The sequence below is a fragment of the Nicotiana tabacum genome, chromosome 11 (assembly GCF_000715075.1).
Source record: "Nicotiana tabacum cultivar K326 chromosome 11, ASM71507v2, whole genome shotgun sequence".
NCBI classification, from domain to species: domain Eukaryota; kingdom Viridiplantae; phylum Streptophyta; class Magnoliopsida; order Solanales; family Solanaceae; genus Nicotiana; species Nicotiana tabacum.
In genome coordinates, this window is record NC_134090.1 from 102,290,771 (window position 1) to 102,362,859 (window position 72,089).

A 72,089-nucleotide genomic window follows, 5' to 3' on the forward strand; every position below is an offset into this window, starting at 1 on the left:
GCTACATGTAAACATAATAGCTAAGTCCATACCTCACATCTTTCAAGGTACATGGATGACGCTACTAGACATTGTATCTTCCAAAGTACATCAATGTATTCATACTCTAATACATGTACTAGATTAATATTCTAGTTCATGAACTAATGTAAACAAATGGAAACAAGTTTATATTGTTCACATTTCAACATCCCCCTTAAACTTGTTTCATCACTCCAAGAGCCATCCTTAGCTTTTGAAAGAGCTCAATCTTCAGCGGCTTGGTGAAAATATCCGCAATTTTCACTACTTTGGTAATTACACTTGAATTGTCGAATGAGGATAGAGATCGGGCCTTTGGTATGATTCGATCCACTACTTGCATTGCTTCGACCACTCATAGCAGGATGGTCTATATTGAGCTACCTGGATCAATCAAAATTCGATTTACATTAGTGTCATGAACAAGTAAGGAAATTACCAATGCATCATTGTGTGGTATGAACAAGCCATCTGCATTCTCGTTGTCAAATGTTATGCTTTCTCCCGTTGGGACTTCGTGCCTGATCTGGGACTATTCTATGATGATCAGTTCCGAGACTAACATACACAGTACGAGTATGCTCGGTCCCGAGGGTATTTCACATGTCATCTTTATATGTTATTCTTCACTTTTCTCATAACTTTGCTGACATGTGTCGCTATTTAATAGACCCACGCGGTGAGTCTATTTTCCAATAATACAAATTGTCCCCTCATTTTTGTTAAAGAGCAGATGTCGGTTCATGTAATTTCTATTTGCCAAGCTTCTTCCCTTTACTAATGGAAATCGACACTGAATTCATTTCTCTTACTGTCGGTTGATGAAAATGGTCAGTACCGAACCTTTGCTTGCATGCTTGGTGTAGATGAAAATTAATTTGTAGAACGTTTTGAAGGAATACAATGACAAAGATATCGTGTGCACTGTTAAATTTGCTGTAAACATCCTATGGGATTACTATTTATTGGTTATTCATACTGATTCCTTGATCTTCCTCGTATATATTCAGACTTCACGGATGTTCCTTTAAGAGACGATCAACGGGAATACCTTTGCAAGATTGCTGACGGGTAAAGGTTCCTTTCAAAGTCTATATGTTTACAGTATCTCGGTCCAGTTCCATACTTACCATATACACAAAACATTATTCGTCTGCAGGGTGAATCCAGTAACTGGTAATGCAACACGAGACACATTGTTCTGCAAATAGCCTGCAGATTTCAGAATCTAGTAGTGTAAGCTGTTAATCATTCATGGATTAATTACTCCCTATTTATTCCTATATATGATTCTGGCTTTTGAACCTCATGGTTCCACATAAAACATCAAAGTTACCTCTTATCGGGTATTCTCCTCTTCCAGCATTGCCTCGATTATGAATGTGGTAACTGGTATTTACATATCAAATTGTTGCATTAGTAGTTTGACATCTTTAACCACCTAATTTACCTCCGCACTTCTGGTTGTGATTAATAAATAAGTACTTTAACACAGTTGAGATAAAAAAAATTGAAACCTACTTTCAGTTTTCCTCGCCAAATATAGTATGCTGAGTACTAGTTCCAATGGCCTGATATATTACTTTATCCAATTATCTCGGCATCTCATACATTATTAACTCATCAGAACTTCGATTAGCATCATTATGTTTTCATTATTTGACTAATGTAGGATTCCTCCCCATTTCTATCTACAGACTGGTTCTTCCAACTCAAAGGAAATGTCTCTTTTGACTTTTTGCAGAGATTAAAAAATGGTTCGTATTTGTTCATAAGATGATTTTTTTTTGATAAAGAAACAAAATATAACGGGCGAAGTGCACTAGTAGCCACTTCTAAGTACTTTTAAGTCTGCTATTTAAATATATTCACAATTTACAACGTATTTAAAGATTAGTCAATTCACCCAAACTTTAGGACTAAATATCCTTAATTTTGTATTCTAAATTTTTGAACTGCTAATTTAAAATTTAAGACTTAGTATTGTCAAGAGCGAATTGATTAATCTTTAAATACATTGTAAATTGTGGATATATTTAAATAGTATGCGTAGAAGTGGGGAGAAATTCAAAAATAGCCAGATTTACAACTGGCCGTTCAAAAATAGCGCAGTTTCAAAAGTAATCGAAATTTAGCCACTTTTCATGTAAAGATAAATCTGAGCGAAAATACTATTCAAAACCCGAAAAATACGTTAGTATATTATGCTGGAGTTCCAGCATAAGTATACTTGAACTCCAGCATATTATACTGGAGTTCCAGGATAAGTGTGCTGGAACTCCAGCATAATATGATGGAGTTCCAGCATAAGTACACTAGAACTCCAGCATAATATACTGGAGTTCCAGCAAGTATAATGGTCCAGTATAATATACTGGAGTTTGGAGCACCGGTGCTCCAGTCTCCAGTATATTAACAAAGTATATACTGGAGTCAGCAAAGTATACCGGTCCAGCATAATATACTGGAGCCAGCAAAGTATACCGGTCCAGCATAATATGCTGGAGTTCATACACATGTGCATCGAACTCCAGTATATTATGCTGAACCGGTCTCTGTTGCAGCAAAATAATGGCTATTTTTCATTGACTTGGTAAACGCTGGCTATTTTGAATGACCAGTCCGAAAATTGGCTATACCGTGCTATTTTTACGTAGAAGTGGTTACCTGGTGTCATTTCTAGAGATATAACGGAGATGATTACAAAGTTCATATGTCCCTGTCCAAGAGACAGTCTGGGCTTTACTAAATTATCTCCTAGGGAGAAGGGTAAAATTCATAAATAGCCGGTTTTAGATACTGTAATTGAAAAATAATCATATGTTCAAAAATCGTCGAAAACTAGCTACCTTTTAACACGAAAACAAAATTTAGATAAAAATGGCCTCAACTTAAAAAAGCATGCCCCAACATAGAAAAGTGCGGAGACTTACAATTCCAGGTAATTATTTTTGGAGTTCAAGCTTCTATAAATTAAATTCTTGGACACTATAGGCGTGTTTGGTACGAAGGAAAACATTTTTCGAAAAATATTTTCTAATTTTCTCATGTTTGGTTGGCTTAAATATTTTAGAAAACATTTTCCTCATCAACTCATTTTCCTCCAATTGGAGGAAAATATTTTCCCTATCAAGAGAAGGGAAAACATTTTCCAAAACTCCTTCTCAACCTTTCCACCCTATTCAGTATTCCCCATTCCTAAAAAAAAATTTTATTCACCAACCAAATAAGGGAAAATAAGTGATAAAACTATTGATTTTCCATGAAAATATTTTCATTCATACCAAACACACCCTATAATGGGGGTCAAGCTTCCCAAAATCAGCACAATATACCGAATATCGGGTGAACTCCAGCAGATTGTGCAGATATTCCGTGAAAAAGTAGCAGAACTGGCACGAGACTTGAATTAAAAATAAGAAAAAAATGAAGGCTAAAATAATTGAAAGGAAATAATGACTATCAGTTAAGTGGTCGGCTAGTTAAGGGGTTGGGTCAATCGGAGTAGCAGGCCAGGCTGAGAAAAATGAATATTGCAAATTACTATTAATGGTGCCCAGGCTCCAGCTTCGACCTCACCACAAATCATGAAATCGAAATCAAAACCAAGTTAGTCTAACCCACTGTGCTCGATCTCGTTGGCTTTAGATCTAGATGGAAACTCAAACACCGGCGACCTTCCATTAAATCCGGTGACTCTTTCTCGTTTTATGTATTGTTTTTGGGGCTTTTGATATTATAAAAATCTAGATTTAAAAGATGGTTTGCTTGCTAATTGAATTCCGGCGACTCTGAATTTTTCGGCCACTACTGCGACCGGTGAAGTTTTCCGGCTAAATCATTTTGGGCCAAAAATCATTTCTCCAATGAACCTGTGATTGTGCTTGTGGGTCAGATGTATAATTCGGTGGCTAGCCAAGAATGGAGGGACTGTTCTCCGAACTAGAAACAGCGTGATTCATCGGCTTCTTTTCAATGCAACCCATATCAAAACAACCCAAATCCATTCTCCAGAAAAACTAAGTTAATGGAAATAGAATCCTTACTATGCTTGTAGAAGTAAAAAGAAAATAATTGATCAAATGGCCTCTAGAATTTGCACTATTATCAAGCGCTGAAATCTGTGGAGCAGAGAAATTAGGGCGTTTCTTGAATATGAATTGATCTGAAGAAAGAGGGAGTGAAGAAATTGTTGGGGTGTGAATTGTGCTTCTGGTAAGATGTATAATTAGGTGGCTAGCCGTTATAATTGATTTTGGGCTATAAAATACATACTGCAATTTGTGGCTAGCAGCTGATATTAGTTTCTAGCTGATGGTCATAAATAAAGTTTGCTCAAAATTACTACTCACTGCTCGCAATTTCACAATATAACTTGTAACAAAATATAATAAATATCCTAACAAATAAAATTAGATCTGCGGCGCGCCCCTCCTTAACCGCCTAGCCTGAAAAATTGCACTCGTTCCTTTTCTTCACCATAACTCCACATTTTCCCTTGTTCATCATTTTTCTTAATCTTTTCCCCATTTATCTCCTACACCACAGTTCTACCTCTTTTATGTCCTCCACTATTTTTTCCAATCCATTTTCACCGTAGCTCCACCACCTTGACTCACCATCTCTACCTTTCTCTTCATCATCACAAAACCAATAGCCTCCTTTATTTCTCATCCTCCACTATTTTTTCCAATCCATTTTCACCGTAGCTCCACCACCTTGACTCACCATCTCTACCTTTCTCTTCATCATCACAAAACCAATAGCCTCCTTTATTTCTCATCCGCTCACAAATTCATCAATCTTCAACAATTAGTGAAACACCACAGTTTATAAACATCTACCAGTAAACCTTCATCCAACCACCATTAAAAACTCCACAATAACCCAAAAAGAAAAATCACTATTCAATATTACATTTTAAACTTACTATATATACTTTATTTCTCCCACCATCATTGTATATACTATGTATATTTATTGTTTATTTAGTGTATGCTCACAAAGTATGCACTAGATGTACCGGAATATACATTTACACTCCAACTGCCTCTCCATTCACCACAAAACACTTGAAGCTCTGACCTCAACGTCTATCAATGAACATCATTAAATCACCAACACCATAATACAATGTATAAGCATTGTATATACACATAAACCGTGCACATACACATATTATACACTATATAATGGTATATATAATATTTATATACTTTATAACATGTATAAACAGTTATACACTATATAACAGTTTAGTGTATATATAATATTTACGTACTTTATAACAATGTATATACAATTCTTATACACAACTAAAACACAAGCACCAACCATCATTAGACCCTTAAATCACCACCAATATCTACTTCAAGTTTTTTTTAACCAGCAAACACTATTAGAAACCCAAAAAAAAGCAACTACATGTAACACAAAAAAGTAGTTGTAATGACCCGACCGGTCGTTTTGAGCATTGGCATTTCGTTCGGTTGTTTGAAGTTTTGACTACCTTCATTTGATGTATTATGATTTGCGTGTATGGTCGGTTTTGGTCTCGAGTTGTTCGCAATTGATTTGGTGGAATGATTCTTAAATAGGAAGCTTTAAGTTGGAAGAGTTGACCAAGTTTGATTTTGTTTATTTAACCTCGGATCGGAGTTTTGATGGTTCCCTTAGGCCCGGAAGGTGATTTTGAACTTGGTATTATGCCCAAATTTGCATTTGGATGTTTCTAGAATATTTTGGCACTAGTTGGCGAAAATTGGCAACTTAAAGGTTTGGAATGTTCATAAGTTTGACTGGGAGTTAACTTTGATGATATCGGGTACAAATTATTGTTTCGATAGTTGTACTAGGTTTATTATGTCATTTGGAACTTGTATACAAAATTTGAGGTCATTTTGAGTTGAATTGATGTGGTTCGGCACGAGTTTTGAAGGTTGAAAGTTCAAAGGTTCATTGAGTTTGATTTGAGGTACGATTCGTGGTTTCGATGTTATTATGTGTGATTTGAGGCCTAGAATAGGTCTGTGTTATATTTTGAGACTTGTTGGTATGTTTGGACGGGGTCCCGAGGGGCTCTGATGTGTTTTGGATGAGTTTCAGAGTATTTTGATCATGATGGGCAGTTCTGGTGCTGGTTCTTCGCACCTGCAAAAGATTTAGCTACAGGTGTGGACTTTCTTATGCGAGGGAGTGATCGTTTATACGAAGAGGAGGCGTCTAGGGGAGTTCCGCTTTTGCGGAGGTTTTGGCGCAGATAAGGGTGCACTTCTGCAAAATATGGGACACACCTACGGAGCTGCAAATGCGGCTATAATTTCGCAGATGCGAGAAATGGTTAGAGTCAGTTTGTTCGCAGATGCGAGAATGGGATCGTATGTGCGACATTTTCTCTGCAGATGCGGATTGCCTGGCAGCTTATATTATATATCGAGGTTTTGGTTCATTTTATCACAACTTGAGATCTGGAGCTCGGATTTGGGCGATTTCAGAGAGAATTTTCACCACATGGTGTGGGGTAAGTTTTTTTTTACTCGGATTTGATTGTATTATATGAGTTCTTCTTTGTTTTGGCATTTGATTGATGAATTAAAAAGAGAAATTAGGGGTCTTTGGATGAACTTTTTCTAAAGTGAATATTTGAGATTTGAACGTCATTTCGGAGACGAATTTGAATGAAATTTGTATGGTGGGACTCGTATTTGAATGGGTTGTCGGAATTATGAGTTTTGTCGGGTTCCGAGGTGCGGGCCCGGGTTGACTTTGAGTATTTCGTTAAAGATTTGACTTTTATCGTTTGGGTTTAATTCCTATGATATTATTTGATGATTTTGAGTTACTTTTGGCTAGTTTTGAGCCGTTCGGAGGTCAATTCGCGCGGGATGACATTTTTATAGTATTGATTTGGCTTGCTTGAGGTAAGTATCTTACCTAAACTTGGTTGAGGCTCTAGTTACCTGGATTATTTGTGATAGCTGCGTGCCATGGGTGGCGCACATGTGCGGGATTGAGCCCATATGCTAGGCTGAGCCTATGTGCATGCACCGGGGTATTTGTTCATTCTCGGGGTAATGCTTAAGTTATGATATGCCTTGAATTGATTGCCAAGCTTCATGTTGTGATGTTTCTCATACCTGTACCTTGTTGTGAGCCATTTGAGACATATTTGAGGTTACATAGAGGTTAATCTCGTGATTAAACCTGATAGTTGCTATTTTGTGATGTATTTACCTGATTTGAGCTATGATATCACACCTGCACATGCACACACCTAGTATGTCACTTATAACAGTCCAAGAGTATGAAATTTGATGTTCTTTGATCATGTACATGTATTCTTGCATTCTGCTTTATGTGTGATATAGATTGGACTGGTAGTCCGTGATCAGGCGGGGCGGATTATTTTATTGAGCCTTTGACCATGGTGGGTAAGTTGCGTGAGTTCTCCGTACAACACATGAGTTGTCCGTGTGGTTGATATTATTAGCACGTGAGTTGTTCGTGCGGATCTAGATATTGATATTATTGGCACGTGAGTTGTCCAAGCGATTGATATTATTAGCATATTAGTTGTCCGTGCAGTGTGTGGATATGGATTCATCCCCCTAGGGTCACCCTCTCATGTGCCTTCTTGATGTGTGTAAGCACGTGATTTTTGCCCAATATGAGAATTACTCCTAAAAAAATTCAAAAATAAAATGATTTTCCTTGGTGTGCAATTTTATGGTATTTTTGTGTAACTATTTGTATGTTTGTATGTGCATGTTTATTTGCTAAATTAATAAAAAATACAAAAATATGTCGCATATTGCATGTAGGATTTAATTCTATAATTTGTTAGTAATTAAGTTTGTTTACAAAAGATAAAAATTTACAAAAAATAGGCATCGTTTGCATTTTTAGCATTTAATGTCCGAATATACAATTTTATGCTTAATTATTACTTAATTGTGCTTTAATTATTGGGAGTTAATTTGCGCTTTTATAACTTAATTTAGTTCTTAATAATAAGTTAAGTATTTTTATAATTTAGTTTTAGAGAAATAAAAGAAGAAAAGAGAGCGAAAATATAAAGAAAGTCGGAATTGGGCCTCTTCTTCGATTTCAAGCCACAGGCCCAAAAAATGGCCCAATCTTCCCAAACGACCCAGTCCATTTCGAACTGGGTCGACCCAGTCCATAACCCAACATCCTATTATCTTACATTTTACAAAAACAAAACAACAAAAAAGAAGAAAAAACCCTAAAAACTAAGAAGTCATCCCCCCCTCCCCCCCCCTCCTATCTTCTTCTTCTTCCTCAAGCTTCTCCAAGCTCCATCAATGGCTTCCTTCCTTCCCCTCACGCCACACACACTCACTCACAACACACGCGCACAGCTCCTTCACCATCATCTTCATCCTCACGCGAGGTAGATCCCAATAAAAGCCAACGAATAGCTCGTCGTCATTGCCGCTCCATCGCCATCGCCATCGTTGCCATGGCAGCTCCATCGCGACCTGCTTCAGTTGCGTTGCTGCTGCCTTCATCGACCTCGTCCCAAGCTTCATCAACAACTTTATGACGAGCAGCTGCCCCCCCGACGTTGCTGCAGCTACTATTTCATCGTCCAAACGGACCCAGCTACTTCTTCTTCATGTTCGTCGTCGCTGTGTCGCCGCCGCTGCTGCTCCGTTTTGCTGCTGCTTACGTTTCAGCTTCTGCCCCATAGTCCATCGTCGCGTCCAGCTGCTACGAGCAGCCATGGCTTCTCCAAATAATGTTGATGCATCACGTGTCGCAGTTTGTTTCAGCTTCGTCCAGCTGCTGATTTTGGTTCGTTGTCCGTCGACCTCACCTACTGCTTCATAGAGCTTCTTCTTCCTCACTCGACGCATTGCTGCTGCTGCTCGTCGCAGCAGTTGCTTAGGCTTCACGTTGCTTCATCTTCTTCGAATCGTCAAAGTTCGAAGGTCTTTCGTTGAGTCGAAGCCCGGACACATTTGTTTACAATCGTTGCTCATCGTTTCATTTCCGGTTAGTTGGGTTTTGAATCTCATTTATCGTCCATATTTTGTTTGGTATTTTTCGGATCCAAAATCGATAAATGATTCAATTCTTGTTTGGTTTGTTCGTCGTTGAAATAATTTTCTAGTTTGTTCATATGTTAATTTTCAGATTTCAAATGAAAATTAATTAATTTGTTTTTCATATTTATTTCATGTTTGTTTTGTTGTTTAGGTAAATATTTGTTAGTTTGATGTTTGTTAGATTCAAATTGAAATTTAATTGATTATTTCTTCAATTTGTTTCATGTTGTTATATATTTTCCAGAAATTATTAATGTTGTTTGAGCCGTTTAATCCGTCATGTTTGTTGTTTTAAAAAATAGATTCATTCATGTTCATACTTTGTTTGGTTGATCTTGAATCCGAAATTTGTATAGTTTGATTTCTTGTTTATCATTTATGATTATTTCTTGAATTTGTCTCATAATCTTGTTTAAGTTTAATATAGGAATTGTTGGTTGTAATGTTGTAAGAGTTAATTTTAAGTTCAATATGATTGAATTTAGAAATCTAAATATACTTGTTTGTTGTTGTTGTTGAATCCAAAAATAGGATTGTTTGTTGCTAAAATATTGTTCAATCAAATTTTAGTTGTTCTTTGTTGTTCAATCATGTTCATGTGATTTGTTGTTGAAATGTTGAAGAAATCATGTTCATGAGATTTGTTGTTTGAATTTATGTAGAAATTTGTCATATTGACTATATTTTGGTTGAGTTTGATTAATTGATTTGTTATAGCTGATGGGGTAATTTGGTAAATCGCAGTACGTTTGGGGGTAAAATAGTAATTGCAATAAGGTCGGAGGGGTATTTTAGGAATTGTATATTTTGTAATTTTTTATGTGAAACATGGGGGACAAAATGTAATGGGGTGAGTTTTGATATTATTGTTTAATTGAAAGGGGGGACAAGACAAATTTTAGTGTGGGGGAATCTTGTATTTGTTTATGTTAGGCATGAGAGACAAAATATAATGGGGTGTTGTGATATATTTATTTAATGTAATGGGGATGAGTGGGAAGATAATGGGTTTGGTAGAGAAAATGGGTTGATTTTAATTGATTAAAAGATTTATGGGATGAGATTATATATAGGAAGTCTTGAACACACACAGATAGAGAACACAGATAGAGGAACGAATCTGGAACAAAAAGAAAATAAGAGAGAAAAAAAAGGGCTGAACATTTAAGAGAAAGAAAAATTCCGAAAAAATATTTAAGCTTTCAAATAACAAAAAAAAAATATTCTACTTTCTTTCATTGTTTGAAATCAGCATTAATTGTTGTGGTTTCATAAAAGTTGGAAGCATTTGTTTTGGGATTACTACTCCACCGGTCTGTTACTGGGTTGTTACTGTTGCTGGGCTGTTGTTGCTGTGTTGTACTGTTATTACTGCTGCTGATTCTCATCTTCATTTTTCTTTTGCTTCCGATATCAGGTACACAACTGACACGCTGGTTATTGTAATCCGAATATGAAGCATGAATACGAAAAAATGAAGAGTTGAAATTCTGAATTATATTTAATTATATTCTGAATTTTATTTGTATGTACAAATTATTTAGCTTGTAAAAATCAGAATCATATAGCTATTTAATACATATAGTGGAACATCCGACGATAGCTTAACAGATGAATTGTCTACATATATTGCCTAAAAATAAATAAATGGTGTAGTAACTCCGTCGAATCAAAAATCAAACGAATAGGCCATCTAGTAGGAACTTGGTAGAAATATTGTTTAAGTTAAATAATATTGGTTAATTTCAGCATGTAAATGGTCTAGGATTAAAATTAGATTGCCATGTTTTTTTTTAATTTGACAAACTGAGAACATGCCTAGTATAATGTAACTAGGTAATAACATGTAAATAAATTAAAACATTTTCTCTTTTATTTTGTAGAGACAAATTTAATAGGAAAAAATGTAGGCACTTTAGGATTATCCTTTTAAAATAAACGAGACGAGCCTTGCCAAATAAAACACACAAATTGTGGAGCCCTCGATAAAAATTTAATTGATTACTTAAACTTCGGGATGAGCCGTTTAGCAAATTTCACGGCCTTCCCCAAAGTAATAAAGCGCTAATCGCTTTAGGCGCGATATAATAATAATACATTCTTAAACACGGGTACACATTTATGCGACCCAAATCCAAATCCCAAAACATTGAATAAAAATATGTTCCGGATCGTGGATGCATTTTATGTGACGCAATCCAAAGACATGTTTTTAAACGATGTTCACATTCTTTAAAAATATAATAATAAAAGCGGCCAAAGGATAAAATTTGCATATAAGTTTATAATACGTATTATATCAAATAATCAAGCCAAATATAACAATTGAGCGACCGTGCTAGAACCACGGAATTCGGGAATGCCTAACACCTTCTCCCGGGTTAACAGAATTCCTTATCCGGATTTCTGGTTCGCGGACTGTAATACAGAGTCATTCTTTTCCTCGATTCGGGATTAAAATTGGTGACTTGGGACACCCTAAATCTCCCAAGTGGCGACTCTGAAATAAATAAATAAATCTCGTTTCGACTGTCCTTTAATTGGAAAAAACTCCCTACGCTCCCTCGCGGGCGCGGAAAAGGAGGTGTGACAGCTCTGGCGACTCTGCTGGGGATATTTAACCCAGAACCACTGGTTCAGGGTTTAAGAATTCGAGCTTAAAATAACTGTTATAGTTGGCTTTATTTATTATCTGATTTTTACATGTTTATGCTTAATGTGCTAAATGTTTCTTTTTACCGCTTTAATATTATCTGAATTGTGTATATAAAACTGCTACGAAACCCTTCTTCTTTCTGAGTCTTCTGAATATATGGTGTACACGTGCGCGTGACCCACCTTTCTGTTAGAAGTCATACCAAATAAGACGGAGTTGGGACAAGTAACTAGGCCGGGCAGACTTTCGTGCTCCCGGTACGTTGCCCCCATTTCAACTCAAGCTGTCCACTTGGGTAAGCCAGGGCTAGAACAATATGCCTCAGGTTTTTCACTTAGAATAACTCAGCTACATGCCGGATCCCTAGTAGGAACGTTTGTTTGCATCACGTGCATTTGACTTTGGAGGCTCAACATAGGGGTTGGGTCTGTCTAGGACAGGTGTACCAAAAAATGAAAATGACCATCATGATGCATCTTACTGGCTGCTACTTGCGCATTTATTTGATTTGGACTTGTGTGTTGACTGACTTTTGAATATCAGGAATAATATTTTGAAATTGACAAAAAAGAAATAGCGGTTAGGGAATTGATTGTTTATTTTTGAAAAAAAAAATCAATGCCCAAATACTGTCAAAACTCTGCCGAAATTTTGAAAAAAAAAAATGTCTTATTAGTTTGTTTTATTAAAAGCAAAGAAAAAATAGAAAGAAAAAAAAAATCGTTGTTCTGTCTTATTTTTTCAAAAAAAAATAAAAAAATATAAAAAGGAAAATAGTTTGTCTTCCCCTGAAAATGACAATGAAAAAGAGTCTTATTTTTATAATAGTTTTTTTATTTGTTTCTGAAAATGCCAAAATAAAAAAAAAAGTCGTGCTTTGAAAGTGGTTTTGTTATTTGCTGCTGAAAAGAAAAAAATCCTGTTTTAAAATAGTTCGGTTTATTGGCCCGAACTACGCGGGTTTAATTCTCGCCGGATGTGAGATACGTAGGCAACCCTCATCGAGTCCAACCCCCTTTTTTGCTAAAATAGCCAAAAACCAATAAATAAATAAAAAACGTGTCAAAATTTTAATTTTGTCATAAATAAGTCGGGCAGTGTCCAGCCTCCCCTTTTGCTAAAAAAAAATAGCCAAAAAAAATATATGTCAAATTTAATAAAGAAGTCGGGTGACGCTGTTTTGTCAAGACACATCCGAATGTTCCCGAAAGGGACGCCGGAAGGCTGACTTTGCATAAACAGCCACTTTTTGGGTCATGTTTAAGATTTGGTCCAGTTGACCCACACAACCTTAAAGATCTTCGTCCCCGAGACGTTGGAAGGCCGTGTTTGCAATGTTGAGTTTTCTATTTTTGAAAAATGATAAAAAGTGTCATAAATAAGTCAGGGTGGTGCTGTTTTTGTCAAAAATAGCCGAATGTTCCCGAAAGGGACGGCGGAAGGCTGGCTTCGCATAAACAACCACTTTTTGGGTCATGTGTAGGATTTTGGTCCAGTCGACTCACACGGCCTTAAAAATCTTCGTCCCCGAGGCGCTGAATGGCCATGTTTGCAACACCCGGGTTTTATTGTAATTTAAAAAAAAAACAAAAAACAAAGAGTCAACGGTCAGGTAAATACCGTTTAGATTTTTGGTCAAAATAAGCCGAGCCAGCTTCGGCCGCGTCTTAAACCGTTCTTGCCGAAATAGCCTTAGAGTATCTTTCAATTGTCGAAAGGTTATTTTCGTAAAAGAATGGACAAGTTCGTAAAGTGTCAAAATAATCCTCCCCGACCTCAAAATTCATGTGAGATTTGGAAGGGGCCACATTTGCAAAAATAGCCATTTGGTTGCCTTTGTCAAACGGGGAAAGAAACTAGCCGTTTGTAAATCTTTTGATTAGAATATGTGGGTCGTTTGATTTTCAAGTTTGTAGGTCATCTTTAGATCTTTGAAATCCAGTTGTTTTATTATGAAAATTGATAATTCCAAAGAAAAAAATGTTTCATTGTTCTTACCCAGTCTATTGTCCGAACTACGCAAGGTCTGATTCATGCGGGGTCATGATACGTAGGCAATCTCCATAAGATTCGACCACAACAAAAAAATCGAAAAACAATCGAAAAAAGAGAAAAATGAAAAAAAATAAAAAAAAATAAAAAAAAAATGTTGTTAATAATGAGGACCGACTGAGTCCATTCTAACCTGTTTTGTTTTGAATCGCAAAGAAAGAAGGTGGTTGGTTTGTGGTAAGCCGGAAATACAAGACCCAGAAGCACACTTTGCGGGGATCAGACATGATAACAGAAGCACTCAAATCCTAGTGGGGACTTGTTGACTAAGGTTGATGATATCGAAGTTGGAAATGGTCTGGACAATACTGATGCAAAGCTCAGTGGCTAAAAATGCCAATTTTAATAAAGTGGGAGGACACTCCGTTCCTTGGTTAGCAAAAGAGAAGCTGGTGGTGGCTTATTTTGTTGTCATTTCTGTTGTCCGGATTATTCTTAGGGTTGTAATCCGAATATGGTCTTGTGTCAAACCTTCTTATCTTTCCATTTTGTCATATCAGTTTGTTTAAGTTTTGTCCAGGCTATTTTAGGATTTTATTCTGGTTTGTTTTGTTTGTTTTATTATTCAAACTATTTCGCCGGTAGTCTAAAACAAAAGCCGGTCTTTATTATCTCCAGTCATCTTTCTGTTTAGTCCTTTATCATTTTTGTTCAACACCGATTCTAGGGACATGACATGCGCACACAGTTTGGGCCTAATCTTAAAAGTTAATCATAATACCCTGGGAAGGTGATCAAAGCATTTAAAGGAAATAAGAACGGTTTGAGATTATTTGGAGCCCGAGTCATGTGGAACTGGGGCAAGTAAAACATAAAGAAAACCATTAAATACAAGATTCGCCAAATTGGCATGAGGGTCGTTTATGAGAGTGAGAGTGTCGCCCAACGGTGCTCTAGAAATGACAAATGAAAAAGCAAATGTTTAACATAATTGTCAAAGTCCAGCACCATCGGAAGAGACTATAAATCTATATTCAATTATGTTGTTTGCACTTGGCATGTTTTGAAGACTGGAATGACGAAGGCATTTTTGTTCTGCTACCTAAACACTTTATCCTTCGTTACCCCTTTTGAGCCTTATTTTATTTTCTTTCATACCCCTCGTTCGGAATCAATAGCAACGATTAGGAAATACGAGCCTGGAAAAAGAAAAGAAAAAAAAACAAAAAAAACAAATGAAAACAGAGGAATTGGGAACTATGTTTGACTTGATTCCTCAAAGAGGATACGTAAGCGCTTCACGGCTCGGTCATAGCGTGCATAGTATGCATAATGTGCATGGTGTAATAAAAATTAAAAAAAATAGTAATAATAATAAATAAATAATCCCCAAGCAAGAAACTGGGGCAAGGGTTGCGCTTGTGGTAAACAAATAAGGTTCCGAAGGTTGTAATTTTAAACCCCAAATTTATTTTGTTTTTGAGCCTTTTATACCCTTTCTTTCTAGCCTATCCAAAACCCACATTACGGTCCAAAGAAAGACCTTCTGATCAGTCTGCAAAAGATGCCAAGTTAGACAAATGAGAGTCTTACCGGTAAACATAACACTCTATTCCAAAACAGAAAGACTCTAATCTCCATCAGAGAGAGTCATACCGGCAACACTCCAAATCCCCAACTGGAAAGTGATACAAATGAGAGAGTCTTATTGGTGAAAATCTTTACGGACACCATAAGGCGATGAAAGCTGAGAGAAAAACCCAAAATAAGAGAGGCTTGATAGTGAAAACCCTTCGGGCACTACAAGTCGAATAAGATTGGGAATCAGATGGGGAATTGCCAATTGAAGGTCTTGAAAGACGATTGACCGCAGAAGATAGGCCACAGGTGCATGTCATGACCATTAGAGTCGGTATTTGCGTTTGATAGGTTTTTATTTATAGTTTCTTTTGTTAAAGAGTCATCTTTTTCCGTTGTCTTTTATTCTGTTTCCTTTTATCTTTTCCTTTCATAGAAATTTCCCCAGTAGAGTCTGTTTGGTCAGAACCAGTGGGAAATGACTTCAAAATAGGTCATCAGCTTTCCAAGATAAGATCTGACTAGTACATACAAATGGTATAGTCAGCAAGGAACAAGCGCGAGGCCAGTGTCAAGAAAGATATCTCTAGCAAAAGGAGATTGACAAAAGGATCAACGAGTGTCAAGAGGGATATCCTTGCCAAAATCAAAGGTTATTAAAACCTCAAGGCCAAGGCCCGTGGACAAACAAGGAGAGCAATAAGCATGATTTGGGAAATTCATGCGAGACTAAAAGGTCGGGAAAATGCAAGTTTCCGAGCCATGCCACAAAAGAAGAGGGATATCCCCAGCAGAAATAGATTATCCCCAGCAAATAATATCATCCCCAACAAGTTGTGGGACGCAGAGCAAGGAAGGAAAAAGGGAAGAACCATCCCAGTGGGAGTATCACAACCAACCACCGGGTTTTAAACTAACAAATTTTGTTTGGTTTGAAACAGGTAAAGGGAATGGCATTAAAGACCATAAGGGAGACTGTCAAACTGGGGCAAAAAATTTTCCTTTCATTTGGAAAATTTTCTGGAAGTCAGGTACACATTCGAGGAAGAATAAAGATAACACCAGTCTCAAGGGAAGTGGTCTTTGAACCAGTGTTGCCCCCGACATAATAAGTTTCCAATGAAGGAAGTTGATCCCCAGCAGACAGAACAAAGGGATGACATTTGTGCTCAGAAAAGCAAAAAGTCATTATCATCCCCAACAGCTTCCAGAAGAATGAAGCATCGATTTGAAGGGATAAAACTCCCCAACAGCGTTATCCTCAACAACGTTATCCCAAGAAGATAACACTTATATCCCCAACAGTGTTGAAAAAACCCCAAAAAGAAAAAAAAGAAAAAAAAAGAAAAAAAAATTGAATTTGAAGGAGGGGAAGAAAGAAGACTCCCGCAGTGGTATTATCCCCAGCAAGCAAGAACAAAGCAGCGCAAAGGAAAAAGAAAAGAAAAGAAGAAATTACGAAGGTAAGTTTCTCAAATCATTGATCATTACATTTTCCTCCTAGGATAAAAGTCCTAATCTGATGAATTTCCTTCCCGATACAATCTTGGTTCGATGAAATTTTTCTCCCAAGATAAGATATCAAATCTTGGTCCGATGAAATTTTTCTCCCAAGATAAGATATCAAATCTTAGTCCGATGAATTTTTCTCCTAAGATATCAAATCTTAGTCCGATGAATCATTCTCCTAAGATAGAAATCTTAGTCCGATGAAATTTTCTCCTAAGATAACAAATCATAGTCCGATGAATATTTCTCCTAAGATCACAACAAAATGGACCTAGTTTGACGATTTATCTCCTAGAGTCACAATCTTGGTCCGATGAAATTTTTCTCCCAAGATAAGATATCAAATCTTAGTCCGATGAATTTTTCTCCTAAGATATCAAATCTTAGTCCGATGAATCTTTCTCCTAAGATAGAAATCTTAGTCCGATGAAATTTTCTCCTAAGATAACAAATCTTAGTCCGATGAATCTTTCTCCTAAGATCACAACAAAATGGACCTAGTTTGACGATTTATCTCCTAGAGTCACAATCTTGGTCCGATGAAATTTTTCTCCCAAGATAAGATATCAAATCTTAGTCTGATGAATTTTTCTCCTAAGATATCAAATCTTAGTCCGATGAATCTTTCTCCTAAGATCACAACAAAATGGGCCTAGTTTGATGATTTATCTCCTAGAGTCACAATCTTGGTCCGATGAAATTTTTCTCCCAAGATAAGATATCAAATCTTAGTTCGATGAAATTTTCTCCTAAGATATCAAATCTTAGTCCGATGAATCTTTCTCCTAAGATCACAACAAAATGGCCCTAGTTTGACGATTTATCTCCTAGAGTCAAAATCTTGGTCCGATGGAATTTTTCCTCCCAAGATAAGAAATTAAATCTTAGTCCGATGAAATTTTCTCCTAAGATATCAAATCTTGGTCCGATGGAATCTTTCTCCCAAGATAATATAATAAAATCTTAGTCGGATGAATCTTCTCCTAGGATCAAAACCTAGTCTGATGAATTTTCTCCTAGGATAATTTGAAAAAGAAGAAGAAGTTTGAATTTGAAAAAGAAAAGGTTGTTGAAGTCAGGAGCCCGCCGAAGAATAGAATGGCGATTTATTGGTTGAAGTCAGGAGCCCCCTGAAGAATAGAATGGCGATTTGTTGTTGAAGTCAGGAGCCCCCCTGAAGAATAGAATGGCGATTTATTGGTTGAAGTCAGGAGCCCGCCTGAAGAAAGGAAAGGCGTTTTTTAAAAAAGGGTTGTTGAAATCTCGCCATCCAAAGAAAGGAATGGCATTTTTTGAAAAGTTGTTGAAGTCAGAAGCCCCCCTGAAGAATAGAATGGCGATTTGTTGTTGAAGTCAGGAGCCCCCCTGAAGAATAGAATGGTGATTTATTGGTTGAAGTCAGGAGCCCGCCTGAAGAAAGGAAAGGCGTTTTTTAAAAAAGGGTTGTTGAAATCTTGCCATCCAAAGAAAGGAATGGCATTTTTTGAAAAGTTGTTGAAGTCAGGAGCCCCCTTGAAGAATAGAATGGCGATTTGTTGTTGAAGTCAGGTTCTCCCAAGATAACATAATAAAATCTTAGTCGGATAAATCTTCTCCTAGGATCAAAATCTAGTCTGATGAATTTTCTCCTAGGATAATTTGAAAAAAAGAAGAAGTTTGAATTTGAAAAAAAAAAGAAGTTGTTGAAGTCAGGAGCCCCCTGAAGAATAGAATGGCGATTTATTGGTTGAAGTCAGGAGCCCCCCTGAAGAATAGAATGGCGATTTATTGGTTGAAGTCAGGAGCCCCCCTGAAGAACAGAATGGCGATGTATTGGTTGAAGTCAGGAGCCCCCCTGAAGAACAGAATGACGATTTATTGGTTGAAGTCAGGAGCCCGCCTGAAGAAAGGAAAGGCGTTTTTAAAAAAGGGTTATTGAAATCTCGCCATCCAAAGAAAGGAATGGCATTTTTTGAAAAGTTGTTGAAGTCAGGAGCCCCCATGAAGAATAGAATGGCGATTTATTGGTTGAAGTCAGGAGCCCCCCTGATGAATAGAATGGCGATTTTTTGGTTGAAGTCAGGAGTCCCCCTAAAGAACAGAATGGCGATTTATTGGTTGAAGTCAGGAGCCCCACTGAAGAACAGAATGGCGATGTATTGGTTGAAGTCAGGAGCCCCCCTGAAGAATAGAATGACGATTTATTGGTTGAAGTCAGGAGCCCGCCTGAAGAGAGGAAAGACGTTTTTTAAAAGTTGTTGAAATCTCGCCAACCTAAAGAAAGGAATGGCGATGTATTGGTTGAAGTCAGGAGCCCCCCTGAAGAATAGAATGGCGATTTATTGGTTGAAGTCAGGAGCCCGCCTGAAGAGAGGAATGGCGATTTATTTTCAAAGTTGTTGTTAAAGTCAGGAGCCCGCCTGAAGAGAGGAATGTCGTTTATTTTTAAAGTTGTTGTTGATGTTGGGAGCCCGCCCAGATAACAGAGGCATACATTTCAGTCTTTACATTTCAGTTGTTGAAGTTGGGAGCCCGCCCATAGAACAGAGGCATACATTTCAGTCTTTACATTTCAGTTGTTGAAGTTGGGAGCCCGCCCATAGAACAGAGGCATACATTCAGTCTTTACATTTAAAGCATTGAAGTTGGGAGCCCGCCCAGATAACAGAGGCATACATTTCAGTCTTTACATTTCAAGCATTGAAGTTGGGAGCCCGCCCAGATAACAGAGGCATACATTTCAGTCTTTACATTTCAAGCGTTGAAGTTGGGAGCCCGCCCAGATAACAGAGGCATACATTTCAGTCTTTAATTTTCAAGTATTGAAGTTGGGAGCCCGCCCATACAACAGAGGCATACATTTCAAGATCAAGTCAGAGGACAATAAAACAGAGGGTTACAATAGGAATCCCCAGCAGGAAACAATAAAAATCCCCAGCACCGGGAAGCAGAAGGTTGCAACAAGAGGTCCCAGCACAAACTCAAGTGCATGTGTCAAAAAAGAAGAAAAGCACCGGAAAAAATGCAAGCAGACAAGAAAGCAAGGCAACAAGAACAAATTGCAGTCTAGCCTAGCTTCTTGTTTTCTTTTAAGCACGGTGTAACAAGGAGATCGGTAAGCAGTAGTAATAGCATGCAACAACAGTAACATTGCAGTCCCACGGTAGTCCCAGCTACCAAAACTTCCCGAACTACATTGACCTGATTCCTGTTTAGCCCAGGATATGTAGGAAACCTTTGAAGCAAAGGTTCGGTCAAATCTTTTTCAAAAAAAATGCTTCATACGGAGTACTCGGATGGGCAAAAATCGCTTGCTTTATTTTTGCACGAAAACCCTTCGTGTCTTCGCGAAAAGAGGGGCAGCTGTAAGCATGTGATTTTTGCCCAATATGAGAATTACTCCTAAAAAAATTCAAAAATAAAATGATTTTCCTTGGTGTGTAATTTTGTGGTATTTTTGTGTAACTATTTGTATGTTTGTATGTGCATGTTTATTTGCTAAATTAATAAAAAATACAAAAATATGTCGCATATTGCATGTAGGATTTAATTCTACAATTTGTTAGTAATTAAGTTTGTTTACAAAAGATAATAATTTACAAAAAATAGGCATCATTTGCATTTTTAGCATTTAATGTCCGAATATACAATTTTATGTTTAATTATTACTTAATTGTGCTTTAATTATTATTGGGAGTTAATTTGCGCTTTTATAACTTAATTTAGTTCTTAATAATAAGTTAAGTATTTTTATAATTTAGTTTTAGAGAAATAAAAGAAGAAAAGAGAGCGAAAATATAAAGAAAGTAGGAATTGGGCCTCTTCTTTGATTTCAAGCCACATGCCCAAAAAATGGCCCAATCTTCCCAAACGACCCAGTCCATTTCGAACTGGGTCGATCCAGTCCATAACCCAACATCCTATTATCTTACATTTTACAAAAACAAAACAACAAAAAAGAAGAAAAAACCCTAAAAACTAAGAAGTCATCCCCCCCTCCTATCTTCTTCTTCTTCCTCAAGCTTCTCCAAGCTCCATCAATGGCTTCCTTCCTTCCCCTCATGCCACACACACTCACTCACAACACACGCGCACAACTCCTTTACCATCATCTTCATCCTCACGCGAGGTAGATCCCAATAAAAGCCAACGAATAGCTCGTCATCATTGCCGCTCCATCGCCATCGCCATCCTTGCCATGGCAGCTCCATCGCGACCTGCTTCAGTTGCGTTGCTGCTGCCTTCATCGACCTCGTCCCAAGCTTCATCAACAACTTTATGACGAGCAGCTGCCCCCCGACGTTGCTGCAGCTACTATTTCATCGTCCAAACGGACCCAGCTACTTCTTCTTCATGTTCGTCGTCGCTGTGTCGCCGCTGCTGCTGCCGCTGCGTCGGCGCTGCTGCTGCTCCGTTTTGCTGCTGCTCACGTTTCAGCTTCTGCCCCATAGTCCATCGTCGCGTCCAGCTGCTACGAGCAGCCATGGCTTCTCCAAATAATGTTGATGCATCACGTGTCGCAGTTTGTTTCAGCTGCGTCCAGCTGCTGATTTTGGTTCGTTGTCCGTCGACCTCACCTACTGCTTCATGGAGCTTCTTCTTCCTCACTCGACGCACTGCTGCTGCTGCTCGTCGCAGCAGTTGCTTAGGCTTCACGTTGCTTCATCTTCTTCGAATCGTCAAAGTTCGAAGGTCTTTCGTTGAGTCGAAGCCCGAACACATTTGTTTACAATCGTTGCTCGTCGTTTCATTTCCGGTTAGTTGGGTTTTGAATCTCATTTATCGTCCATATTTTGTTTGGTATTTTTCGGATCCAAAATCGATAAATGATTCAATTCTTGTTTGGTTTGTTCGTCGTTGAAATAATTTTCTAGTTTGTTCATATGTTAATTTTCAGATTTCAAATGGAAATTAATTAATTTGTTTTTCATATTTATTTCATGTTTGTTTTGTTGTTTAGGTAAATATTTGTTAGTTTGATGTTTGTTAGATTCAAATTGAAATTTAATTGATTATTTCTTCAATTTGTTTCATGTTGTTATATATTTTTCAGAAATTATTAATGTTGTTTGAGCCGTTTAATCCGTCATGTTTGTTGTTTTAAAAAATAGATTCATTCATGTTCATACTTTGTTTGGTTGATCTTGAATCCGAAATTTGTATAGTTTGATTTCTTGTTTATCATTTATGATTATTTCTTGAATATGTCTCATAATCTTGTTTAAGTTTAATATAGGAATTGTTGGTTGTAATATTGTAAGAGTTAATTTTAAGTTCAATATGATTGAATTTAGAAATCTAAATATACTTGTTTGTTGTTGTTGTTGAATCCAAAAATAGGATTGTTTGTTGCTAAAATATTGTTCAATCAAATTTTAGTTGTTCTTTGTTGTTCAATCATGTTCATGTGATTTGTTGTTGAAATGTTGAAGAAATCTTGTTCATGAGATTTGTTGTTTGAATTTATGTAGAAATTGGTCATATTAACTATATTTTGGTTGAGTTTGATTAATTGATTTGTTATAGCTGATGGGGTAATTTGGTAAATCGCAGTACGTTTGGGGGTAAAATAGTAATTGCAATAAGGTCGGAGGGGTATTTTAGGAATTGTACATTTTGTAATTTTTTATGTGAAGCATGGGGGACAAAATGTAATGCGGTGGGTTTTGATATTATTGTTTAATTGAAAGGGGGGACAAGACAAATTTTAGTGTGGGGGAATCTTGTATTTGTTTATGTTAGGCATGAGAGACAAAATATAATGGGGTGGTGTGATATATTTATTTAATGTAATGAGGATGAGTGGGAAGATAATGGGTTTGGTAGAGAAAATGGGTTGATTTTAATTGATTAAAAGATTTATGGGATGAGATTATATATAGGAAGTCTTGAACACACACAGATAGAGAACACAGATAGAGGAACGAATCTGGAACAAAAAGAAAATAAGAAAGAAAAAAAAAGGCTGAACATTTAAGAGAAAGAAAAATTCCGAAAAAATATTTAAGCTTTCAAATAACAAAAACAAAAAAAAAATATTCTGCTTTCTTTCATTGTTTGAAATCAACATTAATTGTTGTGGTTTCATAAAAGTTGGAAGCATTTGTTTTGGGATTACTACTCCACCGGTCTGTTACTGGGTTGTTACTGTTGCTGGGCTGTTGTTGCTGTGTTGTACTGTTATTACTGCTGCTGATTCTCATCTTCATTTTTCTTTTGCTTCCGATATCAGGTACACAACTGACACGCTGGTTATTGTAATCCGAATATGAAGCATGAATACGAAAAAATGAAGAGTTGAAATTCTGAATTATATTTAATTATATTCTGAATTTTATTTGTATGTACAAATTATTTAGCTTGTAAAAATCAGAATCATATAGCTATTTAATACATATAGTGGAACATCCGACGATAGCTTAACAGATGAATTGTCTACATATATTGCCTAAAAATAAATAAATGGTGTAGTAACTCCGTCGAATCAAAAATCAAACGAATAGGCGATCTAGTAGGAACTTGGCAGAAATATTGTTTAAGTTAAATAATATTGGTTAATTTCAGCATGTAAATGGTCTAGGATTAAAATTAGATTGCCATGTTTTTTTTTTAATTTGACAAACTGAGAACATGCCTAGTATAATGTAACTAGGTAATAACATGTAAATAAATTAAAGCATTTTCTCTTTTATTTTGTAGAGACAAATTTAATAGGAAAAAATGTAGGCACTTTAGGATTATCCTTTTAAAATAAATGAGACGAGCCTTGCCAAATAAAACACACAAATTGCGGGGCCCTCGATAAAAATTTAATTGATTACTTAAACTTCGGGATGGGCCGTTTAGCAAATTTCACGGCCTTCCCCAAAGTAATAAAGCGCTAATCGCTTTAGGCGCGATATAATAATAATACATTCTTAAACACGGGTACGCATTTATGCGACCCAAATCCAAATCCCAAAACATTGAATAAAAATATGTTCCGGATCGTGGATGCATTTTATGTGACGCAATCCAAAGACATGTTTTTAAACGATGTTCACATTCTTTAAAAATATAATAATAAAAGCGGCCAAAGGATAAAATTTGCATATAAGTTTATAATACGTATTATATCAAATAATCAAGCCAAATATAACAATTGAGCGACCGTGCTAGAACCACGGAATTTGGGAATGCCTAACACCTTCTCCCGAGTGAACAGAATTCCTTATCCGGATTTCTGGTTCGCGGACTGTAATACAGAGTCATTCTTTTCCTCGATTCGGGATTAAAATTGGTGACTTGGGACACCCTAAATCTCCCAAGTGGCGACTCTGAAATAAGTAAATAAATCCCGTTTCGATTGTCCTTTAATTGGAAAAACTCTCTGTACCCCCGCGGGGGCGGAAAAAGGAGGCGTGACAATATGTACACTCGGATTGTGAGAAACCGATGGGTTTCTGGTTGATGTGAGCTCTGGGAGAGCTGGTTATTGGTTTGATTCAGTTACTGAGATTCTGATGTGGGCCTGAGAGCCGTTATGTGATTTCTATTTGGATCGAGTTATGCGCCGCAACAAGTTGATATTTGATTATTGCATTTCATCTTGATTTCGATTTTCTTAGTTGTTACCTGATTTATGTGCATATATTCCTTATATGCCGTAATGTTGATTGACCAGAATAAGTTAAGAAAACTATCACGACTCCAGTTCGCCCTCTATGAACTGTCGTGATGGCACCTAGTCTCTACGACTAGGTAAGCCTAACAAATGCGGAACATAAACAAAACTTGCGGAAGAAAATAACCAAAAACCAAAAGTAACTGAATGGAACAATAGTTATAATGCCGCTCGGCATATACAACACAACATTCTCAAAATCAACTGCACTATCCCAAAACCCGAAAACTCACGGAAACACAAGCCTTTGGAATATCTAATAGTCTAACTCCAGAATATCTATCAAGAAAGAAAAATACAGAAGGACAATGTTTAACAGCTAGAATAGAGAGGGAGTTCTCGGTTTGCGGGCGCGACAGATGTAACTCGAAGTCTCTAGAGCAGTCGCCTCCCTCAAGGATGGTAGGCCTGAGTAGCGGTACCTGGATCTACACATGAAAAACATGCACAGAAGGGGCATGAGTACACCACAACGGTACTCAGTAAGTGCCAAGCCTAACCTCGGGTAGGTAGTGACGAGGAAGGTCAGGGCCCTACTGAGGTTAAATAAAATATAAAGATCAACAGTATAGGACAGAACAATATAAATAAGTATGGTAATAAAATAACACAGGATGTACAGAACAACAACAACTATACAAAACAAGGTAAACATGGAAAGGAAATACAACTCAGCACCAATAGTAACAATCGGGGATCTCTCAGGATACCGTCCTATAGTCCCATCTTTACATATCCAGTGGATCTCCCGGGATCTCGTCCCGTAGTCCAACTCATAGTGCGTGGTGATCTACCAAAATTCTGTTCCGTAGTCCCAAATATAAATACCCAGTACCGGGGGAATCTACCGGGTGCATTCCCGTAGTTCCATATAACTGTACAGGGGGATCTACCGGAATCCCACATTCGTAGTCCCAAAATAAATAGGCAAGGGGGAGCTACCGGAATCCCACATCCGTAGTCCCAAGATAAATAGACAAGGAGGAGTTACCGGAATCCCACATCGGTAGTCCCAAAATAAATAAACAACAACAACAGGAAAATATACAGAAATGGCAATATTTCATATGAAGGCAACAAGTGATTCTATCCTAGCATGTTGCAAAGAATTCAAGTAAGGCAGATTGAAAAAATAAAGCAATTAAGTTACTTATACATGCTTTCCTAAGCTAACAACAGGCTTAATAGTGCAAGTAATAGAAACATGAAAGGAAACATGTTAATAATTACTTAAAGAAAATCGAATTTCCAACAATTAGCACAAGTACACACTCGTCACCTCACGTACAAGGCATTTCAATTACCATATATATATATCAATCCTAAGGTGAAGGTCCCCCACACAAGGTTAGACAAGCCACTTACCTCGAACCGGCTCAAAATCAACCCGAAACCACGTTCTTGCCACGAGTACTCGACTCCAAATGGCCCAAATCTATCCAATTCCATTGCATAATGTAAATAAAACTTCAGTAACTTATTCTACAATTAAACTCTAAGCTAATACGCGAAATTTAGGTAAAAATGACCAAAATGCCTCTTGGGCCCACGTCTCGGAATCGTGTGAAATTTACATTTTCAGAAACCTCGTACTCTCACGAGTCTATACATAATAAGAATACTGAAATCAGAGTCCAAACGACCCCTCAAATCCTCATTCAAAAGTCTCTTAAACTCAAGCTCTAATTACCCATTTTTCCCAAATGTTTCACCACTAATTAGGTCTTTAATCACATAAAAATGTGTTATGAAGTCAAGGATGTTACCTCCAAGTGATTCTCCTTTGTTTTTCTCAAAAATCTCTCTTAAAAGCTTCAAACCCAGATAAAAATTGTGAAAGAATAGCTCAAATTCGCGAAGGCAACTATTTATATGTTCTGGCCAGCGATTTTCGCATCTGCGGCTCTGGGACCGCATCTACTGTCCCGATTTTGTGGACCAAAGATTGCACCTGCGACTTTCACTTAAAAACCAGAAACCGCATCTGCGATTACCCTTTCGCAGATGCGCCACCGCTTCTGCGGTACTCCTTCCGCATTTGCGGAACCTGAAGACCCTCCCCAGATCCGCTTCTTCGATGGCTCCGCTGCTTCTGCGGCTCCGCACCTGCGGAGCCCAAACCGCAGGTGCGGTTATGATAGAAGACCAGCTGAACCTGCAACCTCTTAACTTCAAAATCCTTCCGTCAACTATCCGAAATCATCCCGAGGCCCCTGGGACCTCAACCAAAGGTACCAACAAGTCGCAAATCACTATCCAAACTTGTACCAATCCTTAAAACACCTAAAACAACATCGAAACCTCGAATTAACCAAGGATTTAAGCCTAAGAACTCCAAATTTCTCAAAAAACGCTTTCGATCAAAAAATCTATCAAACCTCGTCCGAATGACCTGAAATTTTGCACACACGCCACATTCAACCCTACAGAGCTACTCCAACTTGGGGAATTCCATTCTGACCGTCGGATCAAAATCTCACTATTAGACCGGAAACTCCAAAAATTTAACCTTCGACATTTCAAGCCTAAATTAGCTACGGACCTCCAAAACACAATCCGAACACGCCCCTAAGCCCAAAATCACCTAGCGGAGCTAACAGAACAATCGAATTTCCATTCTGAGGCCATCTTCACACTGTTCCGACTACAATAACACTTAAGCTCTTATTTAAGGATTAAGTATCCTAGAACTCTCCGAAACTCAAAATCGAACATCCCGGCAAATCACAATAGCATAATTAAACTTGGAGAAATCAGTTAATAGGGGATCGGGGCGTTAACCTTCTCTAAAGCATCCTAAACCAAGTATGTGCCCAATAGTCTAGCCTCACCCGGCTCAAACCAACCCACCGGAGATCTACACCGCCTACCATATAAAGCCTCATACGGTGCCATCTGAATGCTGGACTGATAACTGTTGTTGTAAGCAAACTCCGCCAATGGCAAGAACTGATCCCAAGACCCTCCAAACTCAATCACACACGCACGGAGCATATCCTTAAGAATCTGAATAGTGCGCTTGGACTGTCCGTCCGTCTGAGGGTGAAATGCTGTACTCAACTCTCCCGAGTACCCAACTCATGCTGAACGGACCTCTAGAACCGTGATGTAAACTGAGTACCTCTATCTAAAATAATAGACACTGGAATACCATGCAGACGAACAATCTCCCGGATATAGATCTCCGCCAACCGCTCCGAGGAATAAGTAGTACACACATGAATAAAATGAGCGGACTTGGTCTGCCGATCCACAATCACCCAAATAGCATCGAAGTTTCTCAAAGTCCATGGGAGCCCAACTACAAAATCCATGGTGATCCGCTCCCACTTCCATTCCGGAATCTCTATCTGCTGAAGCAACCCACCCGGTCTCTGGTGCTCATACTTCACCTACTGACAGTTGAGGCACCGAGCTACGAATCCAACTATATCCTTCTTCATCCGCCTTCACCAATAGTGCTGCCTCAAATCCTGATACATCTTTGCGGCACCCGGATGAATGGAATACCGCGAGCTATGGGCCTCCTCTAGAATCAACTCTCGAAGCCCATAAATATTGGGTACACAAATCCGACCCTGTATCCTTAATACCCTATCATCACCAATAGTCACATCCCTAGCATCACCGTGCTGAACCTTGTCCTTGAGAACAAGCAAATGAGGGTCATCATATTGTCGTTCCCTGATACGATCAAATAAGAAAGACCGAGAAACCACGCAAGCTAGAACCCGACTAGGCTATGAAAGGTCCAATCTCACAAACTGGCTAGCTAAGGCCTGAATATCCATCGTCATAGGCCTCTCCGATGCTGGTAAATAGGCTAAACTCCTCAAACTCTCTGCCCGACGACTCAAAGCATTGGCCACCACATTGGCCTTGCCCAGGTGGTACAAAATAGTGATGTCATAGTCCTTTAGCAACTCTAACGACCTACTCTGGCGCAAATTTAGATCCTTTTGTTTGAACAGGTGCTGCAGGCTCCGATGGTCAGTATAAATCTCACAAGGCATGCCGTATAAGTAATGGCACCAAATCTTCAGGGCGTGAACAATGGCAGCTAACTCAAGGTTGTGAACAGGGTAGTTCTTCTCATGTATCTTCAATTGTATGGACGCGTAGGCAATCACCCTACCGTCCTGCATCAACACCGCTCCGAGGCCAACCCTCGAGGCATCACAATTGACCGTATAAGACCCCGAACCTGTAGGCAGTATCAAAATTGGGGCTGTGGTCAAAGCTGTCTTGAGCTTCTGAAAGCTCGCCTCACACTCCTCCGTCCACTGGAACGGAGCACCCTTCTGGGTCAACCTGGTCATAGGGGCTGCAATCGATGAAAACCCCTCCACAAAACGACGGTAGTAGCCCGCCAAACCAAGGAAACTACGGATCTCGGTAGCTAAGGATGGTCTGGGCCAACTCTGCACGACCTCTATCTTCTTCGGATCCACCTGAATACCCTCACTCGATACCACATGGCCTAAGAATGCCACTGAATCCAACCAAAACTCACATTTCGAGAACTTAGCATATATCTTCTTCTCTTTTAGAGTCTGAAGCACAGTCCTCAGTGCTACTCATGATCTTCCCTACTCCGGGAATACACCAGAATATCATCAATAAAGACAATGATGAACGAGTCAAGATACGGCCGGAACATACTGTGCATCAAATGCATAAAGGCTGCTAGGGTATTGGTCAGCCCAAATGACATAACAAGGAACTCGTAATGACTCTACCGAGTCCTTAAAGCAGCCTTCGCGATATCTGGCTCCCGAATCTTTAACTGATGGTAACCTGAGCACAAGTCAATCTTAGAAAACACCCGTGCGCCCTGATGTCGGTCAAATAGATCATCAATAGGAGGCAAAAGATAATGATTCTTAATTGTAACTTTGTTCAACTGGCGATAATCAATACACATACGTATAGAACCATCCTTTTTCTTCACAAACAAGATAGGGGCACCCCAAGGTGATACACTAGGCCTAATAAAACCCTTATCAAGCAATTCCTGTAACTAATCCTTCAACTCCTTCAACTCAAGAGGAGTCATACGATACAGAGGAATAGAAATGGGCTGAGTGCCCAGCAACAGATCAATGCCAAAATCAATATCTCTATCAGGCGGCATGCCCGGAAGGTCAGCTGGAAACACATCGGGAAAATCCCGTACTACTGGGACTGAATCAGCTGAAGGAGTATCAATACTGGCATCTCTCACATAAGCTAAATACGCGTCACACCCCTTCTCAACCATACGCTAAGCTTTAAGAAAAGAAATGACTCTACTGAGAGTGTGATCTAAAGTACCCCTCCACTCAACACGCGGTACACCTAGCATAGCCAGCGTCACAGTTTTTGCAGGACAATCAAGAATAGTATAATGGGGCGACAACCAGTCCATGCCCAAGTCAACCATATTGAGTAACAATAAACCAGCTCTGGTCTCAAAACCACTAAGAGCAACCAAACACGACCGATAAACGCGGTCCACAACAAGAGAATCTCCCACAGGAGTAGAAACATAAACAGGGGAACTCAAAGAATCCGAGTTACACCAAAATGCGAAGCAAAATAAGAAGGCACATAAGAGTAAGTGGATCCTGGATCAAATAGAACCGATGCATCTCTGTGACAAACCAATATAATATATGTGATGACAGAATCGGAGGCAACAACCTCGGTACGGGCAGGAAGGACATAGTATCTGGCCTGGCCTCCCCCTCTAGGGTGATCTCTACCTTCTCGACCTCCACCTCTAGCTGGCTGAGCAGGTGGGGTAGCAACTGGAGCTGTAACCATAGCTTGAGAACTCTATGGGGCACGCTGTGGCTGAGAAGTTTGTGGAGGTGCACCCCTCCCAAGTCTGGGGAAATCCCTCACTATATGACGTGTGTCACCACACTCAAAACAAGCTCTGGGAGGATGTGGTGGCTGTGACTGACTTGGACCAGGTCTGCTGGACTGACCTCTGAAAGCACCCCGCGTAGGAGGCGCACTAGAAACTGGAGGTGTATAATAAGGCTCTTGAGGCCTAGGAGGAGCTGGAGCACTACTGGCCGCTGGAAGAGCTGAATGAACAGGACGACCCATATAACCCCTACCATGATGACCTGCAGTTAGGGTACAGGCACTAGAATAATGGCCCGACTCTCGAGACCTCTTGGCCTCCCTCTCCTCTCTCTCCCTAGCATGCATACCCTCAATCCTTCTAGCAATGATCACCACCTGCTGATAAGAAATATCCATCTCCAACTCATGAGCCATGCTAGACCTGATGTTGGGAATAAGGCCCTCAATAAACCGTCGAACCGTCTCGCGAATAGTAGAAACCAAGGCTGGTGCATGCCTAGGCAAACTGGTGTAACAGACAGCATACTCTGAGACAGTCATAGTACCCTGGCGCAATTGCTCAAACTCTGTGCGCCATGCGTCCTTGAGGATCTGAGGAACATAATCTCTCATGAACAGATCTAAAAACTGAGTCCAAGTCGGTGAAGCAGCCTCGTCCGGACTGTCTAACTCATAGGTGTGCCACCACTCATAGGCGGCTCCTCGAAGTTGGAAAGTAGTGAAGGAAACCCCGCTCGATCCTGATATACCCAAGGTATGAAGAATGTGGCAACACTCATCTAGAAATCCTAGAGCATCGTCCGATGCTAGACCATTGAATAGAGGGGGATTGTACTTCTTGAACCTCTCAAGCCTCAAATACTCATCCTCGGAAGTCGCTGCCCTATCCTCGGGCTGAACTGGCACTGCAGGCGGTACAGGAATAATCTCAGGGACCTGCTCAACATGCACTCGCTACTCAGGAGTGCAGGCGGCGGGAGTCTGTGCTCCTCCCCCAGCCTGAGACGTAGCTGCAGCAAGGGGAAGCAACCCTGCCTGAGCCAAAGTGGTGTATATGCTCATGAACTGTGCCAAAGTCTCCTGAAGAGCTGGAGTAGTAGTAGCAGTAGGCATGTCAGATGCCCAGACTCCGGCTGGAACTGCTAGTGGTACCTCGGCGGCAGCTCGCGCAGGTGCTCTGGCTACACCACGTGCGCGTCCTTGGCCTCTACCCCGGCCCCGGCCTATGACGGTTGCAGTAAGGGGTGCGGGAGCCTGATCATCTCGGGTAGCACATGTCCTCACCATCTGTGAGAGAATAGAAGACAAAAGTTTAGAATTGTGATGTCAAAATATCGCACGACAAGGAAATCAAAGGAAGTGGAATTTTCCTAACAGTTACATAGCCTTTCGTAGATAAGTACATACGTCTCCGTACCGATCAGCGAGACTCTAATAAACCAGTTTGTGATCCATGACTCCTATGAACCTAGAACTCTGATACTAACTTGTCACGACCCCAGTTCGCCCTCCGTAAACTGTCGTGACAGCACCTAGTCTCTATGACTAGGTAAGCCTAACAAATGCGGAACATAAACAAAACTTGTGGAAGAAAATAACCAAAAACCAAAAGCAACTGAATGGAACAATAGTTATAATGTCGCTCGGCATATACAACACAACATTCTCAAAACCAAATACACTATCCTAAAACCCGGAAACTCACGGAAACATAAGCCTTTGGAATATCTAACAGTCTAACTCCAGAATATCTAACAAGAAATAAAAATATAGAAGGGCAATGTTTAACAGCCAGAATAGAGAGGGAGTTCTCGGTCTGCGGACGCGGTAGATGTACCTCGAATTCTCTAGAGCAGTCGCCTTCCTCAAGGATGGTAATCCTGAGTAGTGGTACCTAGATCTGCACATGAAACACATGTGCAGAAGGGGCATGAGTACACCATAGTGGTACTCAGTAAGTGCCAAGCCTAACCTCGGTTGGATAGTGATGAGGAAGGTCAGGGCCCTACTAAGGTTAAATAAAATATAAAGATCAACAGTATAGGACATAACAGTATAAATAAGTATGGTAGTAAAATAACACAGGATGTATAGAACAACAACAACTATACAGAAACAAAGTAAACATGGAAAGGAAATACAACTCAGCACCAATAGTAACAATCGGGGATCTCCTAGGATACCGTCCTATAGTCCCATCTTTACATATCCAGTGTATCTCCCGGGATCCCGTCCCGTAGTCCAACTCATAGTGTATGGGGATCTACCGAAATCCCATTCCGTAGTCCCAAATGTAAATACCCAGTACTGGGGGAATCTACTGGGTGCATTCCCGTAGTTCCATATAACTGTGCAGGGGGATCTACCGGAATCCCACATCCGTAGTCCCAAAATAAACAGGCAAGGGGGAGCTACCGAAATCCCACATCATAGTCCCAAGATAAACAGACAAGGGGGAGCTACCGAAATCCCACATCCGTAGTCCCAAAATAAATACACAGTAGCAACAGGAAAATATACAGAAATGGCAATATTTCATATGAAGGCAACAAGTAATTCTAGCCTAGCATGCTGCACAGAATTCAAGTAAGGCAGGTTTAACAAATAAAGCAATTAAGTCACTTAGACATGCTTTCTTAAGCTAACAACAGGCTTAATAGTGCAAGTAATAGAAATAGGAACGGAAAATGCTAATAATTACTTAAAGAAAATCGAATTTCCAACAATTAGCACAAGTACACACTCATCACCTCACGTACAAGGCATTTCAATTACCAAATATATCAATCATAAGGGGAAGGTCCCTCACACAAGGTTAGACAAGCCACTTACCTCGAACCGGCTCAAAATCAACCCGAGACCACGTTCTTGCCACGGGTACTCGACTACAAATGACCCAAATCTATCCAATTCAATTGCATAATGTAAATAACACTTCAGTAACTTATTCTACAATTAAACTCTAAGCTAATACGCGAAATTTAGGTGAAAATAACCAAAATGCCCCTCGGGCCCATGTCTCGAAATCGGGTGAAATTTACATTTTCAGAAACCTCGTACTCTTATGAGTCTATACATAACAAGAATACTAAAATCGGAGTCAGAATGACCCCTCAAATCCTCATTCAAAGGTCTCTTAAAATCAAGCCCTAATTACCCATTTTTTCCAAATTTTCACCACTAATTAGGTCTTTAATCACATAAAAATGAGTTATGAAGTCAAGGATGTTACCTCTAAGTGATTCCCCTTTGTTTTCCTAAAAAATCTCTCTCAAAAGCTTCAAACCCAGATGAAAATGTTAAAAGAATAGCTCAAATTCGCGAAGGCAACTATTTATATGTTCTGGCCAGCGATTTCCACATCTGCGTCCCTGGGACTGCATCTGCGGTCCCGCTTTTTCAGACCAAAGGTCACACCTGTGACTTTCACTTAAAGACCAGAAATCACATCTGCGATTACCCTTTTGCAGATGCGCCACCGCTTCTGCGGTACTCCTTCCGCATCTGCGGAACCTGAAGACCCTCCCCAGATTTGCTTCTGCGATGGCTCCGCCGCTTCTGCAGCTCCGTACCTGCGGAACCCAAACCACAGGTGCGGTTATGACAGAAGACCAGCTGAACTTGCAACCTCTTAACTTCAAAAATCCTTCCGCCAACTTGCCGAAATCATCCCGAGGCCCCCGGGACCTCAACCAAATGTACCAACAAGTCACAAACCATTATCCAAACTTGTACCAATCCTTAAACACCTAAAACAACATTGAAACCTCGAATTAACCAAAGATTTAAGCCTAAGAACTCCAAATTTCTCAAAATACTCTTTCGATCAAAAAGTCTATCAAACCTCGTCCGAATGACCTGAAATTTTTGTACACACGCCACACTAAACCCTACGGAGCTACTCCAACTTTCAAAATTCCATTCTGACCCTCGAATCAAAATCTCACTATCGGACCGGAAACTCCAAAAATTTAACCTTTGGCATTTCAAGCCTAAATTAGCTACGGGCCTTCAAAACACAATATGAACACGCCCCTAAGCCCAAAATCACCTAGCAGAGCTAACAGAACCATCAGATTTTTATTCCGAGTCCGTCTTCACACTGTTCCGACTACAGTAACACTTAAGCTCTCATTTAGGGACTAAGTGTCCCAGAACTCTCCGAAACTCAAAATCGAACATCCCGACAAATAAAAATAGCATAATTAAACTTGGGGAAAGAAGTTAATAGGGGATGGGGGCGTTAATTCTTAAGACGACCGGCCGGTTCGTCACAACAACTGAGAGATTCGAGGTGGTTTTATCTGTGATTTCATGATTTGATCATATTTTCTATTCTATACTCTTTGGAAGTTATAAACTTGTACAGGTTATTGGCGAGTATCATTTATAATTATTGCTTTTATTACCTCACCGATGTTAGTTATGATAATTGCTAAGTATCTGGGGTCGGTTGTAGTCATACTACACTTCTGCACCTTATGTGCATATTTTGGAGCTGAGATGCTGTGGATGGAGGGAGTTAGGACTGAAGATGTACCTACCTTTGTTTATAGCTACCACTTATCCTTGGTAGTCTTAGATTCGAATCCTGTTATGTACATTTCAAATAGATGTTGTATTTATTTTGTAACAGATTTATAGATCTAGTCTTAGTAGCTCATGACTTGTACTACCAATCGTTGGGTTATTGTCTAAAATTTAGTTATTCCACTTCTTGACTCTTATCATTATTATGAATTGTGTTGGTTGTTATTTTGCTTACCTAGTGAGTTGGGTTAGGTGACATCACAGTTAGGCGGAAAGTTGGGTCGTGACAAGTTGGTATCAAAGCTCTAGGTTCATAGGTTCTACGAGTCATAAGCGAGTTTAGTAAAGTCTTGCGGATCAATACGGAGGATGTCCATACCTATCTTTGAGAGACTGTAGGGCATGTAGGAAAATTTCCCATCTTTCTTTCCTTGTCGTGTGGCATGGATTCAGCTTGAGACGTATCTCTTGAATTCTTTCCACCCACTCGTATGTTATGTTGAGCACTCGATATCAGGTGTGCATCGACATCTTGTGATATCATGAATGAGGTGCTAGATGTGATCTCTGTGTTATGGAGTTAGGCCAGTCTAGAGGGCTTGAGGCCAGGTTCATACCGCAGCTTGGGCTCGGTGGTTTCTGTTATGTGAGTGTGTGCTTCTAGACTTATATGTTTGGTAGTGTCACTAGGAGTGGGGTTGATGGTTCAGTGAGTGGTTATATAGCTATATGATGAGTAAGATGTGTTAGAGACCTATGCTTAGATGATTTGGATGTGTGAGAAGAGTTTGCTTTGGATGTTAAAAGTACTATGAGCGCTTGATTTCTGTCTTGATGTGTTATACGATCTCGAATTATTGGTGTGTTGAGGGATCTTTCATGTTGTTCATGTGTGGGATGAAGTAGATTCTTACGTCTTGTTGATGAGTTCAGACTCTTGGTAGGATTAAGTGATTGCATTGTGGTTGTGGCAAGGATGGAGTCATAGAGATGCCAGTTGAGGCTGAGGAGGTGAGTTATCTCCTGTGGGGTGTTCTATAGATATGTGATTCTCATGATGTTTCTATGGAGAGTTTTCCTTCTACTAATGGGTTATATATGTTGCAATATGAGTTTGGATCACTTGATGAAGTTAGATTGATTGTCATGAGGATAGATATGCGTTTGGCAGGTGATTTGAGGTATTTTATGATTAGAGCTACATAAGTGCATGAATGAATTTTGTTGAATTACATTGCGAGATTATAACAGTTATTAAATAAGGGTATTGTGGATTATGCAATATTATATTCTATGGCTTTGAGCCAAGTGGGGGAGCATGCTATCGATGATTAGATTGCATGATCACGTGTTATCATTAGTTTCGGTCTGAGGCATATTTAAGGATCAGTTGTAACTTAAGAGGTTGGTTTTAAGGATGACTTGAGCAAGGGAATTTTTGGATGCTTGATATATTACACCTTATGGCTATATGTGAATCTAGGAACGATTCAGGTTGTTTATTCGTAGTGGAGGTAGTGTGAATGGAGTAGGGATTCACTCAGTTGCTTAGAGATATGTGTTACTTCTTAAGGTATTTGTGTGCTAATGGAGTACAAGTTAGTCGACTCCTATTGGCAGTGCATTTGAGAATAAAATTGGGTGGATGACTCTCGAGAAGGTTCTAATAGGCTCAAGATTCATATGTGGTATTTGAGGAATTTTCATATTTGTAAATGACTAAGATCTGAGATTTGCATTAGATTTGTGTCAGGACTCGCGGTATTTCTGTATCATTATGGATTTTACATTTTAGTATAAGAGAGGTTAAGGAAACAACATCAGATTCACATGAGGCCTCTTCGGAGTGGGTATCTTAGATAAGGTATTTTTGGGTACTTAAGAGGGAATACAATGGCTTATGGGCTTTTGTACGATGAAGTTTCATGCTAGGATCTCTTGTAGTAAGCTTTGGGTTAAGGATCATAGTGTACTGGCAAGGAGAAGTGTTAACTTGAAGACAAGTCGAAAGGGGTTTGAAGAAACAGGTCAGTTTGGTAGTGGTTTGGATAAGCATGGTAATAGAAATAATCGGTTCTTTTGGTGTGGCGAGGCTTTATTGGTATGTTGTGGCAATGCTCTTGGGTTTGGAGATCTGTGTAACTTGGTTGAGTTATTGGGATTCAATTCTGATGGCTTGGTTATGTGCAGATGGGTTCCGAAGAATTCTGATGGTGTCGACCACAACTTGGGATGGATATTTTTTACAAGCATGTAGAGTTTGTTGCGTATTGTGATTTTCTCCTGGTTGGGTTCAAGTGGAAGGTTTTTGGCTGATTGAGTAGTTGATAAGGAGATTCCCGTGCTTTCATATGATGGTATGATAGAGGCGATGCATCGTGTGTGATTGAGATATGCATGTACAAGTTTGTGGTTCAGTTTAGGGAAGGTCATGAGTCCTTTACAGTATGGACGGTCCCAGATGTTTAAAATAATGATGGCACTATTTGGTATCACCTGAGAATGATGTGCATTGAAGAAGGCACACTATGTTTTGACTTGCGGATACTTGACTGGTATTACGATAATCACCTCGTGATCGACTGTTGATGTTCAGATTTTTCTATGTGGTATGGAAGAATTATGGAAGTATTTCTTGTGAGAGATTGTGCATGAGAGATGCATTAGTCATTTGAGTGGTGGAGTTGGGATCAAACATGGAGATTCTAGTATTCTAGGGATTTGAAAACTAAGAGGGTTCTCAAAGGAAGATTGTTCCTTGGTTGTAGAGAATGTAGATATGTTAAGAGGTTGACAACTGAGTGTATGTATTGTGGACTTTTCGGAGGTTATCTATCTATTTTGGGAGGATCGAACTTGATTTGGAGGCCATTAGTAGGCCTATTAAGGATATGTATTCTACATCGGATCAGATTTATTTACTAATCACATCTATTATTATGGGGTGTGTCATCGGCTATAGTTGATCTTATTCGTGTTTTGATGCGTCCTATGTATTGCTCTTGTATGATGCAATGGGTTGTGAGACTATTGACTATTTACACATATGACGTTGTTATGTTTGGGCCTTGTGGAAAAATTCGAGCAAGATGGTTCTTGGGATGTTGAAGGATTAGTTGTGCTTTGGTTATGGCCATGCATTTTGTGTAATTGTTGTCGATATGAATATGGTTATTGATTTTGAACATCATGGCTTGAGGTATTCCATGTGGGCCGGTGTTCGGATTTGGCCACGCATCGCAGTAGAGTTATGTTGGGATATGATCATTTGTGCTCATTTCGTGTGCTCTGTTTCTCTTTTGTGAGATGGTTTCATAGCATAGCATTTGTGGTGGTATCTTTTGAGCTTGCAGAATAGATCTCTCATTTGATTCTCTTTCCATTTTCGATACATTAGAGTTGTTACTTATTTGGTGCACAGATTGTACAATATGTGGCTCGAGGTGGTGATGGTGTGGCGTATTGGCCGAACAGCTTGTACTGGATGAGATGAGGTTATTGGACCTGGAATAAGTGTTATTAGATTTGATTAAGATATGTTTTGAAGAATAATGTCTCTAGTTAGTATGGGTCTTATTGGGCGAGAGAGCTCCACGACTTGTTGATCTGATAAGTGGTTATGAGTTTCTGCGTTCTTCATTCATCATTGGAAGTGTATAAAGGTTCAAAACAATGATTTTCTTGATACCAGGTTTGTTACCGGTACCCGATTTGTTATTAAGTATTTATTGTGGTCGAAATTTATTGCTATGAGTACCTGAGTTACGCGGTATATCTTGTGATTATATTTTGGGTTATGATTATGGTTTGATACAGCTTGTTAGCTTGTTCAAAATTGCACAGTGTATAGATGTGAGAATCAGGTCTTATAATGAGTTTCGGATGTTGAGGATTTGGGTTCTATGATTTATGGACTAAGGTTGAAGCAATTGTCTTCAATTACGTTGTGTTGTCAGACTTATATGGATTAGGGTGATGTGGGTTCACCCATAGGTATTTGTATGGTGAGTTGATTTAGTGATTTGATGGCTTTGTTACTACTCTTGGCACATTTGAGGACGAACATATGTTTAAGTATGAGAGAATGTAACGACCCGATTAGTAGTTTTGAGCATTGGCATTTCGTTTGGTGGATTGAGGTCTTGAGTAGCTTCATATGATGTATTAAGACTAGTGTGTATGGTCGGTTTTGGTCTTCAAGTAGTTCGAAATTGATTTGGGAGAATGATTCTTAAATAGGAAGCTTTAAGTTGGAAGAGTTGACTAAGTTTGACTTTTATGTATTTGACCTCGGTCGGAGTTTTGATGGTTCCGTTAGGTCTGGATGGTGATTTTGGACTTACGCGCATGCCCGTATTTGCACTTGGATATTTCTAGAAGGTTTTGGTACTAATTGGCGAAAGTTTGCAATTTGAAGGTTTGGAATGTTCATAAGTTTTACCGAGAATTGACTTTGATAATATCAGGTTCAAATTATTGTTTTGGGAGTTGGAATAGATTCACTATGTTATTTGGAACTTGTGTGCAAAATTTGAGGTCATTCCGATTTGAATTGATGTGGTTCGGTATGACTTTTGGAAGTTGAAAGCTTAAAGGCTCATTGAGTTTGATTTGAGGTACGATTCGTGGTTTTGGTGTTATTATGTGTGATTTGAGGCATCAAATAGGTCCGTGTTTTATATTGGGACTTGTTGGTATGTTCGAACGGGGTCCCGAGGGGCTTAGATGTATTTTGGATGAGTTTCGGATATTTTGATCTTGATGGGCAATTCTGGTGGTGGTTCTTCGTACCTGCGCAGATTTGGCCACAGGTGAGGACTCTCTTATGCAAGGGAGTGATCGCTTCTATGAAAAGGATGCATCTAGGGGAGGTTTTGGCGCAGACGCGAGCGTGCTTCTGAAAAATATGGGACGCACCTGTGGAGCCGCAAATGCGGTTATGGATCCACAGATGCGCGAAATAGTCAGAGTCAGCTTGTTCGTAGATGCGAGAATAGGGTCACAGGTGCGACGTTTTGTTCGCCGATGCGGATTCCCTGGCAACTTATATTATATATCGAGGTTTTGGTTAGTTTTATCACAACTTGAGATTTGGATTTCGGATTTGGGCGATTTTGGAGAGAATTTTTACCACATGTATTGGGGTAAGTATTTTTGACTCGGGTTTGATTATATAACATGATTCAATCTTTGATTCTGGCAATTGATTGATGAATTTAAAAGAGAAATTGGGTTTTTTTGTATAAACCTTTCTAAAGTGAATATTTAACATTTGAACATCGATTTGGAGTCAGATTTGAGTGAAATTAGTATGGTTGGACTCATATTTGAATGAGTTTTTAGGAATTATAAGTTTGTCAGGTTCCGAGGTGTGGGTCCGAGTTGACGTTTTGGTTAACTTAGAGTATTTGGTTAAAGATTTGACCTTTATAGTTTGGGTTTTATCCCTATGGCATTGTTTGATGATTTTGAGTTGCTTTTGACTATTTTTGAGCCATTCAGAGGTCGATTCGTGCGGGATGGTATTTCTAGCGTATTGATTTGGCTTGCTTGAGGTGAGTATCTGGCCTAAACTTGGTTGATGCGCTAGCTGCTTGGATTATTTGTGATAGTTGCGTACTATGAGTGGCGTACATGTGTGGGATTGAGTCCATGCGCATGCATTAAGGTTTATATTCATGTGGTAGTGCTTAGGCTATGATATGCCTTGAATTGATTGCCAAGCTTCATTCTATGATATTTCTCATACTTGCCCGTTGTGAGATATTTGAGCCATGTTTGAGGTTACATAGAGGTTAATCTCCTGATTAAACTTGATGTATTTACCTAGAGCTATGATATCACACTTGCACATGCATACACCTTAGCATGTCACTTATACCTCTCCAAGAGTATAAAATTTGATGTTCTTTGATCATGTACATGTATTCTTGCATATCTACTTTATGTGTGATGTGAATTGGACTAGTAGCCCGTTGCCATGCCCCAAACTTGGGGAGGCATAGCCGGCACCCGATGCCATATCTTGCCTGCACGTACTACTCTGTAACTGTGAACTCTGGAGGGATAACCCTCAACTTAGGTCGATGAGGCCTTCCTGCGAGCTGACAATAACAATCAAGGCCGACGAGACCACCATGAATGTCTACAACTAGCAATACCAAACTAACATGTACACAGTGCTGGGAAGGCCACAATATTGATATATAAAATATATAGGACTTGTCTACAAGCCTCTTGAGATAAATGATCTGTATCATGGTTAGGACAAGGCCTCGACCTACCCATCAAACCTGTATATAAAATGGACTCCAAGGTCTAGACCTGGTAACTTTGAGAAATTGAAGCTTACCTACCAAACTGAAGTTTGACTCTGTCTACTGGGACAATATATCCAGTTGTCTATCACAACCTGTAGGAATGAAATGCAGAGTCCCCGACAAAAGGGATGTCAGTACGAATAATTTACCGAGTATGTAAGGCATAAAAATTAGTATATAAAATATATGAAAGAAACATGGAGTAAAGGAGTCAACATGTAAGTCTGAATAGCTCTGTGAATCATGAAACATTTATAATGTCATGCATATGCATATAAATGTCATATCATGCATAGGTATATGCGTAAATAACATCATCAAGCCTCTGAGGGAATCTCATCATATCATCTCGACTTCAGTGGGCGAAATCATTAACGTATGCTAGATGATTAGGTGGTGGTGCGTATATAACGCCATCTGGTCATGGGTCAATATACATATAAATGAATGCAATGCATAATGAAGTAAGTCAATAAGATCTCTCGAAATGTCATAAGATCAATATACCTTCAGTTAATATCACAAATAAACTTTATCAACATACATATTTTCTGAGACGCATGAACAGACAATATGATAATAATACATATAGGGAATCAAGAACATATGCAACCCTAGTACTTCTAAGAATAGGGTAATTTGTGAAAGTTGCGTGTTTGCTCACTTTGTTGTATCATATGGATCATGACACAAGGAAATAAGGGATAGCCTTAACATACCTTTCTGGGACCGGCCCGGGACCGCATGCCAAACGGGCCGGTATCTAGCGGTCCAAAAACCCCACAGTGGGTCGGTCCTTACCAAAAAGCCTGCGAGCCTGGGAACGACAGGCGGGCCTGGGCCGGTTCAACCGGGCCCAACGGGCCCAACGGGCCCAACGACTATTTTTAATTTTTTTTAAAAGGGCCAACGGTCAGAAATTTAAAATGTAGCCGATGGCCTGCAATTTTAGCCGTTTGGCACTTTCAAAAATAGCCATTTGGCCCCCAAACTTTATTTTAACCCCAAACTTTTTATATTTATACTTTTTCCCTATTCTCAACTATAAATACCCCCTCATTCTTTCATTTTTACTCACAAATTCATCAATCTCTCTCAATCTCTCTCTAATTTTCTTCTATATTTGCTTACTTTATTATTGCAATTTCGTGAAAAATTGTGAAGTTGGTGAATTGAAGTATTCAAGTCTTCAACGATATTCAATTTTCAAGAAGTTGTTCGCCAATTCGGTAAACTTGTTCCAACTCTTAAGTTTTAATATTATAGTTTTGTTTGTTTTAGTTAGTATAATTATAATTAATATGGACTTTTCTTTGAAAAAAATATTTGGTGGTAAGGGTAAGGGAAAATCTAAAATTGGTGAATCTAGTCTCTAAGCTACTACTCTTCCCCCGGCTCCCCGACCCAGACCTGTTACCCGTCCTCCTCCACCTGTTATTCTTGGTAGTGATAACCCTTGTTTTCAATTTTTCGATAGTCAATTTGGCCATGATGTTGCACCAGGTCAACAATTAAATGAAGAAGTTATGAATGCTCTTTATCCTAATCAAACTATCTTTGAAAATGATGAGGAAAATGATGATTTAGATGAAACGCAACCGGATTTAGATGATACACCTACTAGTCATGTTAATAACCCAACTGATGCCCTGCCTGACCCTCCTGTAGTAACTCCTACTTTTAATAGACAACCTTCTAAACGGCCCGAAACATCTCTTGTTTGGCACTTTTTTACTCAACTAAGAGAACAAATAAGGCTAAGTGTAAAACTTGTGGGTCTTTGATGGCTCATAAATATACTAGAGACCGTAGCGATACGGGTATTTTGACTAGACACATATTGAAACACCCTAGAGATAAAGCTAGATATTTACAAATGAAAGTTGTGCAATAGGGGACAAGTGTAGATACTACGATTAACCCTAGTACAGAGTCAAATCTAGTTCAACCGGGAATTAACACTGTTACCGGTGGCATTTTATATTATGATCCACATAAAGATCGTGAAGAATTGGCAAAAATAATTATTGTTATGTGCTTACCCTATAATTCTTCTTTCTAACCCTCATTTTATGCATTATATTAGAAGAGTTTTTAATCCTACTTATAAAGGATGGCCTCTTGCAACCGTAAAGAGCGATATTTATAAATATAAACATGAATATGAACAATATTTCCGCTATTTATTTACTCATATAGATTGTCGCATTGCTATTACTACTGATATTGGTAGAAGTGGTAATGACTGTGATTATCTAACTGTTACAAGTCATTGGATAGATGAGGACTGGATAATGCAAAAGCGCATTATTTCCTATAGAATAATTAATTCACGCCACACAGGTAAGTTTATTGCTAACACAGTTGCAGATATTTGTAGATATTTTTGCATTAGAGATAAAATAACGTCGGTTTCAATGGATAATGCTTCTAGTAACACTAATGCTATAGGCTTGCTTACAACTACACTAAATCCTGCATTTAGTAATATTTTTCATGTTAGTTGTATTTGTCATATTTACCATTTAATCGTCGGTGATGGTATGAAAGTTTTAAATATAGAAATTGAAAAGGTTAAAAGAGCTCTTAATTGGCTTTTTTATTCAAACCGTAGAAGTAGACTTAGAGACTATTAAAAAATGTGATGAATTTGGCCTTAAAGAAAGAAAGGTTCCTAAACCTTGTCCGACTAGATGGAATTACATGTATAAAAGTTTAGTTGTTGCATATGAATATAGAAACCCAATAAGCGCAACGTATAATGCTCGTGTAGGTGATGATGATGATGATGATGATGAGTACCTTACAAATCAAGATTGGACTAATGTTAAAATGCTTGTAGACTTTTTAGAACAATTTCATGTTGCTACAAATGAATTATCTTGGCAATATTATCCTACTATTTCTAACTGTTTAGTTTCTATTGCAGCACTTGCAGATTTATTTACTCAATTTTCAGAGGGTGTGGTAATTTATCAACAAGCTATTAATTCTATGAAAGCTAAGTTTAAAAAATATTTTTTCCCTATCCCCTCTATTTTTGGTGTTGCTGTAGTGTTAAATCCTACAATGAAATTAGGAGGTCCTTACTTTTGGTACTCAAAATTTATAACGCTTTATCACTTTCAGCTGAGGAATTTGCTACACTTGGAGATGCAAAAGCCTCAATTAAAATAAATGCTCAAATAATTTATAATGCTTATCAACTTGCCTTAGATCATGCTAGACCAAATGTTCCAACTCCTACTTCGTCTAGTTCGAATCATCTAAAAGAACTGCGGGCCTAAAAGCCCTTAGTTCTTGGACGGAGTTCAGGGGTTCTCAAGGTGATAATATTGGTGATAGTTCACAACTAAATGAGCTTCAAGTTAATTTGTCGCAGGGACTTGAATCAGAGAATCCCGACGGCTCCTTCGATGTTTTGGAATGGTGGAAGGACAAACAAAAACACTATCCGGTTCTTTCAAGGATGGCTCGAGATATTTTAAGTGTTCAAGCTTCAATAGTGGCATCGGAGAGCGCTTTCAGTCAAGCGAGACTTCAAATCAGTGATCATAGAGTGTCTATGAGGGAGATCTTGGAAAAATCACTACTCTTCAGAGATTGGATTCGTTCGGAAAGAAGAAATTTGGACTTGCAGAATCACAACCGGAGATAGACGAAGCTTATGAAGAAATGCTAGCGGAACTTGCACAGGATGTTGCATCGCCCGGAAGCGGTGATGAACAAGCTTCTTTTCCACCACCACCAATGGAAATTCCTCCGAACCTTGAAGGATTTATGAGATTTGTTAGAGATAATGCGTAGACTAATATGTAACTTGTATTTTGGCACATCTTCCTTAGTTTTTCTTCCTTTTAATGGTGGTATTAGTACCTTGTTGTGCTCATTCCATTGAGGGGAGGAAGACTAAGAAAGATATTGCCACTTTTTGTTAATGTCGTAATAATAAAAATTATAAGACATTCCCTTGAATATTTCTTTACGATTTATTTTGTTTAAATTTGATATAGTATATATATATATTATATATCTAATACATATAAACTATATATATAAACTATATATATATATATATATATATATATATATATATATATTTGTAGATATATATATATTTGTAGATATATATATTATAGATATAGATATAGTATATATAATATATATAAGCTATATATTATATAAGGCAATATATAATTATATATACATACTATACATACTATATATATATATATATAGCTATATATAAGCAATTTATATTAGTATATACATATATAGTTTACAAGAAATTGCCTTAAATAAAAAAAAATTCAAAAAAATAGCCCGGAATGAAAAAGCCCGTTTAGGCCCGTGGGCCCGACCCATTTAGCCCGGGACCATGTGGGATTAGTACCATAGTGGGCCGGTCCACCCATTTGGACCATTAGGCCCGAGACCGACAAAGCTCGGCCCGCCAAAGCCCGAGACCGTTTGGCCCATTTAGGCCCGAGCCCGGACCACAATACAACCTTACATACCTTATCAATGAAGTTACAACTGTTGCACAAGTCCTTGCACCTTTTACGGATGGTAATCTATATAATACAAAGGATTGGTATCAATATTGACTTCATATTCTATAGGGAAGTTCATTTAGTCATTTTATCGAACAAATTATGTGCATAGCTTTATAGGGTCTTTTATAGCTCCAATTCAACATGTTCTAGCACAATGATCTTTATCATCACTTCTCATACTCACCATGATATCCATAAATTTACAATTCCATTTGGTATCTTAAAACATGTAAAAACAACCCACACAACATAGCTTAACTTCAAGTTTCATAGTTACTAGTTTCTTCAAGAATGCTCCAATAAAATTCAACCTAACACTCGTACAAACTTAATATTAATGGAAGATGAAAGTTACCTAAAATATACCAATAACTCTCTATTATTTAAATCACTTCAATACCAAGTAACTTCCTAAGTCATCACAACGAGAAGGAAAGGGAGTTAATGGTAACTACGATATTCTTTACGTCGAACTTGCGTGGTGTATATTTGTATACACTCTAGGATCATGGGAGAACACTTGGAGAGCATATATAAGGTTTTTGGAACTATTTTGGTCGAGAAAAATGAGTTAAAACTACTTAAAATTGACTTATATACAAGCTGGAGTTCTACACCGATTTTTTGGGTCCCAAGGGAGCTGCTTGTGCAGTCTCACGAAAATGCAAATATCTCTCTACTCTGATGTCGTATCGATGAATGGTTCAATGCATTGGAAACTAGACTAGTAAATATTCAATTTTGTATGGGTATCAACCCATAATTTAAAGTACATTGGGATAAAAGCTCAGCTACAATTGACCTAATTTTCAGCACATTTATGAATGTAAATTGTGATGACCTTTGCCAACTTTTGTTCCACAACTCGCTTGACTTCAAAATATAACACATGACTATCATAAAACTAAAATAACTCATAACATAACCTCCTTATCATATTAATCACCCTATTTTCACCCCAAAAGTACACGTTATAACATTCCCAACTTGTCGACTTTCAAACGAAACTTATTTTCTTCAATTCGTTTAGCTTCTAAAACTTCCAAACCTCTTGGTCCTTTTTATCCATGATATTTAATATTTTTAACCTCCAAAGTAACATTATTAACTTACTTTATGTACTTTCAAAGATGATCTCATTTATTAGCTTACATCAATTGACTTATGATGCACTTTTACGTACGAAAACATGGGGTGTAATATTATTCCCCCTTCGGAACATTCGTCCTCAAATGTTGACTGATGCGCTTATCGGTCTCATAACCGGATAGATCTTACAAATACTTTAGTACTGTCCTTGCCAACAACGGTTCTATAATTAAATCCAAAGGTCAGGGCATTCCCCCATTTAGTCCTTTTTCTTACACCACGACCTGTGGTCGGAATTCTTCCAATTTCGTTACTGTTGCTACCTTATGTCATGCAGCATGTATGACTCCATCCTTGTATCTGCGCCTATGCTATCTTCTCTCCTTTTTCCTCCAGCTTTTAGCCAATATCTAGGCCTCACTTTATGAATATATGCAGTACTATGACAATCTGTCCCTTTGTAAGTGTAGTAAAGTTGTCCACTCGATACTTTATCAAACTTATGACTATTTTGTTTCATAGACTCGGTTATCTATCCTTATGGCTTTACTGCATCTAGGTAGGTCATACTATATCATAACTCTTATTTGGTTTTATTATTATCGAGGTCGGCCACCCAACTCCAGGTTACTCTCTCTATGCCTATCCTACATGTATAAATATAAGTCCTTTAATTCTTCCTCATTACTGTTTATCTTAAGAATGACAACATAATCACATCTCATACTTTGGAACTTTTATCCATCTATTGGTGATTCACCTCAATGTTTATCTATAATCTACCAATGATAACTTGAAACCTCTTACGTAACACATTGTCACTAGGGCTCATGTCTTATCGGGGACCATCTGAAGGGATTTGCCTAATCCACCTAGGGGCGATATTATACTTCAATAACCGTATTTCATAGCATCCTAACGTGGTTCAGCTTATGGGGTATTCTAATCCCGTGAAATTCATGAACTCCCTTCTCTCTGAATCATTACTCAATCGAAGGCCTAAATGTCATTCTCTTATCATTTATCACAATTACACTTTCAATCTACTACTAGGGCAGCATTCCATCTCTTATAAATGCTCCTAGTTTTAGACTCCTTTGAGTTCATTCAAGCTATATTGAGCTTTCTATAACTTACAGAAACTATCAGCTCTCTTGTTTTCATGGGCTTAATCCGGAGGACTTACCTATTCTCATCACCCTCTCACTCGCCTTTTCTTATCCTTACTCATGTCTTCCTAATACTTTGTCTCTTTACCATACATTAGCTTGCGACCTACACATATATATTTATACTACTCGCAACCTTCCTTTAACTTGCTTGCACCATAGATTTCCTTATGTTATTCTAGAACCTCAAGCGGGACATGACATCGTCTCTAAATCTTCTTTACTCTCTTAGCTTGACCTCTCGGTAAATAAAACCATAGGTTGGAAGATATTCCACTGACGACACCTCTATCATTTCTGGATACTGAATCCCAGCGCTTCTAGCCCTCTATCTGAAGTATGGACTATTCAAAACCTTCTGCACTTGAGTATCTCGTACCTTCTTCATCTTTACCTTACTTACCTTAAAATCTCGCATCATATCTTTTATCTCTTTCATAACCTCCCTTCCACATAGGTATAATTCACATCCACAACTTGAAGCTCTACTATAATAGTTGCACCTCTGGTGCATACATAATTCGATGGGAGCTTCATATGACTTCTTATGAGGCTGGTACTGTTCTAACTAGATTTATCACAGAGCTTTTATAGAATATGGATGTTGTTCTATCTCTCTTGTACCTCTGATATTAAGCGTGATTCTATAATGTTCTCAATCACGATCTCTATAATTACCTGGCTATAATAATCAGACTCTTGATTTAATTAGATGATGTAACTCTTTAGTTTCTTCTTCTCTCTTAGCCTTTTTGTAGGCTTAAGCTATCTTCCAATTTGTGGCTCAGGGTATTAGTTATTATTTAGCAATTTATGGATGCTATGGAATATCCATGATATAATTTTCTAACAATTCAATCATTTGTCTGTGACCTGGACTCAATTCTTTCTTTTAACTTATACCGGAGTCTTCTATGACTGTATGAATGTCACCATATATGTTGCATGGATAATACTCCAAAATCTCTAGTATGTTCATAATGTAACTAACTCTGGGTCATTGATCGAGTAATTCCTTTCGTTCCTTATCATCTTTCTTTAAACGTAAGAAATTACTTTTCCTGGTCTTTCTGCCACTTGTTGCGTGAATACTTGGTTTATCTTAGTCCCCACGCATGCTGGAATTTTGCAACTCATATGATCTCGAATATTACTTTTGATTTCACTTCCCATTCATTATCCACGATAAGTGTCACTTTTATATGGAGTGCATACAATGTTGTAGTGAGACTGTTGTTACAAGAACATTTCTTCTTCTTCTTCAGTTTACTATGCTTAGGTTGAAGCATTTTTCCTTATTTCCTTAATTAGTCCCAGACCTCACTTGTGGGAATTGAGTGGGTTTATTGGTGTTTTATGTATTACATTAAGTTAGTACTTTTGCTCCATATTTGAGGGTAATATAGTTTTAGAACTGAATATAACAAGGCAACAAAAAGGTATTCCCTCTATTTTGATTTATACGACACACGTTCCTTATTAGTCCCTTACAAAATGAATCACACATTTTATATTTAAGAATAATTTTACTTTAAACATTCTATTTTGCTTATCTTCAATGAGAAATATTTATAACTACCTAATATTATGACCTCATAAAACTTTTACTCTTTAAGCTTTTAAGATCACATATTTTAATTTTTTTCTTTAAACTCTATACCAAGTTAAACTACTCACATAGATTAAAATGAAGGGAGTGTATTTTAACTAATTGAAGATTTTGTTAAATCATACACCGCAAGGACCAAAAGCATAATATACCAATAATTAATTTTCCAAAAGTGCTATTACGAATAATGAAAGAATTATATGTCTAGTGACGAACTAACCCTTAGGGGTAGGAGTGCAGCCCCCCCTCCCCGTGAGACTTTCTTAAGAGACCACAGTACTCGATATGTCCCGCCCTATATATACATCGATAAAACTTTTCACTCGTAAAATCAACCAGCATTAAGAAACTACGATATTCTCCTGGTTTATTCGGCATTTCTATTTTGGCATTTCTATGTGTTTACCCTTAAAATGGATAACAATTGAATTTATATGCGGTTTTAAGGATATGTGAATTGATTCAACAAAAATAATCAAGAATGTTAGATAAATGAGTTAAATATAGAATGAATAACCAAACCAATTGCGATGTTACGTCCCGACTCGGATTTATGCTGAACAGTAATTTTGCCCTCGATCGGACCCTTGGTTCGAAGTTAGATGTATATGAAGAACAACAATAAAATAAGAACTTTTCGATAGCTAGAAAGCAGAGAAATAAATTTGTATTACCTTGGTATGAGTGTTACAATGTGTTCTATCAAAGAAAAATTTCTCCTTTATATAGTAGGAGAGTTTCACCCATAGTAAAAATCTAAAAAAGGTAAAAATTGTCCCCTCTTGTTAATTACTGACCTCTAACAGCCATCGAGCGAGATCCGCGTCGTGATATCTGGTGGGTCCTAGATATCACGGCCCTCTATCCGTCATCTACAACCATTCATACGCTTCCCAAAGTCTCAAAACCCATCCCGAGTCCGGGGTGAGTCGTTTTATCAAGTCCGATGGCGAGCATTCTATTTGGGCCTTGGTCCAAGAAGTTCTCAGCTTCGATTTTGATCTTGTGTATTCATATCCTTGCTTAGTTTGACCCATCGGGAAATCAGGGTGTATGTTACCCCAGATTTCACCCGTATACAGATAGTCCCCTCATTTCCCAGATAGTAGGTTTGCCGAAAATGATAGATGAATCCCGATTCCTTCCTTTGCATGTTACAACCGAGATGACAGATAAGCCAAAACATCCAATTACTATCACGTATTAATTACATTTCCCCTAATAAAAGCTTCGACCCCCTTCACTTCTTTCACTTTCTGGCACTAGCTCTTACCTTCGACTTTATAAAGGCTTTCAACTTTCTCAAATCTTCATACCTCGCTTCTTCAACCTTAACATCTTCATCTTTAACCTTCAAACCTTCACGTTTTTCTTTGATTTTCAACCCAGAATTTCATATCTTCACTTCTAACCTTAAAATCTTCATATTCCTTCTTCAAATTTTCATATATTTTCCCATATTTACTATGGCCAAAATTTCCAAGTTCCGTACCATAGCAAACGGCCCCTTCATCTTCCCACCTGACCGCAGATGTCGAGGTGGATGTCCCCAAGGTGCTTCCAGAGCCTCCTATGAAAAGCTTCATACCTAGGGGATGTTCTACCGGGGACGATTTCAAGGTGGAGAAGGCCTCCGTCAAACAAGACTGAGGTGAAGGAGTATGAAGATGCATATGCTCCATCACTGAAGATACCTTTCTTATAGTTTGAGAGGACTGTAAATGGGAAGGCAAGGACGTGGTTGTCCCCGGGCCTAAGGATGATATCACTACCCACGTGGAGGGGGTATTTGAGTGTTTACACTTATCCTTTCACGCTGGGCCCGATAGACCCAGTAATACTGGCCTTTTGCAAGAGGTATGAGGTATTCCTCAGACAAATCCACCCATCCCTCTGGAGGATCATGATCCTCCTACACTATTTCATGAACAACACCGAATCTCCTCGGTTCACCCTTAACCACCTACTCCGTCTGTATAGTCCCTAAATTTTACGAGGTGGACTAATCAAGCTTGTTCATCAAGCCAGCAAGGCCCTTTTTTTCAAGCATCAACGAGGATCGAGATCGAGGTTGGCAAGGGCATTTTGTTCGGGTAAAACTGAAGACCTGATCCCTCTCGAGTTCCTGCCATTCCCCGAGAAGTGGAACGCATCTTGTAAAGGTAGTTTTTCCTTAAGTGTCAATTTCCCTCATTTCTTCTCTCATTGCTACTATTTATGTTCATGCAGATATTGCTCAGGTTCCTAATATGGTCCCCCGACTCAAGGAATAGATCGAAAGGATCTACCACCATATGTCATAACTACGAGCGCATGTGGCGCAAACTTTCGAAGGGCAAATGGGAGGACCGTTCTAATGGTAAGGCTCTCCCCTGAATAGTTATTACTATGCCCCACGCTTACACGAAGCTGACCTTCTCTTTTCCCTCTTAGGTTTTCCTAAGACCACCGAACTTAGGCCGCTGGATGGTGATGAGGATACGTCCTTAACCATTGAACCCTCCATTTTGGGATAGCCCGGGTTTCTGCGGAGGAGAAGAAGAGGAAAAGAAATTCCTTGGGTTCCCAAGATCCCAAGCTAAAGATAAAAAAGAGGGCGGCCACCCGGGCTTGCAAGCCCAAGAAAATACTAAGTCCTGGTATCGGACTCTGACTTGCTTCACCGGCTCAGGGATGATCCTAAAGAAGATGAAATCTTTGTCACCCATGGATCAACCCTTTTCCAGGGAGCATGCGGCGACCGAGGAAAGGAGCTACGAGGCCAATCTCCTTTTGACTCGAGAGGCCGAAATGGAAACAGGGGTTGTGACCTGCCAAGAAGCCGTTTCTGTTCCGAAGGAGGCGAGCGGTGTGATAGACATCATCGAGATGACCTCCTATACTTAGTCCATGCTTTAAGAGTCCTAGGCGGACAAGCAAAAATCAAGTGAAGGAGCTCAGGGCGCAAAGGATCCTCTCCACTCCTTCTTCAATGGCATGGACATGTCCACATTAGAAGATTTCTCCGGGCTAGGTCACCTAGAGATATCAAATAAAGACATTCCTTTGGGAGCTGACGGGCTGAGTACGAGCCCAAGATTTGTAAAGCAATTCCCTTCACCGAGCGTGGATCCTGAGTGCAAGAGGACGGTTGTTCTCACAGTCCTGGAGGATGGCCGGATCGTGTCTGTTCCAGTAGGGGTAGCTAGCTACCTTCGATGCCTAGTGACCGAGGAGGACTAGGCAAAGATGAACAAGGTAGGCACGTCGAGTCTTTTTAATGAGGCCCAACAGGCGTTGAACCGGGTAATATTCTAACACTTTCATACTCCCTTCATGAATCCCGCTTAAGTTTTCCCTTGATGTCCCTTACTAGTTTTACTATTTTCTAGGCTTCAATGCTTCATCATGAAAGCTTCCTCCGATATTGCTTGGAAACTAGCCAGCTCGAGTTTGAGCTCAAAGAACAGGTCCAGAAAAAGGACATGTACTGGCTTCTTAGTGAGCAACAGGATTAGCCCCGTAAAGACCTCCAAGCCGAGATGGATAAAGTTCAGAAGGAGGCCTCGATCCTAAAGCGGGAACATGTCGACCTTGTTGAAAAGGTAGGTCTTTGAAGCTAAAAACGAGGAGCTAGTCGTGGTAACTAACAACACAACCTCGCAGGTCCAACAAAAGATCGACCTGATCGACCAGCTTTGAGCCTTGATGAGCAAGGTTAAGGCCATGGCCAAAGTGTGGAAGGGAAGGATGGACCTAATGGATTTAGAGAAGGAAAATGATAAGGCGGAGCTGGCATCAGTTGAGAACCATCTCCAGGTGGCGACCTTGATGGCCCCGGCATGGGACTTCACAAAAGCATCTGCAAGCATAGCAAACGAATTAATAGAACTTGGGGTAAGTTGTGATACCATATCATTGCTTATTATGATAGGGTTTCCCCGAACTTCTTCAGCAACACCGACTCGATTCGCCATCTTCCAAGTCGTTCCTCTTGATGGCACATGTATAGAAGGTTACATGCTCATTTGGATCCATAGTTTCGTTGTACTTTGGAATATCGGGTATACGAAACCTTTTCGGGATTGGATTTGGTGCCGCTCTCGGGGGGGGGGAAGGCTTTTGGATAAACTTCTTGGAATCCGGTCTTTTCAAAATCGGGGGTTGGGGGGAGGGCTACTAGGATTTGGTCGACCTTGGAATTGTATGTCTCCACCTTCTTGTCCTTAGCCTCAATTTTCTTTTCACCTAATTCTACCCTCTTCATTAACACCTTAAGCATTTTCATTACTTCAGGATTGACTCTGGGCCCGGATTCACCCGACCTCTTGACAGTCTATTTGTTTCTTCGGGTGTTCTCCCGGAACCGTTCGGGCTCGACCCTGCCAAGGACATGGACTTGATTCTGTAGCTGCACTATCTCCTCCCGTTGAGCCTGCAACATTTCAAAGATTAGATATATGCTTACCCCATCATATTCGCCCTTGGGCGTTTCTCAAACTGTTGGTTAGAGACCTTCGCAAATGCTATTTTCGAGGTCAGTTAGAAAGTTGACATCGATGGAAACTTGTAGATTGGTATCGATCAGATCGGCAACTGGCACCCCGTTGGGATCAGTAGGGGGTACCTTATTGCTAGGCACTAGATTTTTTTTTGCCATGATGGCCAGACTCAGCCTCAACGTTCAAGTAGGCAGACTGAGAATTTGACATTTTTAAGTTGATCTGAATTTGAGACCTTAAAGAACAAGCGTAAAATAGAGCGTGTTACGAAGATTTGTATCAAAACCACCACTATTATCCTTAGCCCCATAGTGGGCGCCAAACTGTTTACCCTTAAAATAGATAACAATTGAATTTATACGCGGTTTTAAGGATATGTGGATTGATTCAATACAAATAATCAATAATGTTAGATAAACGAGTTAAATATAGAATGAATAACCAAACCAATTGTGATGTTATGTCCGGGTTCGACTTTGTGCTGAACAGTAATTTTGCCCTCGATCGATCGGACCCTTGGTTCGAAGCCAGATGTATATGAAGAACAACAATAAAATAAGAACTTTTTGATAGCTAGAAAGCAGAGAAATAAATTTGTATTGCCTTGGTATATGTGTTACATTGTGTTCTATCAAAGAAAAAACTTTTCCTTTATATAGTAGGAGAGTTTCACCTCTAGTACAAGTCTAAAAAGGGTAAAAATCATCCCCTCTCGTTAACTACTGATATGTAACCACCATCAAGAGATATCCACGCCATGATATCCGGTTGGTACCAGATATCACGACCCTCTATCCGTCGCCTACAACCATGCATGCGCTTTTCGAAGTCTCAGAACCCATCCCGGGTCCAGAGTTCATTGTTTTATCAAGTCTGATGGCGATCATTCCGTTCGGGCCTTAGTACAAGAAGTTCTCAGCTTCGATTTCGATCCCGTGTATTCATATCCTTCCTTCATTTGACCTACCGGGAAATTGGAGTGTATGTTACCCTCGGTTTCAACCGTATACACTATTGTTGAAATTTTTGAGTTCATGTTTCAAAGTTGAATATGATAATGTGAATCCTCTTATTTCTATGTTGACAAACTCGATTTGTTATCGTTTTTGAAGCTCAAATCGGGGTTAGAGTACTTATTTTATAAGATTTGGATGGTGAAAATTATGTTATTGTCACGACCCAAACTGAAGGGCCATGACTAGCACCCGACCACACTTGCCGAGCACCAACGTACATTTCATCTAACCTTCATTATTATCTTTTAAGGCTAAAGAGATCAATATAAATGGTAGACCTAGATCATGGACAACCAGCAATAAAATATGACGGCATGAACATATATAGCAGGGGATGACCAAACAATCAAGAAACTATGTATAAGGTATGAGCTACCACGCTACTATGAAAGACTATACAACAAAAACTAGCCGACAAGGCATACCAAACTATACATGAGCCGACACCTGTCTATGAGCCTCTAAAAGAACATAAGTGTTGCAACATAGCCGGAACAGGGCCCCGACATACCCATAATGTCTATAACAAAAATTGCATACCAAGACCAAGGCAAGTCCGGAGAAGGGATCTCGCCAATCACCGCTGAACTGGACAGTCTACTGTGGTGGGGGAGCTGCACCTGTCTGTCTATCAGGACCTGCAGCACGACATGCAGCGTCCACAAATAAAAGGATGTCAGTACGAATAAAGTACTGAGTATGTAAGGCAAGGAACCATAAATACGATCAGTAATGTAAGCAAGGATAAAGAATATACCACCTGTAACATCTTAGTACCTCTGAGGGCTACTTACATGAAATGCATGATACATATGTATAAATACATAAACCTTTAAAGCATTCGCCTCTGTGGGCATCATCATCATCATATCGTACCCGGCCATAATAGGCTCGGTAGAATCGTACCCGGCCACGTGGAGCTCGGTAAAACCCAACTGATCAGTGGTTGCACAATAGGTGCCGTACCCGGCCAACTATAGCGTGGCTCGGTAGAGTAAAATATATACATATATATAATGCATGCTCGACTCATGGAATCACATTCTAAACCTTTCGGAGTGACGTAAGGTCGGTATCCTCTGTACACGTTATTAGGACTAACTCTTCACTATGAACCTTATAAGAATCAGGAAGTACCAATAACATTGATAACATAAGAATAAGAGAAGCAACATTAACATCAATCGTTCCATAAGAGGGAAAACAATGTAAGTACTACTAGCTTCTAAGAGTAGAGTATCTTGGAAGCTCGTTCATTACATTATGTACAATCGGAGTCGTGCAAAAGAAGGAAAGGGATAGCCTCACATACCTTGTATATACTTCCCCAATCTCAAGCTATGCGATTGTCAAAACTCCTTAGTCTACAATAAGAGAAACGATACTATCGTTATCATTTAAGCGTCATAACTATTATGTATCGACCACAACCTATTTTACGATGAAACGGACAGCACCTACCCTATATATATGACCTCACACCATTCAAAATAGTCACCAAACAGCCCAAACAACATCAATAATAAACATATTGAGCCTCCCAATATAGTCCACACACAGCCTAATCACTCCATACATACGACGACCACCATAGTCGTGTCAAACAACCTGGAAATGTTACGAATAACTATCAGCCCATAAACCTACATATATATGGTGTTTCTCCACACCCTTCCTCCTCCAAAACTCCACAATATAGTAGTAAAATATGCAGCCCAACAACAACACAAAACAGTCCACAAAACAATAACATTACTACCAAGCCTTTCGATATATATCTCACAAGTTCTAGCTTCAATGGCTTAGCCGCAACTTGGATAATCTTAAATACATATAGAGTAAGAGGTTCCTTACCTTTATACAGAAAGAACAACTCCAATTTGACCTTAAATTTCCATGAAATATCCCTCCAATGCTGCCACACAACAAAAAAACGAAACTAGCGATCAATTAGTGTTTTTCGGCACTAGAATCACTTTAGAAGGCTTGAAATTACCTAGGATTGATATTAAGAACATGAGGGAGTATTTACAGAACATAAACCCTTTAAAACAACCTCCCACACGGGCTGGAACGACACAAAAATGAGCAACAACAAGAAGAACAAGAGACTTACTAGCGCCACGGAATTCCCGACACTTGATTTGTGTGGTTTGCCCTTTTTTTGGGTCTTGAATCTTGAGAGAACCTTGAGAGGATGTTCCTAGGGTTCTAAGGTCTGAAAATAGTGAAAAGAAATGACTTAAAACGGGTTGTAGTCATCCTATATAGGTCCAAATATCTTAAACCGACTTAGTGGGCCCCATAGAGAGGTGCTTGGCGCAGTCTCGCGAAAACGCGAATATCTCTCTACTCCGAGATCGTATCGATGAACGGTTTAATGATTTGGAAACTAGACTCATAGATATTTAATTTTGTTGGTATATCACTCCGTAATTCCTTGTAAATTATGAGAAAAGATTAGAAACATTTGACCTAATGTTTAAGTAAAATTATGAACCTAAGTTGCGACAACTTTTGTCGACTTTTGTTTCATAACTCGTTTGACTTCAAGACTTATGATACGGATATTATATGATTAAAATACCTTCATAAATGACCTCTTGAGTGTATTAAGCACCGCTAGATTACCTGAAAATTCGAGTTACAACATCCTTGATTCGTTTAACTTCTAATACTGGTTAATCACCCTTATACACTCTTGTATCACTTAAGACCAATAGGATTGACTTCTTATCATCTCAAAGATAATTCCTTCTTGGATTTATGTTAACTAATATATGGCATGAACTAACACATGTGGATATGGGTTGTAACACCCTCCCCCTTAGGAACATTCGTCCTCGAATGTAAGGGTTTATGGGGAGTTTAAATCATCGTGGATTCCAATGGAAATTTCCGATCAATTTTCCCCTATAAAATGGTCACTAGCAAAACTTGCAAGTAATTAATCCCAACATATGGCTTCACAAGGCTACACAAAGCATTATGCGTATTTACATTATCTACATATCACCATTTTGTATTAAGGAGGAGTATTCTCAAATTATTGCTTACCTCATAGAGCCGTTTCACCTTCCAATGTATTCTGTCTTCCACCAGCATCCTTGTTATCTTTATTCTGGAATAAGTAAGGGTATTTTGACTTCATCTCCTTTTCTGCTTCCCATGTCATTTCTTCCATATTTTTGTTCATCCACAATACTTTGACGGAAGCTACATCTTTTGTTCTCAGCTTGCGGACTTGCCGATCTAATATCGCCACTGGCACTTCTTCATATGATAGGTCCTCTGTAACTTGTACATCTTTGATAGGGATGACTCGAGAAGGGTCTCCAATACATTTTCTCAACATAGATACATGGAATACCGGTTGAACAAATTCCAATTCGGATGGCAATTCTAACTCATAAGCAACCTGTCCAATCCGTCGAAGAATTTTATACGGCCCGATATACCTTGGACTCAGCTTACCTTTCTTCCCAAAACGCATAATACCCTTCATTGGTGAGATCCTCAGGAAAGCCCAATCACCAACCTCAAACTCTAGATCACGACGTCGGACATCAGAATAAGATTTTTGCCTGCTTTGTGCCGTCCTCAATCGCTCCTGTATCACTTTCACCTTCTCAATAGCTTGGTGAATCAAATATGGCCCATATAATTCTGTTTCACCGACTTCGAACCATCCAACTGGTGATCTACATCTCCTCCCGTATAGTGCCTCATATGGGGCCATTTTAATACTGGAATGGTAGCTATTGTTATAGGCGAATTCTATGAGTGGAAGATGATCATCCCAATTCCCCTTAAAATCTAGAACACATGCTCATAGCATATCTTCCAGTGTCTGAATGGTACGTTCAGCCTGTCCGTCAGTCTGCGGATGAAATGCAGTGCTGAGATTTACCTGTGTGCCTAAACCCTTCTGGAAAGACCTCCAAAAGTTAGCCGTAAATTGAGCTCCTCGGTCTGATATAATAGATATGGGCACACCATGAAGCCTAACAATCTCCTTGATATACAACTTTGCATAATCTTCAGCCGCGTAAGTTGTCTTCACTGGCAGAAAATGGGCACATTTTGTAAGTCGATCAATTATCACCCAGATGGAGTCAAACTTATGATAAGAGCGAGGTAATCCAATAATGAAGTCCATATTAATCACCTCTCACTTCCAGGTCGGAATCTCTATATTTTGAAGCAATCCACCGGGTTTCTGATGTTCTATCTTTACTTGTTGACAATTGGGACACTGGGCTACAAATTCAGCAATAGACTTCTTCATATTATCCCACCAATACTGCTCCTTGACGTCATAATACATCTTTGTCGAGCCGGGATAGATGGAATATCAGGATTGATGAATCTCATTCATAATCTTTTCTCGCAACCCTGCCACATTAGGCACACACAATCGGCTCTGGTATCTCAGTGCCCCATCTTTTCCGATCCTAAAAGCCATACTTTTACACTGTTGAATGCTTTCTCTTAATCGTACTAAGATAGGATCTTCATATTGTCGTGCTTTTACCTCGGCTACCAAAGATGATTCTGATGTATTCTGTACAGTAACAACCTCTGTCATCAGAGTCTAACAATCTGATTCTCATATTGGCTAGCTGATGAAGCTCTTTAATCAACCCCCATCTACCTGCCTCAATATGTACTAAGCTTCCCATTGATTTACAGCTGAGAGCGTCTGCCACAACATTGGCTTTACCGGGATGATACAATATCTCGACGTCGTAGTCTTTCAATAATTCAAGCCACCTACGCTACCTCAAATTCAACTCTTTCTGCTTGAAGATGTATTGTAAACTCTTGTGATCTGTGTAGATGTCAACATGGACGCCGTATAAGTAGTGCCGCCATATCTTCAAAGCATATATTACTGCAGCCAATTTCAAATCATGGGTTGGATAATTCTTTTCATGCTTCTTCAATTGTCTTGATGCATAAGCAATCACATTCCCACGTTGCATCAATACGCACCCCAAACCTATACCTGAGGCATCACAATATACCACATAACCTTCTGTTCCTTCAGGAAGAGTGAGCACTGGTGCAGATGTCAATCGATTCTTCAACTCCTGAAAACTACGTTCACAAGTGTCAGACCACTGGAATTTGGTAGCTTTTTGTGTTAACTTAGTCAATGGTGATGATATAGAGGAAAATCTGTCTACAAACCGCCTATAATATCCTGCTAGCCCTAGGAAGCTGCGGACTTCTGATGGTGTTGTAGGTCTCGGCCAATTCTTTACTGCATCGATCTTCTGAGTGTCGACACTAATACCCTCATCAGATATCACATGGCCAAGGAATGCTACTGAGTTCAACCAAAATTCACATTTGGAGAGCTTAGCATATAACTTACGATCCTGAAGCGTCTGTAATACTATCCGCAAGTGGCCCGCGTGTTCCGCCTCCGAACGAGAATACACTAGAATGTCATCAATGAATACAATCACGAACACATCAAGATAGGGCCTGAATATAGTATTCATGAGATCCATAAAAGCTGCTAGGGCATTTGTTAGCCCGAACGACATCACCAAGAACTCAAAGTGCCCATATCTTGTCCGGAAGGCCGTCTTTGGAATATCTTTCTCCCTAACCCTTACCTGATGATACCCTGAACGTAAATCAATCTTGGAGAAATACTTGGCACCCTGGAGTTGGTCAAACAGGTCATCAATTCTTGGAAGTGGATACTTGTTCTTTATAGTAGACTTATTCAACTGTCGATAGTCGATACACATCCGTAACGACCCGTCTTTCTTCCGCACGAATAGGACTGGTGCACCCCAAGGTGAAGTGCTAGGCCTAATAAAGCCCTTATCCAGCAAGTCCTTCAACTGCACCTTCAACTCTCGCAACTCTGTCGGGGCCATTCTGTATGGAGGAATAGAGATCGGTTGAGTGTCAAGCAACACATCAATGCTAAACTCAATCTCCCTTTCAGGAGGAAGGCCCGGGAGTTCATCTGGGAAAACATCTGGGAATTCGTTAACCACAGGGATTGATTTTAAAGTAGGCGGTTTCGCCTCTGCATCCCTAACGCGAACGAGATGATAAATGTAACCTTTTGAGATCATTTTCCTTGCCTTAAGATAGGAAATAAACCTACCTTTCGGTGTAGCAATGTTCCCTTTCCATTCAATGACGGGTTCACCCGGAAATTGGAACCTAACCATCTTCGTACGACAGTCAACATTTGCATAGCATGAGGCCAACCAGTCCATTCCCATTATCATATCAAAATCAACCATTTCTAACTCAAATAAATTTGCTGAGGTTTGACGACTACAAATCATCACAGTGCAACCTCTATATACCCTTCTAGCAATCACAGAATCTCCTATCGGAGTAGATACCGCGAGGGGTTTACTTATCAATTCAGGTTCAATGCCAAACTTATTAGCCACAAAGGGTGTAACATATGATAATGTAGATCCCGGATCAATCAGCGCATATACATCATAAGAAAATACAGATATAATACCTGTAACAACATCTGGAGACGACTCGAGATCCTGTCGACCTACTAGAGCATAGGTTCGATTTTGAGCACCACTCGAACTCGGCACTCTGCACCTCTACCCCTACCACGATCTGTCGACTGCTGAAAACCCCGTGCTGGAGGTCGAACTGATGAGAAAGAACCAGACACAGATCCAGTCGGCTGAGCCATACCATCACCTCCTCTATTAGGACAATCCCGCATCATATGGCCAGGCTGCCCGCACGAATAGCATGCATCAGAACCTCGACGACACAGTCCAAAGTGGGCCTTGCCGCACTGATCACAATGTGGTGTTGGGGGTCTCATCTGACTAGTATCCCTGTGATGTTGCGAGCCAGATGCCCGCGAACTCTGACCTGGACCAGAATAGGATCGATCATATCAAGGCCTCTGAAACTGTGGAGGAGCACTAGCTACAGGTGGCGCCGAACTCCTCGAAAACTGTGGCCTGATGCGGCCTCTGAAGTCATCAGAATACCCTGCAAATCTCGCCCTCTTATGCTGGCCCCTATCCTGCTCCCTAACTGCCCTCTGCTGGCGCTTACGATCCTCTAGGGTCAGGGCATAAGCTTGAATACGGGAAATATCCATGCCCTCCACCAAGGAGGCTGTCGTACACTCATTTATCAGATGTGGTCCCAACCCATTCACGAACATATGCACCCTATCACTCATCTCGGCCACCATATGGGGAGCATACCTTGCCAAAGAATCAAACTGCATACTGTACTCTCGCACACTCATATTACCTTGTCTAAGGTTCAAGAACTTATCAGCTCTAGCTCGTCGTATCTCAACTGGCAAGTAGTGACGAAGAAAGGCCTCAGAAAATTCCTTCCACACAGCTGGAGGAGGGTTCGGACCCCTGGATCTCTCCCAACTATCATACCAGAGAACTGCTAAATCCCGTAGCCGATAAGAAGCCAACTCTACTGCCTCTGTATCACTAACATGCATAACCCGAAGTGTACGATGAACCTGGTCAATAAAAGTCTGTGGGTCCTCCTTGGGGTCTGATCCGGTAAACACTGGAGGGTCTAAATTAATAAAATCACGAACTCTTGTACTAACTGGTTTCTCAGCAGCACCTGTATTCTGCCTCTGAGCCTGAGCAGCTACCAAGCTAGTCAATAACTGCAAAGCACTCTGCATATCCTGGTCTGGAGTGCCAGACGGAGGAACTGGAGGCGTTGGGTGCCTTCTAATATCCTCTGGAGGAGATGGAGTAGATGAGGTATGAGAGGGCATCTCACTTTGAGCCTCACTTTGTCCTGCTCTGACTTGGGGCACCTGACTGGTACCCTCTCCCGCTGCTGTATCAAGCCGTCTACTAATCGTTTGCTTCCTAGTCGAAGGCATCACTGAAAAAAAACAAGGTGAATATTAGAGACAAACACTTACGACTCAACTCTACGCACGATCTAGATTCAGGAAGAAGGTAACAACCCTAGATGTCATGTAGCCTCCTGATTATAAATGTGGCGCGCTACACATCCATAATCAAGACTCTACTAGACACGGCTCATAGACAACCCCTAGGACAGACTTGCTCTGATACCAAGTTTGTCATGACCCAAACTGAAGGGCCATGACTAGCACCCGACCACACTTGCCGAGCACCAACGTACATTTCATCTAACCTTCATTATTATCTTTTAAGGCTAAAGAGATCAATATAAATGGTAGACCTAGATCATGGACAACCAGCAATAAAATATGACGGCATGAACATATATAGCAGGGGATGACCAAACAATCAAGAAACTACGTATAAGGTATGAGCTACCACGCTACTATGAAAGACTATACAACAAAAACTAGCCGACAAGGCATACCAAACTATACATGAGCCGACACCTGTCTATGAGCCTCTAAAAGAACATAAGTGTTGCAACATAGCCGGAACAGGGCCCCGACATACCCATAATGTCTATAACAAAAATTGCATACCAAGACCAAGGCAAGTCCGGAGAAGGGATCTCGCCAATCACCGCTGAACTGGACAGTCTACTATGGTGGGGGAGTTGCACCTGTCTGTCTATCAGGACCTGCAGCACGACATGCAGCGTCCACAAATAAAAGGACGTCAGTACGAATAAAGTACTGAGTATGTAAGGCAAGGAACCATAAATACGATCAGTAATGTAAGCAAGGATAAAGAATATACCACCTGTAACATCTTAGTACCTCTGAGGGCTACTTACATGAAATGCATGATACATATGTATAAATACATAAACCTTTAAAGCATTCGCCTATGTGGGCATCATCATCATCATATCGTACCCGGCCATAATAGGCTCGGTAGAATCGTACCCGGCCACGTGGAGCTCGGTAAAACCCAACTGATCAGTGGTTGCACAATAGGTGCCGTACCCGGCCAACTATAGCGTGGCTCGGTAGAGTAAAATAGATACATATATATAATGCATGCTCGACTCATGGAATCACATTCTAAACCTTTCGGAGTGATGTAAGGTCGGTATCCTCTGTACACATTATTAGGACTAACTCTTCACTATGAACCTTATAAGAATCAGGAAGTACCAATAACATTGATAACATAAGAATAAGAGAAGCAACATTAACATCAATCGTTCCATAAGAGGGAAAACAATGTAAGTACTACTAGCTTCTAAGAGTAGAGTATCTTGGAAGCTCGTTCATTACATTATGTACAATCGGAGTCGTGCAAAAGAAGGAAAGGGATAGCCTCACATACCTTGTATATACTTTCCCAATCTCAAGCTATGCAATTGTCAAAACTCCTTAGTCTACAATAAGAGAAACGATACTATCGTTATCATTTAAGCGTCATAACTATTATGTATCGACCACAACCTATTTTACGATGAAACGGACAGCACCTACCCTATATATATGACCTCACACCATTCAAAATAGTCACCAAACAGCCCAAACAACATCAATAATAAACATATTGAGTCTCCCAATATAGTCCACACACAGCCTAATCACTCCATACATACGACGACCACCATAGTCGTATCAAACAACCTGGAAATGATACGAATAACTATCAGCCCATAAACCTACATATATATGGTGTTTCTCCACACCCTTCCTCCTCCAAAACTCCACAAGATAGTAGTAAAATACGCAGCCCAACAATAACACAAAACAGTCCACAAAACAATAACATTACTACCAAGCCTTTCGATATATATCTCACAAGTTCTAGCTTCAATGGCTTAGCCGCAACTTGGATAATCTTAAATACATATAGAGTAAGAGGTTCCTTACCTTTATACAGAAAGAACAAGTCCAATTTGACCTTAAATTTCCATGAAATATCCCTCCAATGCTGCCACACAACAAAAAAAAACGAAACTAGCGATCAATTAGTGTTTTTCGGCACTAGAATCACTTTAGAAGGCTTGAAATTACCTAGGATTGATATTAAGAACATGAGGGAGTATTTACAAAACATAAACCCTTTAAAACAATCTCCCACACGGGCTGGAACGACACAAAAATGAGCAACAACAAGAAGAAAAAGAGACTTACTAGCGCCACGGAATTCCCGACACTTGATTTGTGTTGTTTGCCCTTTTTTTGGGTCTTGAATCTTGAGAGAACCTTGAGAGGATGTTCTTAGGGTTCTAAGGTCTGAAAATAGTGAAAAGAAATGACTTAAAACGGTTTGTAGTCATCCTATATAGGTCCAAATATCTTAAACCGACTTAGTGGGCCCCATAGAGAGGTGCTTGGCGCAGTCTCGCGAAAACGCGAATATCTCTCTACTCCGAGATCGTATCGATGAACGGTTTAATGAGTTGGAAACTAGACTCATAGATCTTTAATTTTGTTGGTATATCACTCCGTAATTCCTTGTAAATTATGAGAAAAGATTAGAAACATTTGACCTAATGTTTAAGTAAAATTATGAACCTAAGTTGCGACAACTTTTGTCGACTTTTGTTTCATAACTCGTTTGACTTCAAGACTTATGATACGGATATTATATGATTAAAATACCTTCATAAATGACCTCTTGAGTGTATTAAGCACCGCTAGATTACCTGAAAATTCGAGTTACAACATCCTTGATTCGTTTAACTTCTAATACTGGTTAATCACCCTTATACACTCTTGTATCACTTAAGACCAATAGGATTGACTTCTTATCATCTCAAAGATAATTCCTTCTTGGATTTATGTTAACTAATATATGGCATGAACTAACACATGTGGAAATGGGTTGTAACAGTTATAATAGTTCATCATTAATCCATAAGCTTGAAGAAGTCGATTTAAATTCAGATTTAATTTTTGTGAGTATGTATGCAGATAAAATCGGAGAGCCCGATTTTACAACCATTATGTCTTTCCATAGCTTCACCTCAAAGGCCCGATTCTGACCTCATGGATTCTTTATGCCCGACCGCGGGGCAGCCTAAATCGATGGTTATCGTGGGTACACGGGTAGTTTTCTAGGCTCGTGGGCAAAGTTGACAACACCTACAAGAATAGTACCAGTCTGTACTAGGCTCCTAAGTAGCTGAACTAGCTACATTTCTTTGTAATAAACGCACATGTACTATGTTGGGGTTTCCCCTCCTATATAAAGGGGACTCTTTGCTCTTTTTTTGGGCGGATGACATTCATCATCACTTACAACATTCAATACAAGAACATTTTCTCTGCTCTCTAACATATTCTCTCTTAATTCTATTATTTATGTTTATTGCTTACATCTGTTGTGTTCTATTGTTTGTTCTTCATTTATTACTTATTATTGATCATAAAGAGCCCTCATCAAAGCTCTTAATGCTGTTAGTCCTTCATCAGCCGGTCACAGCCTAACATTTAGCTCGACCCTAAGGCCCGTATAACCGGGCTCGAGGCCCCGATCCTCAGCCTTTCGGTTTGCCTAACATACTGCCTTTAAGCTCTTAGCTTACTTTCTAGTGTCACACTCAGTATCTATTGTTTAACAACTAGCATAAAAATGAATCATGTATGTTTAGAACCACAAAATCAAATCTAATTGTAATTACCATTTTCAGGGTAAATAGTTTGGCGCCCACCGTGGGGCTAAAAATAATAGTGGTTGTTTTCTTGCTAGTTTACTACGTAATGCAAGTTATCCTTCACACTTTTCTTGTCCCAGAATCTTTGATTTTAGGCCAAAATGTCTGACTTAGTGAATGCATATAAAAACAACGGTCTTGAAGACCATGCAGAGAATGGTGTAGCTATTCCAGGTATTGGTGTACCACCACAAAACCCCGAGAGCGCACCAAAACCGACCCCCGTGGGTACGACCTCACACATCGCCCAACATGTTAATGATAGTTTCCACATTAGTGGGAGTACGCACCAAAGAAATCAACGAAAACCCAGAAAAATCCCACTCGGGAAGAAAAAAAAGCAGATAGGGGAAGCATAGCGGGAAAACCTTAGCACATCATTCATATGATCATCAGGGGGACCGTCATTCCCCGAGGACTCGTGATCAAATGGGTAAAAGTGTCCCCTATAACAGAAGGGTTAATTCGGGATAGCATACCCGAGGACATCCTTGCATTCAGTGAGATAGATTTTGAGACCTTGACTCAACCACATAACGATGCTTTGGTAATTTTGTTTATCTTGAATAACGTTCGAATTAAACGTGTACTCATGGATCCAGGTAGCTCGGCCAACGTGATCAGGTCAAAGGTGGTAGAACAACTCGGCCTGCTCGATCAGATCGTACCTACCTCCCGAGTCCTCAACGGCTTCAACATGGCCGGTGAAGCAACGAAGGGGGAGATCACCCTCCTGGTCAACTTGTTTGGTGCAGTTCAGGACGCCAAGTTCCACATCATCAGAGGTGACATGAGGTACAACACCTTGCTTGGTAGGCCATAGATAGACAACATGAGGGAAGTACTGTCAACTCTGTATCAGATGATGAAGTTTCCAACAGAGGATGGCATAAAGACAGTATATGGAGAACAACATGCAGCAAATGAAATGTTCGCAGTCCACTGGGAGGCATCGAATTCTACACACTCTACCTCGGAAGAGCTGGGAGGCAAACAGACCCCAGAGGACGATGAAGAAGATTTTCTCGCTCCTCGAACCTTTGTTGCCCCCGAAGAGTCGGTTGCGACGAAGTTGACTATTGAAGAACTAGAGAAAGTTGTTCTGATCGAACATCTCCCAGATGGGAAGGTATACCTGGAAATGGGACTAAAACCCAAACTCAAGAAAAAACTCAATCAATTTCTTATTAATAACATCGATTGCTTTGCTTGGTCCCATTTAGATATGACAGGGATCCCACCGAAAATAACCACCTACCGACTAAGCGAAGATCCTAGATTCAAACCGATAAAGCAAAAGAGGTAACAAAACTCCTCAAGAAAGGGTCTATTAGGGAGGTAAAATATCCCGAATGGCTAGCCAATGTGGTGGTAGTTCCCAAAAAGGGAAATAAGTTAAGAATGCGCGTAGATTATAACGACTTAAATAAAGCATGCCCCAAGGATTCATTCCCATTTCCCAACATCGACCGCTTGATCGATGCCACGGCCGATCACGAGACCCTCACCTTTCTCGATGCATACTCGGGTTATAATCAAATTCAGATGAAGCCCAGGGATAGGGAAAAGACTTCGTTCATCACGAAGTACAATACATATTGTTATAATATAATGCCCTTCGGGCTGAAAAACACGGGAGCCACGTACCAGCACTTAGTTAATAAAATGTTCAAACATCAAATAGGCAAATCCATGGAAGTTTATATTGATGACATGCTAGTTAAGTCCCTGCATGCAGAGGACCATTTGACTTATTTGCAGGAAACGTTTGATATCCTCAGAAGCTATAACATGAAACTCAATCCCGAGAAATGTGCCTTCGGAGTAGGTTCGGGAAAATTCTTAGGCTTCATGGTGTCAAACAGGGGAATCAAGATCAACCCCAACAAAATCAAGGCCATCGAAGAAATCACAAAGGTAAACAATGTAAAGGTCATGCAACGGCTGACCGGACGGATAGCAGCCTTGGGCCGATTCATATCGAGATCATCAGACAGGAGTCATCATTTCTTCTCCTTACTCAAAAAGAAAAACAACTTTGAATGGACTCCGGAATGCCAACGTGCCCTAGAGGAGTTAAAGCGATATCTGACTAGCCCGCCTTTGCTCCATACTCCAAAGGAGGATGAGACACTGTATTTGTACTTGGCTGTATCCGAGATATCGGTAAGTGGGGTGCTAGTTCGAGAAGAACAAGGTACGCAGTTCCCTATTTATTATGTAAGTCAAACCCTGGGAGATGCCGAAACCAGGTATCCGCACCAGAAAAATTAGCTCTTGCGTTAATAAGCGCATCACGAAAATTGAAACCTTACTTTCAATGCCATTGTATTTGCATTTTAATAACATACCCTCTTCGAAGCATATTGCATAAGCCCGAATTATTGGGCCAACTGGCCAAATGGGCCATCAAACTCGGGGGATATGATATCGAATATCAACCTCGAACGGCTATCAAGTCCCAAATTCTGGTAGACTTCGTGGCCGATTTCTCGCCCTCCCTCGTGCCCGAGGTACAAAAAGAACTTTTACTAAAAACAGGCACATCTTCTAGGTTGTGGACCCTATTCACTGATGGCACCTCGAACGTAAGAGGATCTGGGCTCGATATAGTTCTGAAGCCGCCTACGGGCGGTATAATCAGGCAATCTTTAAAAACTGCAAGATTGACTAATAATGAAGACGAATATGAGGCTATGATTGCAGGTATGGAATTGGAAAAAAGCCTAGGAGTTGAAGTCGTCGAAGCAAGATGTGATTCCCTCCTAGTAGTAAATCAGGTAAATGGGAGCTTCGAGGTCCGAGAAGACAGGATGCAAAGATACTTGAAAAAAATTCAAGTCACATTGCACTGTTTCAAAGAATGGACTCTGGTCCACATACCTCGAGAGAAGAATAGGGAGGCCGATGCCCTCGCAAACCTGGGATCGTCTATTGAAGAAGATGACCAACTCCCTGGGGCTGCTGTTCAGCTATCCAAATCCATGATCGAGGAAGGTCATGCCGAGATCAACTCCACTAGCCTAATATGGGATTGGAGAAATAAATATATTGACTATTTGGAAAGCGGGAAACTATTCACGTATCCAAAAGAATCGAACGTCCTACGAACCAAAGCAGCCCGATTCTTGCTCGACGAAAACAGAACTCTGTACAAAAAGAACCTCCAATGGCCTCTAGCAGTATGTCTGGGGCCGGGAGACACAAATTATGTGCTCCGAGAAATCCATGAGGGCACCTGTGAAAATCATTCTGGCATTGATTCCTTAGTTCGAAAGGTGATCATAGCATGCTATTATTGGGATAGCATGGAAAAAGACACCAAAGAATTCGTCCGAAAAAGCGACAAATGCCAGAGATTTGCTCCAATGATTCACCAACCCGTTGAATAGCTACATTCGGTCTTATTGTCGTGGCCGTTCATGAAATAAGGGATGGATATCGTCGGACCTCTACCAACGGCACCTGGTAAAGCTAGACTTATTTTATTTATGACTGACTACTTCTCAAAATAGGTGGAAGCGCAGGCCTTTGAAAAGATAAGAGAAAAAGAAGTCATTAACTTCATCCAGGACCACATCATGTGCCGATTCAGGATTCCTTCTGAGATAACATGTGATAATGGGAAGTAGTTCATTGAAAGCAAAGTAACACAGTTTCTCGAGGATAACAAAATCAAGAGAATCCTGTCGACACCCTACCACCCATGTGCAAATGGTCAGGTCAAATCTACAAACAAGACCATCATTCAAAACTTAAAAAAGAAATTGGAAAGCGCTAAGGGAAAGTGGAGAGAAATATTACTCGAAGTGCTATGGGCATATCGAACAACTCCAAAAGCAAGCACAGGAGAAACACCTCTTTCTCTAGTGTATGGTGTCGAGGCTTTGATACCGGTGGAGGTTGGAGAACCAAGCGCAAGATTCCGACACCACCGACAACTCAAACAACGAGGCCATGACTACGACCCTTGAACTATTGGATGAAAAGCGAGAAGCTTCGCTGGTCCGAATGGCTGCCCAAAAACAAAGAATCGAAAGGTACTATAACAGGAGAACAAATCTTCAACATTTCAGTGTCGGGGACTTAGTCTTGAGGAAAGTCACCCTAAATACTCGAAATCCGAATGAAGGAAAACTAGGCCAAAACTAGAAGGGACCGTACTGTGTCCTCGAAGTAATCGGAAAATGGTCCTACAAGCTCGGTACCATGGAAGGCGAATAGCTTCCGAGCAATTGGAACATATCATTGCTCAAACGCTACTACTGCTAATGTGTCTGATGAAAGGCACCGAAACATCCCCCGGCTCGAAGACCTTGGGTTTTAACGCAAACATTGCACTCTTTTCCTTCGATCTGATTTTTATCCCAAGAAGGATTTTACCGACAAGGTTTTTAACAAGACTACACATGTATGCTACCTAAGGAGAACTCAAGAATACAAGGCTTCCCTTCAATCAACCTCAAATACTGGGGGGATCCCCCCGGTAGATCACCTCCTCGAAGAAGTCAAGAATATGCCAAAGAGGGTCTCAGTAGGGAAACGATGTATCAGGCCAAACGGTCGAACGAATCGTGTCCACATAGAATAACCGAACCCTTGACAAAAACATGTGTTCTTGTGCCAAGTAATCAAAGAATATTTTTTCTCCATCAAAACGCTTTACGCTTCAAAGAAGTCTGCTATTTTTCACAAGAAATGGCTCCAAAGCCAGAAATTTCCCAAACACTCGGGGACTAAAGTCAAACACTTGAACCCATACGACCTCCGGGTTGGAAACTTCAAACTTGTAAGCCCTCAATGAGGCAACACCAATTTTACAAAGAATGGCTCCAGAGCCGAAAAACTTTCGACGTCTTGGGGACTGTCGTTAATTGTCATCCTATCGATCAATCAGAAACTCAAGGCCGTAAAACCCCAAGCGGGCAACCTCGAGCCCGAAAGCCTTCCATGCTGCAATATTAGAAAATATATGACCTCCACAAGGCATTGTCAACAATATAAGACCTCCATAAGGCAACACCAAAACTATAAGATCTCGAGCAAGGCATGAACCATACTTGTACCAAGTAACTTTCCTGTAAGACCTCAAGTAAGGCATGTTAAATTTGTAAAACCTTACAAAAGGCATAATCCCGATCTTAAAGTTAAAACTATATATCCGAACTTGTAAGATACCTAAAAAGGCATACCCTCGATATAGACGCCGAAACTACTTCACTCGGGGACTAAAAGGCTTCGGCCAAACTCGATGACTCCGGTCATATGGCTTCGGCCAAACTCACTCAGGGATGCCCAACCATCGCTATAAAATCATAGGCCTTCAATTACTTTGAAAAAACTTCGAAAAGAATCGGCAAATCAGGCTACCCTTGGCATAAGCAAAAGAGCTTCGATCATATTAGCTCCAA

At 39.7% G+C, this 72,089-nt stretch overlaps 1 pseudogene; it reads left to right on the forward strand.

Annotated features, from left to right (window-relative positions):
• Positions 1 to 1,424, forward strand: part of LOC107764296 (thylakoid lumenal 15 kDa protein 1, chloroplastic-like) — a 12,922-nt pseudogene extending 11,498 nt beyond the window's left edge.
• Positions 1,425 to 72,089: the final 70,665 nt, after the last annotated feature.